Here is a 64,151-nt window from a genome sequence, read left to right on the forward strand (position 1 = left end):
ATTTGACCCTCCTTTGATAGATGTTGACTTTTGATGATCAGAACAAGGCCAACAAAGGTTATGCGTTCGTGAACCTCACGAACCCGACCAGGAGCGTCAAGGATGTACCGGGCTTATCACAACTTCAGGTGGGAGTGTCTCCAATCAAGAATTTGAACTTCAGGAGCAAGAAAGTGTGCGAAATCAGCCCCACCAAGATTCGGGTGAAGCTTTCATGGACCGCATCTGCTTTCATTTATTGTGTTGCTCTTGTCCTGAGCTTGAACGGATGGTCACGAGTCATTATCTGTTGTTATTACCTTTTCTGCTTGGGGCACTATTTTAAACGATGTTGGTATTTGTTATGCATATTGTGATGGTTGTCTTATTATCCTTGAAATAAAGGATTCGTCCCGAAAATTAACAGAGGGCTTAATTATCCCCAGAGAAGTCGATATGGCTTCTTTGCATTCGAAGAACCTGTTTAACTAGATTTTGTTTTTGTTAATTTTTGTCTTCAACCATTGAACCGTATATGGTTGTGTATTGATCTATATTCGAAAATGCTGTATTTGTTTATAGGGCAAGGTAGCGTTGGAGTGCAGCTTCAAGAGTAGGGCCTTCCCGTATAGGGAGTATCAGCCGGTGGTTGCCACCGAAACGCCAGGCAATGGCCACCAGAAGAATGGTCTGCTCATAGTCCTTGGGAAATGTCCAGGTGCAGCATCAGCTCGAGAAGCCAGAGCCGAAGCTCCCATGGTCATATCTGGGGAACAATTTGGTGGGTGTGACGAGACATGATAATGCACGCATTCGCACCTTAACATCGAAATGGCAGCATCGCACATGTCTAACTAGAGTCTCCCTCCCCCCCCTCTTTGTCCGGGCAGTGTTGTGTTTCTGTAGGATCATTTGGCAGTTGTAAATGGCGTTGAGGTCTATATTTAGTTTTCTCAGGTTGTCTGTGAACCAAGTTGATAGGTTTAGCGTTCTCCTTCCTGTGTTTTCATTCTCTCCCTGGAGGAAAATGAGATGAAGTCTAGGGTTAATTGGAAACCCATGGACTTTGGGAACTTTCATTTGTATCTGCTGTTGTCTCTTGTTTGGAAGAAACGATGTATGGGTTGTTCTATTTGGGTTCATGAGAGTGGTGTGTTGGTAACATACCTTTTTATTGGGTGTGGTGGTATAACTGGTTCTCCTTCAGTTTAGACAGTCTGTACATGGCCTGTTTTTATTCAGGCATTATCACTGTTCTACTTGTATATGTTTTGCTTTGCTCGATGCTCTCAGTGTGTTGAAAAAGTAAAACCTTCTAGCCCGGTTTATTAAATCAGCTCTATCTCCACTGTTAATTGCCTGTGCTTCACATGTCCAGTCTTCACGATTGGCAGTAGAGATAGATCGATTCATGGGAACCTGGGTATAGTTGATCTAGTAAGAATGCCCTATTAATAGTTGTGCTGCTCAGTTTCTTGTGCATATTCTCTCATAGAGTCCAAGGATTTGCTACTTCGGGTCTTTTAACTGAGACTTGATAACGTGTTGCCAAAGCTTCATCCGTGTGGCCATAGTTTTGTCTATCGTGAGCTTTCTGTCAATGATGTTCGATGCTGTGGAGCGGTCTTCGTTTGCATTAATCATGTTTCAATCGACTCTGTGGCTTAGCCGCCTTATCAGCATGATTGCTCTCTTTCTGTTGGGAGTTTGGATAGTGACGAACTTACACGATTTATTTGGTAAGTTTTGTCAGCGATCATCAAATTTTAACAAGCTATTATAGGATATAGGTGATTTGACGTGAAGAACTTGAGGAGTAGACAAGTGAAGTTGTTAGGAATCGGAGCGGACATTAGGAACACATGAAGTAGGGCTCTCGGCGGCCTTTGTGCTCTCCTGCGACAGTAGGAACACATGCATATGCAGAATGTCAATCACAAAAGCTGTCGAAAACAGAGTCAATATAGATAGCTAGAAGATGGAGTCGAAACGTCGCAAACCATCTGCACGTACCGTCTGATCGGCGGCTTCGGCGAGATTGAGTAGGAGGAGGCAAAGGAGGATAGAGATGATCGAGACCTTGGAGATGGCCATAGCTGACAGAGAATCGAGCTAGAGCTTCTCCCTCTCTCTGCTTATATTTGCACTAAAACTCGGTTTTGTGAGGAAATGAGAGACAACGGTGGCCATATATGTAGCGAGAGGGAGAGCGGAAAAGCTAAGGATCTGTTTGGGGATAAGAAACGACGTTTAAAGCATGTGCAATTGCATGTGCAATTGCTTGTGCAATTGCTGCTAATTATTGGAAGGACCTTGTTGTTATTGTCAACTTTCATGGAGCTCGTCGATAATTGGTTTGCAAATGCAAATTCACAATGTGTTTATCTGTTGTATCTATCATCAATAAATGCATTTATTACTCTATCGTCGGTCCAACGTGAATTCTATCTATGTTGATACTTCATATTCATTTTTAACATATTCTAGAGTCACCAAATAATTTATCCTGATCGATATTCATCCGTTTGACTTTTCAGGCCTCAAACTCCTGGCCACTCGATTTTTGGGGTTTTGCATTTGTTGCAGACCAAGTCGAAAATTAGTTTTCATATTTTAGCAATTGCTTGCAAGACCGGCAAGTATCAATTTTATCAATTCGAGGAATTAAGCCCAATCACGCATATATGGTCATAACCATGTATGTAAGCCCGAATTTACTAAAAGACAAAGTAAAGCCCAAAACCCGCAATGGAAATAAGAGCCAGAAATGATTAGCTTGATTGACTCACACCGTTTTCACAAATCAATAATTAAGATTAATTGAGGCATCAAAAGAAGCACTTATAAGATATAATATCCGCGCCTGTCATTTGTGTCATGTATTATATATACTATGAACGCTTTTATATCCTTCCAAAATCATACCATCGAGCTTACTGTGATTAATTTGGACAGGTAAATATTGTCCATCACCAAGAAGGCTTAAAATGATATACCTGCAATGGTAATAGATGGTTTCCGAGCTCGGAACTTGGGGGATGATGGATACAACATTAGAAAGGAAGCATGAGTAAATATCCGATCCAATACTCCTTCTCAAGCAGTCCATCGCCATATGATACTCAAGCCTCAATTTTTTCATTTCTTCCTCCAGCAAACGTGTACCCTCCTCCTGCACCTTCTTGGCATCTTTACAAGACTTCCCAACGTTCCCATTACTACTTCTGAGTCCTTTCCTTGTTTTTCTGGTTTCCGCAAACTTATTTTCCTGCGAATCATTGAGAATTTGCAACTCATAATATTGTCCAGAAAAGCACTAACAAAGATTTGACATTCAAAAACACTAACCTCAAGTTCAGAGTATTTCTGTGGAATAATATCAGGGCACCCTCTAAAATCAGCCAACTCATCATCTGCTTGCTCTGTATAGACAAGATAGTTTTAGCAATAATACTTAAGAAAGACATACCTCAAAACCATTCAGACCCGAAGCACATAACTAGGTTTACTATACTTCTACAAGGCAATGGAAATACTTATAATGGATCACTAACAGATACTCTTTGATTGTGAAGACTATCTAAAAGCAAGAGGTATTTCCCCTTCCTAATCTCACAGCTAATAAGTTAATTGCTCTTAAACACTGGAAGTTCTAGATTACAAACTAAAATTTAAACACTTAAATCTCTCAATCAGCTCAATTGTGGTTCCCAAAATTATGAAAGAGCCAATGTAATTAAATGAAAAGAAGAAAAATCCGAAATTGGGGGGAATTATATGAACTTATATCAGAGAGAGATTAGAGAGAGAAAGCGACCAACCTAACTTCAATTTGTAATAAAGAGCCTCCCTTTCCTTCGACCCTAAAGCGAAATCCAACTTCGTGGTCTCAAGAAAGTGTACCATGTCTTGCACCTTCAAAGCTCCGTTTGTCTGTCCAACGATTTCGCACCACTAATCAGAAAACCCCCGAATCCACCCCCAGCATCAAAACCCTAAATAATAAAAATCGACATTTTCCCTGTGGGTTCGTCCGTACCTGAGAGATTCAGTCCTTGAGAAAACGAACGTCGGAGTTCCAACGCCTGTGTTGCATCTTGATGCGATCCTCCAGGAGCTTCCTCTCTCGGACGAGGGTCATGAGCTGTGCCTGTTGATTCCCGAGCAGCTCCACGAAAGCGTTGAAGACCTTCTGCCACTTCCGGCGGTCCGAAGAGACTTCAGAAGCGTCTTTCCTCGTCGGCATTGCAAATCATAGAAGGAGAAGCAGAGAGAGAGAGGAGAGGAGAGAAGACAGAGAGCCAAAGTTTCGATCTTTGAGAACAGTGAGCAGAGAGAGAGAGAAGGGTCGTTTCAAAACTACAGTCGCACCAACGGTCGAAACCAGAGACAAGGGGGGTATATAGTGGGCCGACATGAGTTTGGGCCAAAGTTCAAATGGGCTTTGTAGATCAATCTATTGCGTAGATTCACCATATTCCACTACCTACGAGGGCCCAGGGTCCGACCGAAAAAAAAAAAGATTAAAGGGGAAAATTGTTCAAAAAATTATAAATATATTGTACTTTACCTTTCAATTTTAATAATTAAATTCAAAATATTTTTATTTTTCACTAATTGAATCCATACAATTAATTTTAGCCGAAAATTACTAATGTGGACGTTGGCGGTACTCTATAGATGCTCGATGTTGAAGGGCAATTTTAATTTTTAATTTATTTTTTTCTTCATCCTTTGCCACGATTTGGTTGGCCTCACCTAGATGAGAGTCACTCTCATTTTCCATACACGAGGCGTGACTAGGTGAGATTCACTGATGGCTCCTCTCACTAGGTATGGTGGGGCCGTCCTCGCCTAGGCCAGAGCAGCCTTGCTCAGGCTCACCCTCGCTAGCCGAGCATCACTTGTGGTAGGCAAGGTCAACTTGCTTGGCCAAAAGGAAGAGGAAAGATAAGAAAAAAAAAAAAAAAAGAAAAGAAAAAAAAACTAAAAAAATTAAATTATTATTAAAAATTATCAATGTCGGCATTGATCATATCACATAAAACAATCCATGTCCACATCAACAAATTCTGATTAAGATTGGTTGGGTAAATTCGATTAACAAGATATGAAAAGACTTCGACTCAATCAATAAAATTAAAAAAATTATTACTTAATTGACAAAAATACAATAAATTGAGAATTTTTGAAAAATTTCCTGAAAATTCAGTGGTACCATAGTAAATGTATACATCTTTGTGATCTTTAACAATTGACTATGGAGTAGAGACGAACAAACTTACTTTAATCATTCTATATTGAGACGCTCACGAGAAACGATTTATTAGTACAAGTAGGGATGAAAACCAATCCATCACTATCTTCCTTTTCTTCTTTTATCGGGTAATTTCATTTTGACACGATTCATATTACCCCTTTCGCTATTCTGTAGACCCACCAGGAGTTGCCCGTGGTTTTAGCTTTTGGGGCTCTAATAATTACTTGCTATCGTCTTATCGGGTTGTTGCATATGTTGCGTCACTATCCAAGACGAGTGCCCGAGCAATTTCTTCCAAGCGCTTGGGGTAAGGGCAATGTATCCTTCCCCGTTTCATACGACTGATTGGGAAAGCCAACTAACTGAGAGAGAAATTGACTAAAAATTTAAAATAAAGATTTCAAATTACAAGACTATATTGGGAAAATGTTCATGTATACAACACTTCATTACTGAAACCTTCAACTTATTTGCGATGCATTTTCATAAACACCGTACAGAACTCTCTCAATAGAAACGACGACGCACATAGCAAGAACCTAGGGAGGCAAATGGTACGTATAGGAATTTAGGAAAGGTTTAGTCTCATGGGCACTTAAGTCGGCCGCCGTGTGTGGTCATGGTGGCGTAGCAAGGACAGACATCACGGTTGCCGGAAGTACCCGGAGGGACACAGTTGCACCGCGCAGCATGTTCCGCATGCCCTGTGGCAGAGCCGCTGCCTCGACGCCAGCTGGCACCGGGCGGCGCAGGCCGCATCGCAGTCTGCAAAGAGTTCGCACCACACGGGCATGAATCACTAATTCAATCCAACAAGACCTGTCCGAACTTTTTCACAGTCGCGTTGATCGGATAATTACCACGTACAGATAATTATTCATTCCGCATGACATGAAAGAAGGCGGGAAAATCACAGAGAGATGAGTTAATTAAATGCTCACCGATTTTGCCTGAAGTAGGGCTCGCGGCGGCCTTTGTGCTCTCCTGCAACAGTAGGAACACATGCATATGCAGAATGTCAATCACAAAAGCTGTCGAAAACAGAGTCAATATAGACAACTAGAGAATAGAGTCGAAACGTTGCAAACCATCTGCACGTACCGTCTGATCGGCGGCTTCGGCGAGATTGACGAGGAGGAGGCAAAGGAGGATAGAGGTGATCGAGACCTTGGAGATGGCCATGGCTGCTTATATTTGCAGTAAAGCTAGGTTTTGTGAGGAAATGAGAGATAAGGGTGGTCATATATATAGCGAGAGGGAAAGCGGAAAAGCTAAGGATGTGTTTGGGGATACGATACGACGTTTTAAAGCATGTGGCGAGCAAGCTAATCTGGAGGCGAGGACGGGGACATTCCCTGCATGTACCTTGAATTGATGCATAGGATGACGGGTCGGATGTCTTTGGTGGAGCCATCAGAAAGGCCTGATAAATCTGGAATCATGTGGACTAAGGTTTTTACCATGTTCGAATGTTGCTAATCGAGGATGACTTTATCTAGTGTGCTCCATCTGGCCCGGCCGATGGTTTTGTGATCTCTAAGACTTGATTGCTATGGTTTGTTATGATCACCACAGTTAAAAGAGTAGTACGATTTTAAAGAATCCCCGTCGATCTATTTAAGTTGAACTAGAGTAGAAAATAAATGGCTCGAAAAGATTTCAATACGGAATCTTTAACTTCTAATTTAAAATGCAATTCTATGAGATTGATCAATCTTTACCGAACTGAATCTTTAAATGATTAGATGAAGACAAGATTCGGTGTTCAAATGCTTTGATGTTTATACTTGGTGTTATTTGTGGTTTGAAGTTTGCTCCGATCCGGTATGGAATTGGCACGAGGTTGAGTTCTAATTTTGCGGATGCAAAGGAGGATTGGAGAACAAGCCTCGATGACCTGAGGATGAGAACCAACCACTCGTGGGGTGCTTAGACGCTTCAAGACACCAGCCGGGCGTACAGGCTAGTTTGCATTTCTAAGCTTAGTAAATGGACTTTCGCATGTGGCTATCACCCGATCGCCAAGGTTTAACATCCTAGAAACATATGTCGCTGGCCGAATTATTCTTGACTGTGGAATAATCCTTGTGGTGCTTGGTAAGCTGATAACACCAAATTAGCCTTTCTTCCATAGTTATTCTTAACAATAGTATGATGAATCCCATTTTTACATTGGATCATACAACGTCCAATTTAGCTTGGGTATCTACTTTCTTGAACAAAATATAGAGGAAATACTTTGGTAATAATAACTGGTTTAGTTTAACCTCTTTAGGAGAGTGATATTAGCTTTTGATTCATTTGTGCATAAGAGGTAATCGGTTTAGATTTGCGATTCTAGGGTTACTAGTACAAATGCCCTAACACTACTCCCACAAATTAATTATATCATGTATTCTGTATTCTGATGCCAAGAACTAAGATTGGAGTGCGAGAGAATTCGGTCCATAAACCCATGTCTAGAACGATGTGCCGAGTGTTGTTTTATTAGCTGTCAAAGTTTCACGTTCTCGTAAAAATTTCGCCATCTTTATCTCAAACCTCTAAAGGTTCTCAACCTCCGTTGGGCCTTCGCTTGACCGCCCAATTCAGTCACGTGTCCGTCCTACGTCGGAATCGGCACGACTTGCAAAATATCATTAAGTTAATGTAACTTGGTAGTGGGAACACTCGGTCGAGGGCCTCGAGAAAAGACAACGAAGGAGGGCAGTGCCCTTTTTTGAACGGTGGTGGACCGATCCAGCTTGAGCCCTGGGCAATAATTGATCCAGCAGAAGATTCAAAGCCCTTTCTTTGACTTAGCGACCAAGGATTCCTGCTGCGAAACCCTACTCTAAAGTTGGTGAGTCTGATAAGGATAAGGTTGGGAGCAACTGGACAGCACCTCGATAATTTGAATGGTGACTCCCAGCTGGATTTGATATTATATGTCTTATGTTATGATGTGCCCCGGATTTAACCCGACTCACTTTTGTGATATGTACATATGAATGCACTTTAAAGACTGTTTGGTAACACACCGAATAATGCATGATTTCATTTTTTTTTTATTTTTCAGAACAAAAAAAAAAAGAAATCTATTTAGTGATTTTTTGTTTTTGGAAATAGATTTGGAGTATAATTAAAAAATTAAAAAAATTACTTTTATTCTCGAAAACAATTTAACATTTCTTCTTCTTATTCTTCTAATCTTCTTGTTGCCGGCCTCCGGCTAGGTCGAGCATCGTTGGGGGCTGACAATGCTTTGATGAAGTTGCCGGCCATGATCAAGGCTAATGATTGGCTAAAGGAAGAAGAAGAAGAAGGAAAGGAAAATAGAAATAAAAAGAAGAGAAAAAGAAAAGAAAAATATAATGAAACTATCAAAAAATTAAAAGAAATTTTAAATCACAAAAGAATTTGAGGGTCATATTAAATGTATTTCTATTTCAAGAAGAGAAATTTTATACACTCGCAAAACACCTTTCAATGCTTAGAAACTTGTTTAAGAAATATAATTAGAAAAAAAATCATTTCTGAGCAAAAATTATTTTATAGAAACATAATGATTACCAAATGCACCCTAATTATACTATGCAACAAGTAACAAATTATGGATTTTTTTCCATTGGGAAGTTCATGAATCCTTTAAACTATATCCACAAGAAAATTATGACCATTGAGATGCAAACATGATCGGAGACTTGATGTGACCCATATCGGATATTTGCCGTGCAGTACTAGCATTTATAAAATATTTGATGCGAAATGGGGAAATGGTAAGATGATAAGGTTGTTTTGAAAATGATATGACAACCTCTAAATGGGTATTCACGTAAGTAAGTATGATTGAAGATCCAATAAATAATTTTTACATAAGTTAGTAATTTACTTTGTGCTTCTCCAATCATTTGCGTGAGATAAAGTCATGGGGAGGGTACTAAGTTAGGTTGACAAATCGATACAAAACATTATTAATTGATTTTTATATGATAAGTGATGGGAACAAGCACTTAATAAAGAATTTCTCTAATCATTCTGTAAATGACTCATAAAAAAAAAATCATTCGCCTTTTCCTTTCGGAGCTATCCTTGCGTTGATAAAAAGATATTTCAAGCCTTTATCAAATACTTTAATTTTTCAAGTGAAAAATTGCACATCCAACTTTAAAAACTAAAGGCTTTAAACTTTCATGAAAGACCACGGTACACCTAATTATATGCACAAATATGAATTAAATATCTTAAAATTAAGTGTTTAATGTTTGGACTACCCATCAATATCTTGGATCTTTTTTATCCACCAGATGATATTGATGGATTATTTCGTGTGTTTAGTATTTACCCACCTAATTTGGACTTCCTCAACACAAATAAGTTGTTCGATGAAAAAAAAGAAAAAAGAAAAAAGAGATTTTTTTGGACAAAGTTGTTTTGGTTTTGATTGGCTCATCCAGGGACGCATGACTCTCCTACTTGCAAGGTGATGATGGGTGGGGTCTCGAGATTATTTTGAGTCAAAGTACAAGAAACCTGTCGCATTCACATTAAAATCGATCCATTCAACCACTCAGCTCGATCCCATATGATCCATTGGTGGCTTTCGGGAGCTTTTCTGGTTTGACTTGTGCTGGAAAACGAAAGCGGAACAGCTGTGCATGCCGAGTTTCCCAGCTAGCAGATGATGATGCTCTCTGCTCTCATTTGATGCAGGTTTGATCTAAGGCTCGGAGCCCCGATGCCATTTCCTTTGCCCGATATCGATCGAAAGTACAAAACCATGCAACTTTTACGTGCCAAACCAACCTCCCCTTCGAACATAACGTCACCATTCCATCAGCTCAGGATTAAAAAAACACAAAAGAGAAAGCCAAACAGCCCACGCAGGCATGGAGCTGTGCTGATGACCACCTTGCGCGCTTCTTCGAAAGTCCAGCCGGCCACAAATAATTCACTCTGGCTACTTACTACCAACCCTAGATGGCCATCCTAATGAGACGTCTGCGAGACGAACTTCGCTTGCTAGGATAAGCCTATATATACAGCCCACCCTCTACCTTCCCGCTTCATTGCGTCAAACATCATCCGACCTAAGTCATTAGGACTACATCATTGACATTCAATTCTAATTCCAAACAGGTCTCGACCATGGCTGTCTACAAGCTTTTAATTGCTTCCGTTTTAATCTCAGTCCTTCTTCTTCAACTCGCCGAAGCTAACCAGATGGTACCAACTCCTTCTGCTTTCGATTATTTGTGTATTCTGCTCTCTTTGATTTTCTTCTCTGCTGTATCGCACTACCTAATGTGCATTCTAATTAACCAAAACGTCCCTTTTGTGTCCTTGACAGACGCAGGGAGTTGGAAATGCAGGGGACAATTCGAAGCCTCCAAAAATGGGTAAAAGACTATACATATATAAAGAGTCACTTCCCTTTTTGGCTCGTGAATTTTTAATAATCATCCTAGTAACGTGAGGTCTTCGTCTTCGTTGTATAGACTGTGGTGGAGCGTGTGCTGCCAGGTGTCAGCTGTCATCAAGGCCTCGCCTTTGCCAGAGGGCTTGCGGGACGTGCTGCGCCCGTTGCAACTGCGTCCCTCCAGGCACCTCCGGCAACCTCGATGTCTGTCCGTGCTATGCCAACATGACCACCCGCGACAACAAGCGCAAGTGCCCATGAGACGCTCGGTGGGCTTTCTTTTCTTTTCGATGGTTGGACAACGATCGCTCAAGCTTGTGCAATTGCTGCTAATTATTGGAAGGACGTTGTTGTTATTGTTAACTTTCATGGAGCTCGTCAATAAGTGGTTTTTGCAAATGCAAATTCACAATGTGTTTATCTGTTGTATCTATCATGAATAAATTCTTTTTTATTTTTCTTTCTTTCCATTACATTTATTACTCTTTCATCGGTCCAACATGAATTCTATCTACGTTGACAGTTCATATTCATTTTTAACATATTCTAGAGTCACAAAATAATTTATCCTGATTGATAACTAATGGTTGGATCGGTAAAAATCAAAGTTTGAGGCTTGAATTTTACTCGATTTGATAAATTTGTTCTTTGCCGGTCCTGCAAGCAATTGCTAAAATATGAAAACTAATTTTCCACTTGGTCTGCAGCAAATGCAAAAACCCAAAAACCGAGTGGCGAGGAGAGGAACTAAGCCCAATCACGCATTTATGGTCATAACCATGTACATAAGACCAATTTCACTAAAAGACAAAGTAGAGCCCAAAACCCACAACAAAAATAAGCGCCGGAAATGATTAGCTTGATTGACCCGTATCATTTCACAAATCAATGATTGAGATTAATTGTGACATCAAAAGAAACATTATAGGATATAATATCCACACCCATCATTTGTGTCATGTATTATATACTATGAACATTTTTATTTGCTTTCCAATTATACCATCGAGCTTACTGTGATTAATTTGAACAGGTAAATATCGTCCATCACCAAGAAGGCTTAAAATGATATACCCGCAATGGTAATGGATGGTTTCCGAGCTCAGAACTTGGGGGATGATGGATACAACATTAGAAAGGAAGCATGAGTAAATATCCTGTCCAATACTCCTTCTCAAGCAGTCCATTGCCATATGATACTCAAGCCTCAATTTTTTCATTTCTTCCTCCAGCAAATGTGTACGCGCCTCCTGCACTTCCTTGGCATCTTTACCAGACTTCCTATTACTACTTCTGAGCCCTCTCCTCGTTTTTCTGGTTTTTCTGGTTTCCAGAGTTATTTTCTTGCGAATCATTAAGAATTTGCAACTCACAATGATGTCTAGAAAAGCACTAACAAAAATTTGACATTCAAAAACACTAACCTCAAGTTCAGAGCATTTCTGTGGAATAATACCAGGGCACCCTCCAGAATCAGCCAACTCATCATCTGCTTGCTCTGTATAGACAAGACAGTTTTAGCAATGATACTTAAGAGAGACATACCTCAAAACCATACAGACCCGAAGCACGTAACTGGGTTTACTATACTTCCACAAGGCAATGGAAATACTTATAATGGATCACTAACAGATACTCTTTGATTGTGAAGACTATCTAAAAGCAAGAGGAATTTCCCCTTCCCAATCTCACAGCTAATAGGTTAATTCCTCTCAACACAGGAAGTTGTAGATTACAAGCTAAAATTTAACCACTTAAATCTCTCAATCGGCTCAATTATGGTTCCCAAAATTATGAAAGAACCAATGTAATTAAATGAAAAGAAGAAAAACCGAAATTGGGGGAATTATATGAACTTATAACAGAGAGAGATTAGAGAGAAAGCGACCAGCCTAACTTCAATTTGTACAAAAGAGCCTCCCTTTCCTTTCAACCCTAAAGCGAAATCCAACTTCGTGGACTCAAGAAAGTGCGCCATGTCCTGCACCTTAAAAGGTCCGTTCATCTGTCCAACGATTTCGCACAACTAATCAGAAAACCCCAAACCCATCCCCAACATCAAATCCCTAAATAATAAAAATCGACTTTTTCCCTCTGGGTTCGTCCGTACTTGAGAGATTCGGTCTTTGAGAAAACGAAGGAGTTCCAACGCCTGTGTTGCATCTTGATACGATCCTCCAGGAGCTTCCTCTCTCTGACGAGAGTCATGAGCTGTGCCTGTTGATTACCGAGCATATCCACGAGGGCGTTGAAGACCTTCCGCCACTTCCGGCGGTCCGAAGAGACTTCAGAAGCGTCTTTCCTCGTCGGTATTGCGAATCATAGAAGGAGAAGGAGAAGCAGAGAGAGAGAGAAGAGAGAAGACAGAGAGCCAAAGTTTCGAACTTGAGAACAGAGAACAGTGAGCAGAGAGAGAAGCATCGTTTCAAAACTACAGTCGCACCAACGGTCAAATACCAGAGAGAGAGAGGGGGGTTGGGGGGTATATAGTGGGCCGACACGAGTTTGGGCCCAAATTCAAATGGGCTTTGTAGATCAATCTATTGCGGAGATTCACCATATTCCACCACCTTAGGAAGGTTCGGTGGTACAATAGTAATTGTACGCATCTTTGTGATCTTTAACAAATGACTTAGGATTTGCGTTATTGACAAACAAATTTACTTTAATCATTCTAAATTAAGACGACCACGAGAAACCATGTTCATGTAGGGAAGAAAAAATCCATCAATAGCTTTTTTTTTTTTTTTTTTTTTTTATTGGGGTAATTTTATATCAACACAATTTATTTTGTCCATTTTCACTATTTTATAAATATATTAGGAGTTGCCTGTTATCCGGGCCTTTTCGGCTCTTAGGATTACTTCTTGCTCTCATCATAATATCGGGTCATTAAGCATGTAGTGTCAGAGTGGACAAGGAGTGCCCTTGCAATTTCTTCCAAGTGCTAGGGGTAAGAGTAATTTGTCCTTCCTCGTTTCATTCGATTGATTGGGAAAGCCAACTAACTGAGAGAGAAATTGACTAAATATCCAAAAAAAATAGAAAAGGGGTCTTCAAATTACAAGACTATATCGGGAAAATATTCATGTATACAAGACTTTATTACAGAAACCCTCGACCTATTTGCGATATATTTTTCATACATACTGTAAAAAACTCTTTCAATCGAAACGACGACGTACATAACAATGTCCCCAAGGGCCCCCAAGCATTATATGACCCAGTTCTCTAAAATTCGCAGACAACTACGTGTATTACGAGAACGCAAAGAGGCAAACGGTATATAGGTATTTAGAAAAGGTTCGGTCTCATGGGCACTTGGGTCTCATGGGCACTTGAGTCGGCCGCCGTGTGTGGTCATGGTGGCGTAGCAAGGACAGACGTCGCGGTTGCCGGAAGTGCCCGGAGGGACGCAGCTGCACCGTGCGCAGCACGTCCCGCATGCCCTGTGGCAGAGCCGCTGCCTTGACGCCAGCTGGCACCGGGCGGCGCAGGCAGCATCGCAGTCTGCAAAGAGTTCGCACCACACGGGCATGAATCAGTAATTCAATCCAACAAAACCTGTCCAAACTTTTTCACAATATGCACCCGCATGACATGAATGAAGGGAGAAAAATCACGGATAGAGATAGAGTTACCGATTTTGGCTGAAGTAGAGCTCGCGGCCGCCTTTGTGCTCTCCTGCAACAGTAGGAATACAAGCATAAGTAGAAGGTCGATCACAAAATTAGTCCAGAGCAGAGTTTGATAATAGCGTTGAAATGTTGCAAACTGTTTCGACGTACCACCTGATGGGCAGCTTCGGTGAGATTGAGTAGGAGAAGGCAAAGGAGGATAGAGGCAATCGAAACCTTGGAGATGGTCATAGCTGATTGAGAATTCGAGCTAAAGCTTGTCTCTCTGTGCTTATAGTTGCAGTAAAGCTCGGTTTTGAGAGGAAATGAGAGATAAGGGTGGTCATATATAGCGAGAGGAGGGCGGAAAAAGCTAAGGCTACGATACGACGTTAAAGTTTGTGGCGAGCGAGCTAATCTGGAGGTGAGAACCGGGACATTCCCCGCATGTACCTTGAATTGATGCATAGGATGACGCGTCGGATGTCTTTGGTGGAGCCAGCAAAAAGGCCTTGGAAATCTGGAATCATGTGGAATAAGAGTTTTACTATGTTCGAAGGTTGCTAATCGTGGATGACTTTATCTAGTGTGCTCAATCTGGCCCGGCCGACGGTTTTTGTGATCAGGGAAAGCCTGATTGCTAGGGTTTGTTATGACAACCATAGTTTAGAGTAGTGTGATTTTATAGAATCCTTGTTGACCTATTTAAACTAAATTAGAGAGGAAAATAAATGGCTCGAAATGATTAGGATACAGAATCTTAACTTCTAATTTAAAATGTAATTTTAAGAGATTAATCGATATTAACTGAACCAAATCTTTAGATGATTAGATGCAGACAAGATTCGGGGTTCAAATGCTTTGTTGTTTATACTTGGTGTTATGTGTGGTTTGAAGTTTGCTTTGATCTGGTTTGGAATCGCTACAAGGTTGAGGTTTAATTTTGATGACGCAATGGAGGATCCGAGAACAAACCCCAGTGACCTGAGGATGAGAAACCACCACTCTTGAGGTGCCCAGACGCTACAAGACACTAGCCGGGCGTATAGGCTATTATGCATTTCCAGGCTTAGTAGGTGAACTTTCGCGTGTAGCTATTGCCTGATCGCCAAGGTTCAACATCTTGGAGGCATATGTCATGAGTCCATAGATTTTTGGCAGTGGAATAGTCCTTACGGTACCTGGTAAGTCGAGGATACCAGATTGGCCTTCTTTCTATTGTTGTTTTAGGAATCATATTGTAGATTGCATCCTCACAACGTATCGTACAAAATCTAGTTTAATTCGGACATCCAGTCCCTCAAGCGAGACATACAAAATATCGACAGTTGGTTTCGATTTATTATGGCTTCATTAGTTTGTGCATGGAAGGTCAACTCCGTTTTTAGAGATCCTCTAAAATGGTATTCATTCTACTTCAAGACTCTTAACACAAATTTCCTGACGCTAGTCTCACAAATCACTTGTATCATCCTTTTTGCATCACTCCCTCTTTACTTTGATACCACAAAACTCCACTTACAAAAATATCGGAGTATGGGAGAATTTGGTCCGCAACACACATCTAATCCTGCTCATCAACCTTCAACGGCCTTACACTCGAGACGTACCGCCTAAATATTCCGAAACGATTCGATTCTAGAATGAGGTGCCGAGTGCACTTTTATTAGCTGTCAAAATTCACGTTCTCATAAAAATCTTCGCCATCTTTATCTCAAACCCTAAAAGGTTCTAAACCTCCGTTTGGCGTTCGCTTGACCTCAATTAATCACGTGTCCGTCCTAGGTCGGAGTCGGCACGACTTGCAAAATATCATTAAGCTAATGCAACTTGGTGGTGGGAACCCTCGGCCGACGGCCTCGAGAAAGACAACGAAGGAGGGTCAGTTCTCTTTGAATAGTGGTGGACCGATCCAGCTGCAGTTTCGGGCAATAATTGATCCAGCAAAGATCAAAGCCCTTTCTTTCTTTGACTTAGCGATTAAGGATTCCTGCTGCGAAGCCCTACTTCAGAGTTGGTGAGTCGGATGAGGACGAGGTTAGGATGAGATGGTCGGAGCAACTGGACAGCACCTCGATAATTCGCACGGTGACTCCCAGCTGGATGTGTTATTATATGTCCTATCATATGATGTGTCCTCGTGAATTTAACCTGGCTCGATTGATGATATGTACATGACTTCACTTTCATTACACTGTGTTACTATAACAAGTTATGGACTTTTCCCTTCATTGAACCTGGGAAGTTCATGAAACCTTAGGACTTATCCACAAGTCAATTGTAACCGTTGAGACATAGCTATGAATTGTATTGAAAAAAAAAATCTAATATCAGATACATCAATAATTAATAATCGTCATAGACCCATATCAGATTTTTGCTGCTCAGTACCAGCATTTATAAATATTTGACTCGAAATGGAGAAATAGTTAGATGATAAGATCGTTTTGAAAATGATATGACAACCACTAAATGGGTGTTCAGGTAAGTAAGTATGATTGAATACCAACTAAATAATTTGTTTCATTAGTTAGTAAATTACTTTGTGCATCTCCAATTATTTGCGTGAGATAAAGTCATGGGAAGGGTACTAAGTTTGGTTGACAAATTGATATGAAACATTATTAATTGATTTTTATATGATATGTGATGGGACACAACCACTTAATAAAGAGTTTCTATCATCTTTTGTAAACCACTGATAAAAAAATCATCCCCTTTTCCTTTCAGAGTTATCCTTGCGTTGATATACACAAGATATTTCAAGCTTTCATCAGAATTTTTTAATTTTTTTTCAAGTGAACGATTGCACATCAAGCTTTAAAAACTAGGGATTTAAACTTTCATAAAAAAACCATGGCGCATCCAATTATATACACGAATATAAATTCAATTTTTTGAAATTGAACGTTTAATTTTTGGACTACCCATATATCTTGGATCATTTCTTATCCATCCGATGATATTGATGAATTATTTCATGTATTTAGTATTTACCCACCTAATATGGCCTTCCTCAACACAAATAAATTGTTTAATAACAAACAAAAAAAAAGAGATTTTTTTTGGACAAAGTTGTCTTGTCTTTGATTAGTTCATCCAAGGATGCATGGCTCTCCTACTTGCAAGGTGATGATGGCTGGGGTCTCAAGATATTATTTTGAGTCAAAGTACAAGAAACCTGTCGCATTCACATTAAACATCGATCCATTCAACCACTCAGGTCGATCCGATATGATCCATTGGTGGCTTTCGGGAGCCATCTGGTTTGGCGTTCGCCGGAAAAAGAAAAGAGGAACAGCTGTGCACGCCGAGTTTCCCAGCTGGCAGATGATGATGCTTTTCTGTCCCTGCTCTCATCTGGAGCAGGTTCGATCTAAGGCTCAGAACCCGGATGCCTTTTCCTTTGCCCAATATCGATCAAAAGTACAGATCCATGCAACTTTACGTGCCGACTCCATCTCAACTTCGAACATAATATTCCTATTTCATCAGCTCGGGACTAAAAAAACACAGAAGAAAAGCCAAACAGCCCACGCATGCATGGAGCTGTGCTGATGAGTGGTGACCACCTTACGCGCTTCGAAAGTCGGCCGCATATAATTCACTCGGGCTACTTACTACCAACCCTAGATGGCCATCTAAATGAGACGTCCACGGGACAAACTTTGCTTGCTAGGTTGAGTCTATAAATAGCCACCGTCTACAGTCCCATTTCATTGCATCAAACATCATCCGACTAAAGTCACTAGGACTGCACCATTGATATTCAATTCTAACTCCGGAAAAGTCTCAACCATGGCGGTCCACAGGCTTTTAATTGCTTCCGTCTTAATCTCCGTTCTTCTTTTTCAACTTGCCGAAGCTGACCAAATGGTACCAATTCATTCTGCTTTTGATTATTCATATATTTTGCTCATTTTCTTCTCCTGTATCACACTACCCAAGTCCATTCAAACTAACCAAAACGATCATTTTGTGTCCTTGATAGACGCAGGAATTGCAAATGCAGGAGACAACTCAAACCTTCCAAAAATGGGTACAAAACTTTATATAAAGAGTCATATCTCTTTTTCGCTCGTGAATTTTTAATAATCATCTAGTAACGCGAGGTCTTCATCGTCATTGTGTAGACTGTGGCGGAGCGTGTGCTGCCAGGTGTCAGCTCTCGTCGAGGCCTCGCCTTTGCCAGAGGGCTTGCGGGACATGTTGCGCCCGCTGCAATTGTGTCCCTCCGGGCACCTCTGGCAACCTTGATGTCTGTCCATGCTACGCCAACATGACCACCCGCGACAACAAGCACAAGTGCCCATGAGATGCTCGACCGGCTTCGTTTCTTTCCGATGGTTGCACACCAATCACTCAAGCTTGTGCAATTGCTGCCAATTATTGTAGTAACGTTGTTTTTGTTGTTGTGCTTTTATGGAGCTCGTCAAGAAGTGGTTTGCAAATGCAAATTCACAATGTATTCAGCAATTTATCTGTTGTATCTAACGTAAATAAAGTTTTTCCATTTTTCTTTCTTTCTACTGCACTTATTACGCTTTCGTCGGACCACTATAAGTTCCACCTAAGTTAACGGTTTATATTCATTTTTAACATATTCTAGAATCACCAAATAATTTATTCTGTTCAATAATTGATGGTAGGATCGGTAAAAATCAAAGTTTGAGGTCTGAATTTTACTCGAATAGATAAAATTAGGCCTTCGCCGGTGCTGCAAGCAATTGCTGAAACAGGAAAACTGATTGTCCACTTGGTCCATCACAAATGCACAACCCCAAAAACCAAGTGGCCCGGAAGGAACCAAGCCCAATCACATATATGGTCTTAACCATGTATATAAGCCCAAATTCACTAAAAGACAAAGTAACGCCAGAGGTTCACAGCTGACAGATAGAAACGGTTAGCTTAATTGACTTGCTAAATCTCTATAGTTAATAATGCTATCATTGTCATAAATCAATGATTGAGATTCACTAAGGCATCAAAAGAAGCACTTGCAGCCCATCCTGTTGTGGGCGAGTTGGTTTTGGTGTACGTTGCCCCCCCCACCACCCTCGCTGGGCAGGGTTCAATTCCCTAGCTTGTTTCGTTGCGCAACTTAAGTGGGACGCCGTGGGAGGTAGGTCCTTATGCTAGTGCCCCCATGGTTTACGCTGAGCGCTGTCGGCTATGAAGCGCCTCCACGGTCACCAAAAAAGAAAAAAAAAGCACTTGCAGGATATGGTATCCGCGCCCATCATTTATTTCATGTGTTATGTATTATGAACGTTCTTATTTGCTTTCCACATAATATCATTTCGCTTATGAAGATTAATTTGAATAGGTAAAAGATTGTCCTATGCCGGGAAGGCTTAAAATGATATTCCAGCAGTGGCAATAGATGGATTCCGAGCTTGGAACTTGGGGACAAAGGACACAACATTAGCAAGGAAGCATGAGTTAATCTCTTTCTCAAGCAGCCCATCACCATATGATGCTGTGCCCAAAGTACCCATCTCTTTGATGATAAGTGCTTCGCTGAAATGATTCTGTGATTTTGCACCCATCTCACCATTGACTTCATTTTACAGATTGGACCTTAATCATGATTTTCCAGCCCATGATTCGATGAATGGTGACCATTAGGATCGATTCATCAGTCTCTTTGAGTGCAAATATGTTTATCTTCTGCTTAATTGTTAAGCATAAGTAATCTCCCTACGCAGCATCCACCTACTCATCACTATCCACTTTCCACGTATTGGGTAAAATTCAAGAAGTAACCTTACTCTCTCCCTCTCTTCTTATGTGTTCAATCTATAAATAGAACTCGTTTCTTGAATTCCAACCACGCCACATTCAACTCGAAGCTAATGGCGTTGTCGAAGCTGTGTACAACGTTGTTACTCTTCTCTATTCTTTTGATCCACCAAGCTGAATCTGATTATATGGTAAAACATGCTGTAAAATCAATTTTTTTTTTTTTTGCTTTGATTGCTACTTTTCAGCCATCTTTGAAGATCCGTTCTCATAGAATGTACTTCTATTGAGCTTCCGTCAATGCCCTAATCGAATTCTCCTTTTGTTAATCGAATTCTCCTTTTGTTAGGTGATTCAGTTGAACACAGCTGAGGAACCAGCTCCTCCGCCTCCGCATATAGGTATGAACACAATCACATTTTCATTCGGCCTTGAAACTAGAACTCCGGAGTACCTGTTTATTTTAGGCTTAGTTTCTCGTGCACATTTCAAGATTGTGATGGAGCTTGCGATGCTCGGTGCCAGCTGTCGTCGCGGCCGCACCTGTGCAAGAGGGCATGCGGGACTTGCTGCGCTCGCTGCGACTGCGTGCCGCCTGGAACTTCCGGCAACTACGACGCCTGCCCTTGCTATGCCAACATGACTACCCACGGAGGCAGGCACAAATGCCCCTAGAAGGGTTTCATTTTCCACTTAGCTTCACCTGCGAAAAATGTTTCTATTCAGTTAATGTATTGCCGAGTTTGTGATGTCCAATCCATAAATAAACTTTCGGAGTAATGGTTATTAATATTGATGGATCATGGGATTGGCCCCGTAATCTTGTAATTTTAGCCTTCCTCACTTGAGTACCATGTTTGGTGGCTTTGAGTTTTCTTAAACAATAAAATTTTACATGTCTACAAAACTTTATGGAGTAGGTTGGTCTGGATATGCTCTAGCATTGGATCCAATCATGAAGTTGAGCACCAAATCGCTCCAGCTTGTTGTTGAATCAAATCGTTATTATCTAAGCATGCTATACTTAATCAAATTCTATCGCGTTTTACAATATATAGGCGTCATAATGCAATTTTTTTTTTCTTTTTTGGTTGCAATTGATTATGTTTGCTTTTCTATAAGGTAGGAGGGTGGAGAGAGATGACCAGTATTAGCAACCTTTTTTGAGCATTCATCAAGAAATGTTCGATTTGAGTTATAATGACCCCATATTATCTTGTAGCCGCTCACTAAAATATTGGTAGTTGGGAAGTCTTTCTTTGTGATCATGAAGTATGTTGCTGTTAAATAAGACAATACAAACTATGTAGATGATTAGTTGCAATGTAAATTGAACTTGTGATCTTGTCCTCCTATAATTGATTTATGTCGGTTGTTCCACAATAATTCTAACTTCTAACCCATATTTTGTCCTACAAACTCCATGAGAGCTAAATGAAGTGCTAGGACTACTTGAGCCCGATCCACGCCGCGACGCATCTAAGGATTGTCAACCGACACCGTCCGATGGGGCAACTGAGACATCCGTTTATAATGGCCTAACTCAAGCTAAGCATGCCCGCACCAGATCCGGACCTCTAAAATCCAGCGTAGTTTGGTGTGAAACTGCATGGGGTGCGAACTAGACAAGTTGCAAAGCAAAGACGAAAGGTGGAAGCGGAAAAAAGCAAGGTCCGACGGTGTTGTTTATTGAGGACGTTCATGCGTATGGGGATAGAGACCTTTCATCCGTCCAACGTGGCTGACATGTCAGATTTCTTGATCTTCTCTCCTCTTCGAGAAAATATTAGGAGGCTTTGCTAGCCTAAAGTTTTTGGCATACCGTGAGAATAATGATTTATTGTGAGTCACAAATTCTTAAAGAAGTGGGTCTTACAATAATTTATAATTATTTGTGATTTGATTTTTTATAATCAATAATAGACTGTTATTCTTAAAGTACATTAAAAATTTTCACGCAATCATTTCTCAATATTAGATATAGAGTTCTGAGGTCACTATGTCAAAATCTCAATCCATTCATCGGGCGACATGTGTCGCTCGAACCCACTGCGCTAGAACCCCTCTCCTCTCTCACCGTCTTGCCTCTCTCTTCCCTATCTTTCTTCTCTTCTTTTGTCCTTTCTTGCCTTCTTTTTCCCTTTCGTTAGGGACGACAACAGACATTTGTCCCCTTTCACCACCACCACTACCTCGCCATTGTTTAAGTCCACCACCTTGTCGCGATTTTAGTCCTCCATTGTTGAACACAAGCTCCACCAGCAAACTTGGGCCTCAGATTTCTGATCAAAGGTCGAGTGAGCCCTAGATTTGTGATCTAGAGCTCAGCTAGACCTCAAATCTAAGTTGATTCAAGGTTGACTAAAGTCGGCTTAGGCAACGAACCAGGCGTGTCGACGGGGTGTGGGGTCTCGACCTTTTGGCTGACGTGGGATGAGTTGGACATGAGGTGGAGGTGTTGGAGGTTAGAGAAGGAGCACGCGAAGATGGAGGCATGCGAGAAGGAGCATTCATCGAGAAATGTTCAATATTTGAACTACCCATCTGTATCTTGAGTCATTTCTTATCCACCCAATGACAGTGACGGAATTTTTAGTGTGTTTAGTATTTACCCACCTAATATGAACTTTCTCAACACAAATAAATTGTTCGATAACAAAAAAGAAGTTTTTCGGACGAAGTTGTTTTGGTTTGATTAGTTTATCCAGCCAGGGATGCAAGACTCTCATAGTTGCAAGGTGATGGTGGCTGGGGTAGTAAAGGAATATTTTGAGTCAAAGTACAAGAAGCCTGTCGCATTCACATTGGACATCGATCCATTCAACCACTTAGCTCGATCCGATATGATACATTGGCGGCTTTCGCGAGTTTTCTGGTTTGGCGTTTGCTGGAAAACTAAAAGAGGAACAGCTGTGCATGTCGAGTTTCCCAGCTGGCAGTGGGAGATGATGATGCTCTCTGCTCTCATCTGGTGCAGGTTCGAATCTGAGGCTCAGAGCCCCGATGCTTTTTCCTTCGCCCAATATCGATCGAAAGTACGCAAAACCATGCAACTTTATGTGCCAAACTAAACTCACCTTCGAACAAAATGTCGCCATTTTATCAGCTCAGGACTTAAAAAAACACACAAGAGAAAGCCAAACAGCCCACGCATGCATGCAGCTGTGCAGATGACCACCTTACGCGCTTCTTCGAAAGTCCGGTCGGCCGCAAATAATTCACTCGGGCTACTTGCTACCAACCCTAGATGGTCATCTTAATGAGAGGTCTGCGAGACGAACTTTACTTGCTTAGGATAAGCCTATATATATAGCCCGCCCTCTGCCCTCCCCCTTCATTGTATCAAACATCATCCGACCAAAGTCATTAGGACTGCATCATTGACATTCAATTATAACTCCGAAAAAGTCTTGACCATGGCGATCCACAGGCTTTTAATTGCTTCCGTCTTAATCTCCGTCCTTCTTCTTCAACTTGCCGAAGCTGACCAGATGGTACCAACTCGTTCTGCTTTCGGTTATTCGTATATTCTGCTCGTTTGATTTTCTTCTCTCCTGTATCACACTACCTCACGTCCATTCAAACTAACCAAAACGATCCTTTTGTGTTCTTGACAGACGCAGGGAGTTGGAAATGCAGGAGACAACTCGAAGCTTCTGAAAATGGGTACAGAACTATATATGAAGAGTCATTTCTCTTTTTCGCTCGTAAATTTTTAATAATCATTATATATGAAGAGTCATTTCTCTTTTTCGCTCGTAAATTTTTAATAATCATCTAGTAACGCGAGGTCTTCATCTTCGTTGTATAGACTGCAGTGGAGCGTGTGCCGCCAGGTGTCAACTGTCGTCGAGGCCTCGCCTTTGCCAGAGGGCTTGTGGGACGTGCTGCTCCCGCTGCAACTGTGTTCCTTCGGGCACCTTCGGCAACCTCGACGTCTGTCCGTGCTACGCCAACATGACCACGCGCGACAACAAGCACAAGTGCCCATGAGATGGTCAGGAAGTGGTTTGCAAATACAAATTCACATGGTCGGACGCCAATCACTCAAGCTTGTGCAATTGCTGCTAATTATTGTCGGGACGTTGTTTTTGCTGTTGTACTTTCATGGAGCTGGTCAGGAAGTGGTTTGCAAATGCAAATTCACAATGCATTCAGCAATTTATCTATTGTATCTATCGTGAATAAAGTTTTTCCATTTAATTTTTGTTTCATTGCGCTTATTACTCTTTTGGCGGACCAATATAAATTGCACCTAAATTGACGGTTCATATTCATTTTTAACATATTCTAGAGTTACCAAATAATAAATCCTGATTGATAACTGATGGTTGGATCGGTAAAAATCAAAGTTTGAGGCCTGAATTTTACTCGAATTGATAAAATTAGACCTTTACCGGTGCTGCAAGCTTACTGAGACATTGAAACTGATTGTCCACTTTGTCTATCGCAAATGCAGAACCCCAAAAACCAAGTGGCCGGGAGAGGAACCAAGCCCAATCATGTGGTCTTAACCATGTATGTAAGCCCAAATTCACTTAAAGACAAAATAAAGCTCATAAGTTCACAGCCGATAAATAGAAAGGGTTAGCTTAATTGACTTGACAAATCTCAATTGTTAATAATTCTATTATCTTCATAAATCAATGATTGAGATTCACTGATGCATCAAAAGAATAACTTACAAGATATAATATCTGCGCCTGTCATCTATGTCATGTATTATATATTATGAACGTTCTTATTTGCTTTCCAAATAATACCATTTTGCTTATGGAGATTAATTTGAATAGGTAAAAGATCCTCCTATGCCGAGAAGGCTTAAAATGATATTCCGACAATGGTAATAGATGGATTCGGAGCTCGGATGTTGGGGACAAAGGACACAACATTAGCAAGGAAGCATGAGTTAATCTCCTCCTTAAGCAGCCCATCACCATATGATGCTGTGTCCAAAGTACCCATCTCTTTGATGATAAGTGCTGTGCTGAAATGATTCTGTGATTTTGCACCTATCTCACCATTGTCTTCATTTTACAGATTGGACCTTAATCATGATTTTCCAGCCCATGATTCGATGGATGATGACCATCAGGATCAATTCATCAGTCTCTTCGAGTTCAAATATGTTTATCTTCTGCTTAAATGTTAAGCATAAGGAATATCCCTACGCAGCATCCACCTACTCATCAATTTCCACTTTCCACTTTCCACTTTCCACTTTCCACGTATTGGGTGAAATTTAAGAAGTAACCTAACTATCTCCCTCTCTTCTTCCGTGCTCGATCTTTAAATTGTGCTCGTTTCTTGAATTCCAAACACGCCACATTACACTTGAAGCTAATGGCGTTGTCGAGGCTTTGTACGGCATTGCTGCTCCTCTCTCTTCTTTTGATCCATGAGGTTCGGACACTGAGTGCCATAATTTGGCGACGGAGGGGACTTAAGTGCCATAACTTTAAAATGATACATTTAAGTGCCAATATCGGAGTAAAATTGGACACTTAAGTGCCATTCGCGAAAATCCGGCCAAATGGCTGACGTGGCAATTTTCCGGCGAGTTTGGTCCCTTGGCGTCGTTTGCACACCGACGTGGCGGAGAAAACGCAAAAACGATATCGTTTCGGTAATACATGTGTAAATAATAATATATAAATTAATTAAATTAGATTTAAAATATTCAAAAATTTTAAAAAATAAGAAAAATTTAAAAATTTTAATAAATTAAGAAAAATTAAAAAAAAAAATTAAAAATTTTAAAAATTAAGAAAAATTTTAAAAAATTTAAAAATTTTAAAAATTAAGAAAAATTTAAAAAAAAAATTTAAAAATTTAAAAATTTAAAAACGGGGGAGGTCGAACGGGGCGGCTCCTCGCCGCCGCCTCCCAGCCGCGCCGCGCCGGAAGGGCCGGCGACGGAGGGGGAGGGTCGGCCGGGGCCGAGCCCTCGCCGTCCGGTCGGCCGGGGGCCGGCAACCTCGGCCGACCCTCCCCCTCCGTCGCCGGCCCTTCCCAGCCGACGGCGGAGGCGGCGGCGGCGAGGAGCCGCCCGTTCGACCTCCCCCTTTTTTTTCTAATAATTTTTTTCTTAATTTTAAAATTTTTTAAAATTTTTAAAATTTTCTTAATTTTTTTAAAATGTTAAAATTTTTCTTAATTTTTAAAAATTTTCTTATTTTTTAAATTTTTTTGAATATTTTAAATTAAATTAAATTAATTTTTATATTATTATTTACACGTAGACATGAAACGGCGTCGTTTTTTGCATTTTCTCCGCCACGTCGCCGCGCAAAACGACGCCGTTTTTGGCCGGAAAGTCGCTATGTAAGTCATTTGGCTGGATCTTCACGGAGTGGCACTTAAGTGTCCCATTTAACTTCAAAACCTGATGCGTACCATTTTAAAGTTATGACACTTACGTGTCTATCGATGTCAGTTATGGCACTTGAGCTGTACATCTGCCTTTGATCCACCAAGCTGAATCTGATTATATGGTAAAACATATATTGTAAATGATCTTTTTTGCTTTAAATGCTACTTTTCAACGATCTTTGAAGATCTGTTCTCATTCAATGTACTTCTATCGAGCTTCCATTAATGCCCTAATCAAATTCTCCTTTTGTTAGGTGATTCAGTTGAACACAGCTGAGGCACCACCTCCTCCACCTCCACATATAGGTATGAACACAGTCGCATCTTAGATCCGCCTCGAAACTAGAACTCCGAAGTATCTGTTCATTTTAAGTTAGTTTCTTGTGCACATTTCAAGATTGCGACGGAGCTTGTGATGCTCGGTGCCAGCTGTCGTCGCGGCCACACCTTTGCAAGAGGGCATGCGGGACTTGTTGCGCCCGCTGCGACTGCGTGCCGCCGGGAACTTCCGGCAACTACGATGCCTGCCCTTGCTATGCCAACATGACTACTCATGGAGGCAGGCACAAATGCCCCTAGAAGGGTTTCATTTTCAACTTGCGAAAAATGTCTCCATTTTGTCGATGTATTGCCGAGTTTGTGGAGTCTTGCCTGATGTATCTCAATAATTGAGACTTCTGTCGTGTCCAATCAATAAATAAACTTTCGGAGTAATGATTATTAATATTGATGGATCATGGGACTTGGCCAGTAATCTTGTTATTTTAGCCTTCCTCACTTGAGTACCATGTTCGGCGGTTTTGATTTTTTTTTTTAAATAGTAAAATCTTACATGTCAACAAAACCTTATAAAGTAGGTTGGTCTAGGGTGTGCTTAAGCATTGGATCCAATCATGAAGTTAAGCACCAAATCGCTCTAGCATGGTGTCGAATCGAGTCATTATTATCTAAACTTTCTCTACTAAATCAAATTCTCATGTTTTACAAAATACAGGCATCACAATGCAATTTTTTTTTTTTTTCGTTGCAATTGATTATGTATGTTTTTTATAAGGTAGAAGGGTGGAAAGGGATGACCTGTGTTAGCAACCTTTTTGAGCATTCATTGAGAAATGTTCGATTTGAATTATAACCACCCCATCTTACAGACGCTCATCAAGATATTGGTAGTTTGGAAGTCGTTCTTTGTGATCATGAAGTATATTGCTGTTAAACAACACAGCACAAACTATTCAGATGATTAGTCGCAATGTAAATTTACCTTGTGATCTTGTGCTCTTATGATTGATTTATGTCTGTCGCTCCATAATAATTCTAACTTCTAACTCATATTTTGTCCTACAAACTTCATGAGAGCTAAACGAAGTGCTACGACTACTTGAGCACGATCCACGTAGCGAAGAATCTAGGGATCGTCAATCGACACCGTCCGATGGGGCTACCAAGGCATCTGGTTATAATGGCCTAACTCAAGCTAAGCATGCCCACACCAGATCTGGACCTCCAAAATCCAGCGTAGCGTGGTGTGAAACTGGATGGAGTGCGAGCTAGACAAGTTGCGCAGCAAAGACAAAAGGCGAAGCAGAAAAAAGCAAGGTCCGACGGTGTTGTTCACTGAGGATGCTCGTGCGTGAGGATAGAGGAGAAAATATGGAAAAATATTGGGTGGTCCGGGACCGCCACGTCAGCGTGGTCCCGGACCACTCACACGGCGCCACGTGTATGGGGAGCGCAGACAAAGGACGAAAACCGGGGCCCACTTCTCTGACGCTCTCTCTCCTCTTTCTCTCTTTTGTCCCCTCCCCTCATATGTGGCGCCATATGAGTGGTCCGGGACCACGCTGACGTGGTGATCCCGGACCACCCAATATTTTCCCGAGAAAATATTAGGTAGAGCTCTGAGATCAGCATGTTAAAATCCCAGTCCATTCATCAGGCAACATGTGTCGCTCGGGCCCACCGTGTTTAGACCTGTTTTCCCCTTCACCGTCTCGTCTCTCTCTTACCTCTCTTCCTTCTCTTATTTTCTCCTTTTTTGTCTTCTTCTTCCCTTTCACTCCGATGGGGATGACAACAGACATTTGTCCCCTTCCATGACCACCACCTCACCGCTGTCTTAGTCCACCACCTTGCTGCCGTTTTTAGTCCTCCGCCGTTGAGCTCAAGTTCAGCTGGCGAACTTGGGCCTCATATTTCGGATCAAAGGTCGAGCATGCCCTAGATTTGTATCTGGAGCTCAACTCGATCTCAAATCTGAGTAGGTTGACTAAAGTCGGCTTAGGCAATGAACGAGGCGCGTTGATGCAGCGTAGGGTCTCAACCTTCTGGCCAACGTGGTATGAGTTGGACAGGAGGTGGAAGTGCTGGAGATCAGAGGAGGAGGGAGCGAAAGATGGAGGCAGAGATGGAGGCGTGGGAGAAGGAGCATTCATCGAGAAAATTTTCAATATTTGGACTACTCAACGCAAATAAATTGTTCGATAAAAAAAGAAGAAGAAGTTCGTTTTGGATGAAGTTGTTTTGGTTTGATTAGTTTATCCAGCCAGGGATGCAAGATTCTCCTACTTCCAAGGTGATGATGGCTGGGGTAGTAAAGGATTATTTTGAGTCAAATACAAGAAACCTGTCGCATTCACATTGAACCTCGATCTATTCAACCACTAAGCTCGATCCGATATGATACACTGGTGGGTTTCGTGAGCTTTCTGGTTTGGCGTTTGCTGGAAACGAAAAGAGGAACAGCTGTGCATGCCGAGTGTACCAGCTGGCAGATGATGATGCTCTCAGCTCTCATCTGCCGCAGGTTCGATCTGAGACTCAGAGCCCCGATGCTTTTTCCTTTGCCCAATATCGATCGAAAGAACAAAACCCATGCACCTTTTACGTGCCAAACCAAATCTCAACTTCGAACATGATGTCGCCATTTTATCAGCTGAGGACTTAAAAAACACAGTAGAGAAAGCCCAACAGCCCACGCATGCATGGAGCTGCGCTGATGAGGGTTGACCACCTTACGCGCTTCTTCGAAAGTCCAGTCCGCCGCAAATAATTCACTCGGGCTACTTGCTACCAACCCTAGATGCCCATCTTAATGAGGGGTCAGCGAGACGAACTTTGCTTGCTTAGGATAAGCCTATATATAGCCCGCCCTCTGCCCTCCCTCTTCATTGTATCAATCATCCGACCAAAGTCATTAGGACTGCATCATTGGTATTCAATTCTAACTCCGAAAAAGTCTCGACCATGGCCATCCACAAGCTTTTAATTGCTTCCCTTTTAATCTCAGTTCTTCTTCTTCAACTCGCCGAAGCTGACCAGATGGTACCAACTCGTTTTGCTTTCGATTATTCGTATATACTGCTCATTTGATTTTCTTCTTCTTTATCACACTACCTCATGTCCATTCTATTTAACCAAAACGACCCTTTTGTGTCCTTGACTGATGCAGGGAGTTGGAAATGCAGGAGACAACTCGAAGCTTCCGAAAATGGGTACAAAACTATTTATAGGGAGTCATTTCTCTTTTCGCTAGTAAATTTTTCAAAAATAATGGTATAATGACATGAGGTCTTCATCTTCGTTGTGCAGGCTGCGGCGGAGCGTGTGTCGCCAGGTGTCAGCTGTCATCGAGGCCTCGCCTTTGCCAGAGGGCTTGCGGGACATGCTGTGCCCGTTGCAACTGCGTCCCTCCGGGCACCTCCAGCAACCTCGACGTCTGTCCGTGCTATGCCAACATGACCACCCGCGACAACAAGCACAAGTGCCCATGAGATGCTCGATGGGCTTGGTTTTCTTTCCAATGGTCGGACATCGATCGCTCAAGCTTGTTGCTGCTAATTTAAGGGACGCTGTTGTCGTACTAATATCATGGAGCTGGTCAAGAAGTGGTTTGCAAATGCAAATTCACAATGTGTTTAGCAATTTATCTGTCGTATCTATCATGAATAAAGTTTCCGTTTATCTTTCTTTCTACTGCACTTGTTATTTTTTCATCGGTCCAATGTGAGTCCCATCTAAATTAATGGTTCATATTCATTTTTAATATATTCTAGATTCAATAAATAAATTATCCTAATCGATAATTGATGGTTCGATCTGTAAAAATTAAAGTTTGAGGCATGGATTTTACTTGAATTGATCAAGTTTGACCTGTCCTGCAGGCAATTGCTGAAATATGAAAACAATTTTTCCACTTGGTCTATTGCAAATGCTTCCCAAAACTCAAGTGGCCAGGTGAGGAACTAAACCCAGTCACATATAATGTCTTAACCATGTATGTAAGCCCGAATTCACTAAAAGACAGAAATAGTTAAGGTTGTTTGATTTGACAAGTTTTAATCATTAAGGATCATATCATTTTTATAAATTAATGGTTTATTGAGGCATCAAAAGAAGCACTTACTGTATCTGGATAAAGTATCCACCATTGTCATTTATATCATGTATCACGTATTATAAACATTCTTATTTGCTTCCCAAATGATAGAATTTTGCTTACAGTAATTAATTTGAACAAGTAAAAATTGTCCTACGCCGAGAAGGCTTAAAATGATATTCCTGCCATGTTAATAGATTATAGATGGATTATGAGCTTGGGAACTTGGGGGACAAAGGAAACAACATTAGCAAGGAAGCATTAGTTAATATCCGGTCCAATCCTCCTCCTCAAGCAGTCCAAACTACCCATCCCTTTGCTCAAATGATTCTGTGATATTGCACCTATCTCACCACTGACTTCATTTTACAGATTGGACCTTAATTATGAACAACGTAAGAAAAGGGGATGCCAGTTACCAACCCACGATTCGATGAATAGTGAGCATCAGGATTGATTCTTCTGTCTCTTCGAGTACAAATATGTCTATCTTCTGCTTAAATGTTAAGCATAAGGAATCTCCATACGCAGCATCCACCTACTCATTTCTTTCCACTTTCCACTTTCCACTTTCCACGTATTGGGTAAAATTTAAGAAGTAATCTAACTCTCTCCCTCTTTTCTTCTGTGTTCAATCTATAAATAGAACTCGTTTCTCGAATTCCAACCACGCCACATTCCACTCGAAGCTAATGGCATTGTCGAGGCTCTGTACAACGTTGCTGCTCTTCTCTCTTCTTTTGATCCAGCAAGCTGAATCTGATTATATGGTAAAACATACTGTAAATCATCTTTCTTTTTTTTTGGCTTTGATTGCTACTTTTCAACCATCTTTGAAGATCTGTTCTCATTGAATGTACTTCTATCGAGCTTCCGTTAATGCCCTAATCAAATTCTCTTTGTGTTAGGTGATTCAGTTGAACACAGCTGAGGAACCAGCTCCTCTGCCTCTAAATATAGGTATGAACACAATCACATTTTAAATCGGCCTTGAAACTAGAATTCCGTAGTACATGTTCATTTTAAGCTTAGTTTCTCACACACATTTCAAGATTGCGATGGAGCTTGCGATGCTCGGTGCCGGCTGTCGTCGCGGCCACACCTGTGCAAGAGGGCATGCGGGACTTGCTGCGTTCGCTGCGACTGCGTGCCGCCTGGAACTTCCGGCAACTACGACGCCTGCCCTTGCTATGCCAACATGACTACCCATGGAGGCAGGCACAAATGCCCCTAGAAGGGTTTCATTTTCTACTTAGCTTCACTTGCGAAAAATGTTCGTATTTTGTTAACACATTGCCGAGTTTGTGGAACTTGCCTAATGTATCTTAGTAATAAGGACTTATGTAACGTCCAATCCATAAATAAACTTTCAGAGTAATGATTATTAACATTAATGGATTATGGGTCTGCCTCTGTAATTTTATAATTTTAGCCTTTCTCACTTGTCTGACATGTTCGGTGGTTTCCATTTTTCTTAAATAGTAAAAGCTTACATGTCAACAAAACCTTATGGAGTAGCTTGGTCCAAAGGTGTGCTCTAGTGTTGGATCCAATTATGAAGTCGAGCACAAAATCGCTCCAGCATGATTTTGAAGTCAGTCATTATTACCTAAATTTGCTATGTCAAATCAAATTCTGTTGTGTTTTACACTATACAGCCATCACAGTGCAATTATTGTATTTTTGTTGCAATTGATTATGTTTGCTTTTCCATAAGGTGGAAAGGAGGAGAGGGACCACCAAAATTAGCAACCTTTTTGAGTATCCATTGGAAAATGTTTAATTTGAGTTATAACTATTCCATATTATCTTATAACGGCTCACCAAGATAATAGTAATTTGGAAATCTTTCTTCACGATCACAAAGTATGTTGCTATTAAACAACACAACATGAATTATTCAGATAATTGGCCACAATGTAAATTGAACTTGTTATCTTGTGCTCCTGTGATTGATTTATGTCCGTTGTCCATAATAATTCTAGCTCATATTTAGTCCTACAAACTCCATGAGAGCTAAACGAAGCACTAGGACTACTTGATTACGATCCACGTGGCGATGCATCTAGGGATCGTCAATCGACACCGTTCGATCGGGCAATTGAGAGATCCAATTATAATCGCCTAAATCAAGCTAAGCATGGCCACACCAGATTCGGTCCTCCAAAATCCAGCGTAGCGTGGTGTGAAACTGCAAGCCGTGCGAGTTGGACAAGTTGCGAAGCGAAGACAAAAGGCGGAAGCGAGAAAAAGCAAGGTCCGACAGCATCGTGTTTACTGAGAACGTTCGTGCATGTGGGGATTGAGACTTTTCATCCGTCCGATGTGGCTGAAACATCGGATTTCTTCATGCTTCTCCTCTCTTCCCTCTCTTCATGGTCTTCCTCTTTCTCTCTTGTCTTCCACCTGCCCATTTTCCCTTCTCTGACCTCAACCTCAAGCCCCACCTTAGACTCGCCGCCACCTCCGGCACGTCGCCTCCATCTCTGCCTCCATCTTCATCCGCTCCTTCTCCAACCTCCAACGCCTCTGCTTCCTATCCAACTTCACCTGCGCCCTCTACTTCCACGCCTACATTGGCCAGGAGGTTGAGGCCCTACGCTGCGTTGATGAACCATGCCGTGACCTTTGCCTCGTTTGTTGCCTAAGCCAACCCTAGTCGACCTCGAATCAACTCAGATTTGAGGTCGAGCTGAGCTCTAGATCACAAATCTGGGGCTTGATTGACCTTAAATCCAAAATTTGAGGCCCAAGTTTGCTGACCAAGCTTGACCTCAACGATGAAGGAATGAAATGGCGACAAGGTGGTGGATAAAGACGACGGTGAGGTGGTGGTGGTGGAAGGGGACGAACATTCGTTGTCGTCCCCGTCAAAGTCAAAGGGAAGAAGAAGGAAAAAGAAAAAAGAAGAGAGGGAAAAGAGAGGCAAGACAGTGAAGGAGGAGAGGGGTTCTAGCACAATTGGCTCGAGCAACATGTGTCGCCTAGTGAATGGAATTGGATTTTGACACACTGGCCTCAGAGCTTTACTTAATATTTTCTCGGAAGAGAGAGGTGAGATATTGAGGGAAGGAGGAACCATAACCGATAGGAGGGCCCGTGTATGATATGCGTCGCAAGGCGAATGGACTAGCTTTTTGACACCTCAGCCTCAGAGCTCTACTTAATATTTTCTCCTTCTCTGGGGTGGAGAGCGAGAAATGTAGCGAGAGAAGTTGGGACACAACTTGTTATCTGTGGGCTAATCCGGTTCACAGATCCAAATGCTTTAACTTGTTATTTGGGAGTGCGGTCAATCTCTTGATTAAAGCTCTATGATACCAGATTTGCCTATAAAACTAACAAGGTGCTCTAAGAAGTTGGGACAAACAACAATATATATATTCATCATTTAGAATAAAAAATTCCCAAGCTTCTGTCCATCATATAATCATGTGTGTACGTCGCTTGCCACATAGAAGTATAAATGTAAAGAAATATGGTAGTATTGTAAAAAAGAAGTACATTTGTATGATAAGGGTTTCTTGATTTTCTAATTTGAAAGTTTGAACTCTCGCATGTTTGATTTCTAATGTCCCTTTTTGATCACGTGTTTGTTTGGTATACACAAATCATTTCAACACGTGACAAGAATTTCCTACCACATCATTTCACGAATTCATCTCTCGAACATTGTTTAATGTTAAGAAGTCTTGAGAGACTGGCTTTAAAGATCTATTTAATCAAAATTTAAAGTGCAATTGAATTGATCACGAAAACTTTCGGTAGACACAAAAAGCTCCAAGACACGACAAAGAATTTTGCCGTCCCATCATTTTGCAAATCCCCTTTTTTTCCATCTCTCCGGCATCGTATAATGTCAAGAAGTGTCGAGAGACTTGCTTTAATAATGCGTGTCCTCAATCAATTTAAGGCGCAATCGATTTACATACCAATGAAGTCTTCTCTTCGGTCATCTTTGACCGAGTAGCACCGCCCCCGACGCCACTATTTCCTATTACCTCGGTGAGCCCCTCCTGACGTCGCTGCTTTCCCCCGAATGCTGCCACTTCTACTCGTCCAAGCCGGCGCCTGCATCACCGCTGCCACCGCTCGTCGGAACCCATCCCGACGTCATGACCAGCCCGAGCGCCGCCCGAGTCGCTGTTGTTCGTGATCCACCGCCTGAGCCGACGACGATCGAGCTTACCGCTCTGATCATCGTTGCGACCCACACCGAGTCTCGTCCGTGACGAGCTGCTATTTGCCGATCCGAGTCGGACTCCCGCCGAGAGTCGTGCCTAATCGTGACCTGCTGCCCCAGTGCGATCCTTGCATCGAGCTGATCTGTGCTGTTGCCCCGACGCCACGCCATCCCTGCTGAGCCGCTGGCCCACAATTGCTGATTTGCGTCGACAACAAAGCTGGCCACTGTCGACACCCTTGTTGAACGACCAGTCGAGTTGCACTTGGCCCATCCCTGTCGCCACAAGCAACAGCGTGATTCTTCGGCCATTCTTTCGAATACTTTCTCGTGTAGGAAAGGAGATTGAGCTTTTGTTTTTTTTTTTTTTTAAATAAATAAATAAAGACACGTACTGTTCCATGGAGACCATTAGTTGCAAGCTCCAGCTCTGTGGACTTTTAGTCACACCGCAAACCGTCTCATTATCGTTCGCCGTTGACATCTAAATTTTGGTGACTCAAACATAGAAAAATTAGGGATTAATTTTCAAGCCCTAAATAATAATAATAATAATAAGGAATGACGATTTGATATATTCAGTAAATCTTTCATATATTCAAGCGGTATACACACCAAAAAATATATTTTGTAGAAAATTGAAAGATTTCGAGGGAATATTCTAGATAGGTATATATTTGGTATTAATATTTGAGCAATAATCAGATTTTGCAATTGTCGATAAGCATGAACAGAGGAAAGAAAATAAAATAAAATCGTGGAGATTGCGCCTTGGCCATGCGAGATACAATCGAAAAGAAGAAGGAAATTTTGTTTCATCCATTCCATACAGGGGCTCTATTTCGATGCATATAAAAGGGGCAAGCGTGAGAAACAGAGAAAAAGAAGAACCTCTCTCTCTCGTCCATTCATAGTTATCAGAAGTACACAGAGCTAGAGAGAAAGGACGTAAGAGACAGGAAAAAAAAAATTTAAAAAAAAAGAGAGAGAGAGTGTCTTCTTCCAAGGGGGATCCGAGCACCTGCATCTCCACCACGCAGCAACCAGCGCCTCCGTCTGCTCGTCGCCGCGCCACTGCCCGCCTGTCGCCGCGCCTCCGCCGCCGGTCGCCGCGCCTCCACCCGCCACCGCTGCTTCTGTTACCCAGCCACGCCCGTCGCCGCGCTTCCGAACGCCGCCGCCGCTGCTGCAACTCCGAGCATCACCGACGCCCGCTCGTCGCCGCGCCTCTGCCCGCCCGTCGCCGCACCTCCGCTGCAACCCCGAGCATCACCGACGCCGCAGCTCCGCGCCACTGCTGCTGCCGTTGCCCAGCTCGAAGCCGCGAGCGCCACTGCTGCCGCCCCTCCGTCCGACCTGCTGCTAGTCCTCCTGCCACGACCCGACGCCGACGACCCATCGCCACTCCCGGGCCCAGGATGAGCCGCGCCGAGCACCCTCGCTGACTCGACACCGGCCTGCTCGCTGTCCCTCCGAGTCCACCAGCTCTCCCTCCTGAGTTGCTGCGCCTGAGCCGCCTCCACAAAGCCGCGACGAGTTTGACCGGGAGCTGCTGTTGCGTTCCTACCGCCCGCTATTCCCACTCGTGTCCGAACCGAGTCGGTTCCACAAGCTTTCTTGCAGGATCTTTGGTCGCGAGCCCGCTGCCACTGAGCCGACCCCAACGCAAATCGTCGTTCGCGAATCCGTGGCGCCGGTCCCGTTTTGGAAGTAAAATCCAGTCAAGGTAATTTTCTTAAATCAAATTTCGTTTCGATATTATTGTCTAAATCAGGATATATTTGGTACCAATGTTGATTCCTTGAATATTTTAGGCATTATCCGATAGGATATTATTGCTAAAAAATAACTATAAAAATTATATTGATTTTTTTGGCTCATTGATGATATTTTAATTTTTAAATTATTAAAATTATTAATTTGATTCGTAAGATTTCAGACATTTTTTTTAAATTATTTTGAGCTATCTGTTTAGGATTAGAATAATTGTTAATTTAATCTGTGAGACAATGGATTTATTTTTCAATTATTTTAATAATTTATTTGATGAATATCCTGAGTGGTTTAGATATAATGCTTATTTGAAAATTACTTGAGAATCAAATTGTGCAATAGATAGGAAAATTTCCTAAATCGCATGTTTTTAGATTAGATTGCATGTTAGAATATATAGGATTTCTCGATAACATTGCCTAGTTTGAATAGGATTGCATCTTTAGATAATTCTAGAATAGATTAGAATAGATTATAGATAGAGTTTTCTTTCATAGATAGGGTCCTAAATAATGCATGCATGTTTAGATAATATTGCATCTTTAAAATAGTTTTTCTAGGATAGGATAAGGTTTAGATCAAATTAATCCCTAAAATAGATTAGAAAATAATTCATTTTAGATTGTTTAATTTAGTTTTCTTTTATTACGAATTTTAATAAAAAAAAAATATTAGGTGCATGTCGGATAGTTTGCATGTTAGGTTCATTTAATTAAAAATTGCTTGTCAATAGAGTTATGTCATTTAGTTAAAGTGCACGTCATATAGTAAAGTTCTAATTTCAAGATAAGAGAAAACCAAAAGAAAAAGAAAAAGAACTAGTTGCTTGCTTTGTGTGTTTAATTCTTTCGGTGCAATTTATTTGATTCATTGAGTGTTTAATCATGGTTTAGCATTCGTGTGATCACCCCCATTGCATGATAGTGATTTAGGTTAAAACCAATCCAAACTGCCTGCAAAGATATTTTTGAACATAAAAATAATAGTACTGAAAAGGTATTAGAGAAATCTAGTTTAATCAAATCTTCGTACCAAAAGTCTCTAGTTAATCGACCTATTATAAACTGATTAGTGGTGAATCCTAGTTAATAATTTTTTGCATGCTAAATACTTGAATGATATAGGTTTGGGAGAGCCCGAGCTAAGCCATTAACCATACCCTAGGTGGTTCACCCGAGGTTAGGTTGTTAGGTTGCGACAGCCACCGATTGTGAATTCTTTGCGCCGGTCCTCTTTTGGAAATAAAAGATCCAAACATGATAATTTTCTTGAACTAAATTTCATCTTGATATTATTGCCTAAATTGAAATATTTGATATTAATAGTGATTTCATTGAGGCTTTAGCCATTATCCAATAGGATATTATTGGCAAAAAAATCACTTTAATTATTAATTTGACCCATAAGATTTTAGATCATTTTTTAATTATGTTGATTTTGATGATATTTTGACTTTAAAATCATTATAATTATTAATTTGATCCGTGAAACTTCAAATCAATTTTTAATTAGTTTGATTTTTCTTGATTGTTGTGTGGTTTAGGGTTAGAATAATTATTTATTTAATTCATGAGACAATGGATTGTTTTTTCAATTATTTTAACAATTTATTTTATGAATATCTTGAAATGATTGGATATAATGCTTATATTTGAAAATTGCTTGTTTTGGAAAATACCAAAAAATAAAAATAAAAAATCAAATTGTGTATAAGTAGGATAGTTTCCTAAAAAAATCAACTCACACTGGTACTCCTCTTTCCCCCTTTTCCCCCTTCCCATGATTCTCTCAAATCGACCCTTTTTCCTTACAGATCAAGTAAATCGATTTGCCAAAATTGAGCTGTGAGGAGTTGAGGCTTTCGAAGTAGCCTAGGAAGTGGAGAGCCCATCGATCATCGAGATACTAGACTTGATCGCCGGTGAAGTCGCTGCTCCGGTGCAGGTGCGTATCCAAACGGTGCCATCCCTTTATAGACAGTCGTCTCTTCATGGCGTGGACCCTCGGCCTCTTCCGCGAGGATTGCCTAAGCCTCTATTGTACCAATGAGGGTTCCTTGATGCTCGAGGGGGAGAGACGGTACCCTCGCCAATGGAGATATGTTAGGTTGCTAGGGTATTGCCATTACCTCTTTTGCATTGCTAATGTGGCCAACCATGAGGTTGCTATATGGAAGCCGGTCGCTGGGGATTGTATGCTCTTGCCAAATGCTGAGGCACCCGATAGATTGGGTCTCTCTGTTTATGGATTTGGGTATGACGAATGGAATGATGAGTTCGTGTTGTTGAGGGTGGTTCAGACCTTGCGAAGGCCAATTGTATCTGAAGTTAGCATTTACAAATCAGAAGCTAACGTGTGGAGGCGACTCCAAGGGATGCCATACTTTATGATTGAGTCGGGCAGAATGGGGGTTTACCTACATGGCCGTCTACACTGGCTAATGAGGCGCGAGTGGGTGCAAAATTCAGCAAAAGTGTTGGTGGCTTTTGATATTCATACTGAGAGTTTTGTGGAGGTGGATTTGCCTAATGTTGTAGACAATAGGCTTCGTATGGATTTGGCTATCCTGGGAGAGCATCTTTGCCTTACCATTTATGGTGAGCCCGGGGTTGTCGTTGTGTGGATTATGAGAGAATATGGATTGAACCGACCATGGGATCTGTTGTTCTCGCTACGTGATCATTGGTGGAGTTTCCGACCTATTCGGCCATTGGCTTACTCATGGGATGGTCGTCGAGTTTTGGTGGAAGTGGGCAATGAGACTAAGATTCTCGGTTGGTACAATTTGCATACCAATGAAGTCGAACAGTTCCAATTAAATGGCAGGCCAAGCTCCTTTGTAGCAGCAACTTGTTTGCAAGATATATAGAACCATTGAGATGAGGGGTAAGTATTTCGTGAAAAGTAGCTAGTTTTGTTTCAGATTTTTTGTAGACAGATCTTTGATAACTTGGTTAGCGTAGTGAATTTTGCTTGAACTACTTCTTTCCTCTTTCATGTTTGTGAAAATGTGAAGTGAAAGAAACTCTTTTCCATGGCTTTTGGGATGGAACGAGGAAATTGATGTGAACACGATAAATATACTACTGAAGGGATAGCTCTTTCTAGAGGAAGAAGAGGTGTTCGATTGATGTGAGGGATGATGGGATCCTCTCTCTTTTTGTGGACAGGATAACTTTTGGGAAGTCGAGGAGACTACTGAAGTGTGTTTTGTGATCTAATTAATTTGGTAATATGGACAAAGAATGGAAGAGATGATAGGGTAATGGTTAAGATAGGGTTCGACTATTTTCTTGAATGTACCGCAAATCCCAAGTTAGGTAAAAAGAAAAAGTTGCACTAGTTCGTAAGCCTCCTTTGCCAAAGTCATGTCTCTCACCCACGTGCATGCACGTGTGATCGCAAGCGAGCTCTTTGGGTAGTGATATTCGGTTATTGAACCGGATCGCTCCCACGAATCAAACTCTATCGAATATCGATGACATATATACTTCACTCCCTTTTAGACCTGATTATAGGCCTAGTGTCCCAACCCACTCAAGCTCGATTTGAGTCACAAGAGCGGAAGACGTCTTTGAGCCGGCCTAGGCAAGTCCCAGTAGTTGTAGGACCTTGGCTAATGTCGCCACTTAATTATGCATTTTTCTGCTCAAGAACAGGTCTGGCTATAATCTCAGAGTAATCGACCAAGACTGGATGGTCATTGTCTCTCTCTATTCCCAATATTGACGCTCTGTGACTGACGTAAACAATATAATGAGTTTCCTAATAAAAGTGAGGTAGATAAAGGTCAATAGGAGGGTAGCCTGCAGACTCGCTACCTGGGACCCTCTTACAGATGGCCAAGCTTGACTGAACTTCTCATGTGCACGGGGCAAAACTTATCATATTGGAAGCCATGCGTAATATTCCGATTAAACTTATAATATTGAAAGCCACATTAGTAGACTCTATTAACTGGAATTCATGAAATGACGATATTGAACATATATATAAACTAGATTGAATATTTACTAATAGTTTACGAACTACATGAAATAAATTAAAATTCTAAAAATAACATTACATATTGAATCAAAATTCAAAGATTATTTACAGTAGCTTCCTCACGTCCTTCGTCCATGATGCTTTAACTTGATTTTGATAAAAAAAATGTCCAGTACAAGAAATTTGTCAATTTTGTATGGTTTGATGGGAAGAAAGGTACGGCATGATAACTCTTAGTTTGTCTCTTGATGCGTTAATGATTTCAAAAGGGAAATTCTTATGTGATTATTTTTAACTTACTATGATATTAACAGCCTTTTTGGGCAACAAAAAAAAATAATAATTAAAATTTATTATGTGGTCCACTTTTTTAAGAACTTATAGCTCATAGAATGTTGTTACTCTCATAGTAATTTAAAAACTGCTATGGTAGCAAAACTTATTTAAAAAGACAAAAAGTGGGTTGGCTTGGCAATATGGTCAATTGTTTGCGTTCCCATTCAAGACTAATAAAGAGAAATTATGGGTCGAAACTTGATGCATAAGATTAATATATTATTTGTCTAATGGGTAGAATCTCAGTATGTGTATAATTTTCCATGACTTTGCAACTCCAGTTTGATCTTAGTGTACACGATGAAAATCCATTTACTAATAGTAGCAATGCGAACCGTTTTACCCCATAACATCATGCATCATGCTAAGATAACGTAAAAATGCATTTTGCTTATGTTGACCGGCTCTTTTGTACTGTACTGGATAAACTGTCTATAGAACGAATTTATGTAATATTTTTTTGACGTCAGTAATAAAGTCATCTCCTTGGGAGTACTCAACAGGACCGAGATATGTGCTTACTTGTCTTCTTAACTAAGAAAATCATTCAATTAGGAAAAAAAAATTAATATTATGAAAAATCTCAAACAGATGTATTTGTGATTAATTCATCCCAAGCTAAGATTAATACAAGGTTTACTCTGTCGTAAGGATCACAGTCACTATCAGAATGCCGAGCGAAGGCTACTTGTGTATTGACAAAGTCATTTCTAGCGAATTTCTTAACCCTAAATATACCGAGAAACAGCTGGGAATAATCGGACCGGAATATTATTTGACTCGCTGTAGTCTAGGTTAAATGACAAGTAATTTTTTTAAAATTTGAGGAGCTGTTGTGGCGGTGACTTGCAGGCGGGGACGTACTTTTACCACGGGCGTATTACGGGATGCAGAGGTCGGTCGGCGGGGCTATATGGGATGCTGATTGTGCGGGCGGGAGATGGAGTGAAAGAGCCCTTTCGCTACGACGGCGAGTTCAACCTCTTGCTCAGTGATTGGTGGCACAAGAGTGTGCACGAGCAGGAGCTTGGCCTCTCTTCCGTTCCCTCCGTTGGATCGGTGAACCTCACGTATCCCTGAAAGTATAAAATTCATAATGATAACGCTAGGTACATTAACACTGACCTACAAAATTGTTATACTAGATAATGATGTAACTGGATTTAAGCGAACGTTTATATAAAAATAAGGTATCTACTGCATCAATTTCATCATTAGATGATCTCAGTATATATAAAGCATTACTCAATTATAGTATAGTAATATGATTTAAAGAACCAAGTGCATGTTAAAATATCCCACGTCACTTGACAATAGGGTTTATATGCTTTTTATACATATGTGTTCTCCCCTCCATCTATTAATTTATTCTTTTGAGTTGGGCTCTTTAACATGATTGTTGTCCCTTTTGCTTGTGTGTTCACAATTTTAGTCAAATACCATAATGTGATTTGTTTTAAATGTTATATATATGTGTGTGTGTGTGTGTGGTCACTCTCCATCAAAAGGTTAGATTTCTTAACATCATAAATGGGCAAAAGGTTTGAAGACTTCCATTTTCCCCCTCGGAGATCTGATTTGGATTCTCATATTTCTCAAAAATACACCGACTTATTTGTTCTTTTCTTCTTAGATCTCCGTGGTCATATTTGTTTTGGCAACATCCATTCAGATAATAATAGCAATAAAAGAAAGATGTTTTCCACGTCTAGTGCATATTGTCTCGATGATGTGCGATTGCCAACTATTGTGGAATAAAGTACTTAATTTCGAAATCGTTGCCCCACAACTTGCGTTCTTTAAGGATACACCTCAGAGAATTCTTCTAATATGTGAGCAGAGAGATATTCTCGCACACGACACAAATAGTCCTTAAATTGATTCAATGTAGAAATTGAGAGTATGACCATTCTTATTTTTGAAGGTCCTCTGTTGTGTTGTGAATGCCTAGATTTTGTCGGTTTATGAATGAATTAGTAAAATTAAAATGTTTAGGATTGAATTGATAAAAGTAAGATAGGTTTATTACTTTTTGGGCATTTTTCCCTTTTGTTAGAGAGACATAATTGGACCATTTCCATGATAGATATATCTATCCCTCAAAAAATCCCGCCAACTATAATTCTAATTATTGGGTCATAAGTTATGGATATCATCCATATGTAAATTTAACCAAGCATACATGTGGACGATGTACATAATTGGAAATGATCAGCACGATGCTTGCCTGCCGCTAGGCGGATTGAAGTTCTCAGATAGTTTCCTCTAACCAAGTTTGCAGAAAAATATGACCCCTTCGCATATTGCCTTATGATTGATTCGTCTGAGAACAAAAGAGGGTATATCATTGTTTTTGTGAGTTACGACAGCTTATCTTTGGAATTTCAAGTATAAGCGGGCGCCACCAAAATTGTAACTACTTTTCTGAAGTATCTCACATAATGTAAAAGACTACTAGCACCCCATCCCATAGGTCCCCTCTATGTCCATGACCATAATGCCCTCGGTTTATTTAGCGCGAGATCGTACCTCTTTAGTGACATCGGTCGCAGGTAATGTCAAATTCACATGAACAAACATACATTGGCGAATTTGTCTCCAGTCTATTAACTGTTGAGATCAAGCCACGAATATGATCACATTTGCAGCTTTAATGGACAAAGTTGGGTCAAAGCTCCAATCTCGGTGCTTCTTTTTTCCCCCCTTTTGCTATCCAACTTACTTAAACTAACAATGGCGGGTCTTGGAATTTTTGTTTCGTTTTGTTGCTGGGGGTTGGGGGTTTCAATCTCTGCTAATTAATGGAAGAGGGCAGTACAACTGCTCTTTGGCCGCAAGCTACATCAACTACACTTCCGCAGCTCAGTGCACATTGGGAGGGGGCGAGCACTGTGCTCCTTACGTTCTCCATGTCCTCCCGAACAAGACTTACAGGCTCAGGCTCGCCAGCACCACCAATGGATTCTCTTTTCTCTTGACAGAAATGCCAAAAATGGAAGTTTCATTTGGACGTTCAGAAAGAGAATCATCCTCCTTTGTCCTTGACAGGGTTACAAGATGGTGGTGGTGGAAGCCGACGGCAACTACGTCCAGCCTTTCAACGTCAACGACCTCGACATTTACTCTGGCGAGAGCTACTCCGTCCTGATAACCTCCGACCAGGACCCCCGCCAAAATTACTGGATCGCCGTTGGCGTCAGAGGAAGAGAACCCTACACACCCCAGGCCCTCACCGTCCTCAACTACCTCCCCAACTCCGCCTCGAAGCTCCCCACCTCGCTGCCCCCGGCCACCCCTCTTTGGAATGACTACAACCACAGCAAGGCCTTACGCAGAACATCTTCAATGGCCAGACTAAGTGGTCGATCAACAACATCTCCCTCGCGCTGCCACCAACACCGTACCTTGGCACGATCAAGTACAACGTCCTCAGTGCCTTCGACCAGACCGGCCCGCCAGAGAGCTTCCCAGCTGACTACGACGTGATGAACCCACCACTGAACCCCAGCACCACCGTCGGGAGCGGAGTCTACGTGCTTGGGCTCAACACCACGGTCGATATCATCCTCCAGAACGCAAACATGCTGTCGGTGAACAAGAGCGAGATCCACCCGTGGCACCTGTACGGGCATGACTTCTGGGTGCTGGGCTATGGCAAGGGGAAGTTCACGGCGGAGGATGGCGACAAGAGGCTGAATCTGGAGAACCCGCCGCTGAGGAACACGGCGGAGATATTCCCGTACGCTTGGAGCGCGCTGAGGTTCGTGGCGGACAACCCGGGGGTGTGGGCTTTCCACTGCCACATCGAGCCGCATCTGCACATGGGCATTGGGGTGGTGTTCGCGGAGGGAGTAAACGCGCTGTGGAAGGTGAAGATACCGAGCGAGGCCTTGGCCTGCGGTGCGACGGCGAAGATGGTGGCGATCAACGACCTCTATTAGCTTAGCTGAGACAACAAAAGATGATGTCGCCACAATTCAAGAAGTATCGTATTGGGTTTGATCAGTAGAGTCTGCTATTTAAGTCCTAAGTTGAAGATTTCTGTACTTTGGAAAATTAATGAAGTGTGGTCTTTAGATCGAATTGATTGACGAAAAGGGTCGATGGCCTTTTCTTTTCCCGGTGGAAAATGAAAATCTCGGTGGATCTGGATTTTGTCATCACGTGTTCTCTATCTCTTTGTTAGGGTTGAGTCTTTTGCATGGGATTAATAGTGAAGAGAAAACGAGTGCATAAAGTCCTTTCAATGTTTAACCCATCATTCATGAAAAATTTCACATAAGCACCTAAAGTCAGGACAATTTTTCAAAAGATAGCTCAAAGTGAACTTCATCCAAAATAAGAATTAGAGTGGAGCCAGTTTCTTAAAAGAGAATATAGAGTGGACATTATTTAAAATAAGAATATGAAGTGATTAACTTTGTCTTGAATAGATATTTGAAGATGTGATTTTAGCTCAAATAAGGTTTGAAGTGGCGGAATTTGTCTCAAGCATGTTCCAAGCTGAATTCAAGCCTTTTAAACTCAATAAGTGTGTGCATCTATTATAGAACCTGATGGCTTTGGATATGACCATTTGTTGGAGGAATTTGTAATCCACTTTAAACCCTCACTTAAGACTAAGTTGATCACCTCAAGCCTTTATTTGAAAAGGTCTACTGTTGACCCTCTTTTGAGAGGTCGGCCTCATTTTAGGCCTTTATTAAGGACAAGGTCTACTATGGATCATCTTTCAAGAAATCATTTTCATTTCAAGCCCATATTTTTTCTCTATTATTTCTTTTGCATTTAGACACGAAGAAGGTAATGATTCCCTTTTTATCGTTATGAAAAAACATTCATATGAGATCATTACAAAGATAGATCTAATCACATATTTGATATTGTTAGAATATTGTTTTGCATCGCTTGATAACGAGTTCTAAATGTTATATACATGTGATCTCGTTTCATCTATTAACTTAAGCTTTTGGGTTAAATTTTCTAACATGATGTTAGAGTTAGTGCCATCTCTTTCGTATATATGTGTCCATCTTTACATCAGCTTAACTTTTGGATCATATTTAATAATAAATACGAACATAATTCATTGCTCTTTTTTTTTTGTCAATTCTGCTAAACTCCTACTTTACCTCTCACTTTCAGACTTTGCCTTATCTTATCATAAGCTGTGGGAGTTGAAATCCATATCTGAAGTTAAATCGTTTTTATCCCCAACTCTCAGAGAAGGTAAGGATTCAAACTTTCCACTTCCCCATTTTCATGCGAGAAAGGTGATCACTGGAGCAAACTCTAGTGGTTTAATTCGTTGCTCTATCTTGTAAAGAACCTTATAATAAAAAAAGACTTAATATGTTGCTCTAGCCTCTAAATTATTTTGGAGATTCATAGTATCCATTCTTTGCGAGACGGGCTTAGCTCAGGCACAGCTGGATTGAACCAGGCTTTATAACCGACTGCCATGCCTGGCCTAGGCTTGTCCAAATTGAAATTTCGAGCCCATGACTTGTCTACCCATTATTAGATACAATGTCAGAAATGTTGATTAAAAACATCGGTATTCTCTTCTTTCTTGCATTGGTATTGGCGTATGAGAAATCGGAGGAATCATTTCACGAACGAACCATGAATTCTTCGATGACACAAAATACTTCTTGGTCCGTATAATGGTATTAGTTGGATGGTCTTTGAACATTATGAGTAATATTTGTTTAAGTATGTGTATATGTCAATTACATGTAAGAATTGACACAATTTATGATATTTATAAACATTTAGATAGCTGGGTCTCCATTTTCGTGTCCCTCAAGAGCTCAAATCGAATAAGATGAACTCTTGCTTGGCTTAGAAAAGGAAATGGTTTTGTATTTAATTACAAGATATCGTTGTGAAGAATGTCCAGAGTAATATTTTTTTTTTCTTTGTTAACCTGTTGTCTTTATTATTTTGCTCAAAAAAAAAAAAAAACCTGTTGTCTTTATTATAATGTAAACCCTGTTGTCTTTATTATTTTGCTCAAAAAAAAAAAAAAACCTGTTGTCTTTATTATAATGTAAACTATCCAATGGACGTGAGTTACATAAGTCTCTGATGAGTTAGGCCAATTTTCAAATGCTGGACAAGATCAAAGCCGAACGTGATGACATCCATAGTTAAATTTCAAATGCTGAAATGTCCATCCACACTGGACAAATTACGCACATTCAATGAAGAATTTATATGAAGTAAAGTAGTTAATATATCATAATTGACTCACAATTTATTTGTTCAAAACCTTTAAGTGAAACTGGGTCTAACTGAATATATTTATAAGTTCAGACTTGGAGTGAGCAGACCTAACATCAATCCAAGTCCTTTTTCGTAATTAAACACCACACCATTAGACTTAATTAACATGTTAAACAATGTAAGAAAGGCAATGCCAATGGGCAATTACCAACCCATGATTTGGTGGGATAGGGACCATCGCTGCAGCAGGCTTAATTCATCAATCTCTTCGACCACAACTATGTTTTATCTTCTGCTTAATTGTTAAGCAAGGGGAATCTCCATATGCAGCATCCACCTACTCATCACTTTTCACTTATTGGGTAAAATTTAACAAGTAATTTAACTCTCTCTGGAATCTCCATATGCAGCATCCACCTACTCATCACTTTTCACTTATTGGGTAAAATTTAGCAAGTAATTTAATTCTCTCTCTCTCTCTCTCTCTCAATCTCCATATGCAGCATCCACCTACTCATCACTTTTCACACTTTTCACTTATTGGGTAAAATTTAACAAGTAATTTAACTGTCTCTCTCTCTTCCTTGCTCAATCTATAGATAGGACTCATTTCTTGAATTCAACCACGCCACATTCCACTCGAAGCTAATGGCGTTGTCGAGGTTTTGTACAACGTTGCTGCTCCTCTCTCCTTTTAATCCGCCAAGTCAAATCTGATTATATGGTCAAAACATACCGTGAATATTCCTCCTTTTTTACTTTAAATGTCACCTTTTCAACCATCTCTGAAGATCTGTCCTCGTTGAATATACTTCTATGGAGCTTCCATTAATGTTCTATCGAATTCTCCTTCTGTCAGGTGATTCGGTTGAAAACGGCTGACCCGCCAGCTCCTCCACCTCCGCCTCTGCCTCCGCCTCCGCCTCCACCTCCACCTCCTCCTCCACCCACAGGTATGGACATGCGGTGGCATTTTAAATCACCCTCAGTACTAAAACTCCGAAGTACCCATTCACTTTAAGCTAAGTTTTTCCTGTACATTTCAAGATTGCGAAGAAGCTTGCAATGCTCGGTGCCAGCAGTCGGCGTTGTGCCAGAGGAGATGTGAGATCTGCTGTGACCGCTGCCATTGCGTGCCGTCGGGAACTTCCGGCCACTACGATGGCTGCCCTTGCTATTCCAACAGTTTTACCTATACAGGCAAGCATAGATGTCCCTAGGGGGGGTTTCAACTTCAATTTAGCTTTGCCACGGAATGGTTTGTATTTCGTTAATGTATAGCTAAGTCTCCAGACTTTTGCATGATCTATCTTAATAATAAAGACGTTTGTCACGTTCAATCCATAAATAATCGCGTTTCCATCGGTGATGCTATTGGAGTATGCAAGTTTTAAATGTATCACATGATTATATATATCTATGCTCGGATGCCAGTTAATGCCATTTTCATTTTATCTAACCGCAGGAATTCTAGAAAGGTTTCCACCTATTTCATTGGACACATTTATTTATTTGTTTTTTTGTTACGCGCAATATATAATTTACATGCAAGGGAAATGTCCAAGAATTATGTTACATATACATTTCGCGTTCACCAAAATTAAATACAAACCGCTCTTTAGCATCGTGAACGGTTAAAAACGTGCAATGAAACAAAGCCTCAAAAATCAATCACCTTCCAAGAGTTTTCAATCCTTGATATCATTAAAAGTACTACAAAAGGAAGAAAAAGAGAGAAAAAAAAAAAAAGCCAATTGGATATAGTACTTGCATCTCATTCTCGAGTGTAATTTGTCAATTTCAAACTTTTCCCTATAGATCCCTTTTGTACTTGAATATTCTTGATCGATTAAGATTGATCAAATATATAACAACTCAGCGTCAATTATTTGAGATTTATAGGACAACTATTAACTATTCTGAAAATTTAAGTTATTAGACAAATGCATGATTTTAGTGTTCATATATTTTAACATATGATACTAAAATTTTTATACCGAAGGAGCATGGTCCCTTACCTTGTCTCCTAAGGAGCAGCAAAATAGGATTCTTCTGAACCCTCTTGAAGCGTTTGTACTGAAGGTACACGCATTTTCTGGTGTTTAACCACGCAGGAAAACGAAAAAGAGAACCTATCCCCATTTGTGTCACGCACGGAACGTGAGACTGCCCGCGCCGATTTGCATGTGGAAATTATTTTCCTGTCCGTGCATCGATCGCTGCCATCGGCCGTCCAGGCTCGTCTGGTACCGGTACCATGTCTGAAGCCGCCACCATCTCTCTCTTTCTCTCTTGCGCGCCCGGGAAACTCGTAGAAACTTTGCTTATATGTTAATATAGAAATTTACCTTATTGATGGAAGAGCGGCTCGGGCAATCCGAAATACGAAATGGATAGATTTGGGTAAGGCTATTTCCTTTGAGAAATGATTTATTAGCTTTGTTTAAGAATGGCAGCTAACACGTGTAGGCCCTAGCTCTAATTGACGCGAGGATTCATCGATCTTGGATTTGACCAACGCAAAGTAGTAAAACTTCACATGCTAAAAGGTAATGGAGTAGGTTGGCCTAGGGTACATGCTCTAGCTTTGGGTCCAATTAAGAAGTTTTCAGAAATCTCTCTAGAGAGGAATGGCGAGCATTTTATATTCCGTTAGAAAATGATTATTTTTAACGTTGAATATTACTAAAAATAAGAAGAGATTATTGAGTTTTTTTCGCAATCATACTAAAAAATAACAACAATCATGAAGTCTCTTTATATAAAATATGTAGTAAGGCAATGTAAATCAAACTCGTAATCTCGTGATGGATGGATCAGGCCTTTCGAGTCGTCCGTTGTGTTTCGTAACAATTTGTCACATTTTCTCATACGAACTCCATTGGAGCAAAGGGGAAGCGCTGATACTACTTTGAGCACGATCATCCACGTGGCAAACATCTAGGGATCGTAGTCAACCGACGCCGTCCGATCGGGCGACCGAAGTCCTGTCAAAGCTGAGCACGCCCGCACCGGATCCGGACCTAGCCAAATCCCGGGGGTTAGTATGTGGTGTGACCCTGCATGGACTGCGAACTGGACACGTTACCGGGCGAGGAGGACGAGAAGGCGGAAGCGGAAAAAAGGCCAAGGCGCGACGGCGGCGTTTCCCCTCGAGGATCGTCCGACGTGGCCGACACGTCGGACGTCTTGATGATTCTGGCGAGGCGGCGAGCGAGGTCGGAAAGTCGTGAGGAGAGGGAGAGAGGGGGGGGTGGGGATGACGCTAAAATGGAAATGGGGTGGTTGCATATGTAAATGCGAATGTCTGAGTTATCGCAAGAGACCCTTTTTCGGTGGGCGTGCGAGAGAGAGAAGAGAGAGAGAGTTTTGGGGGTAAGTGATTCTCGCGAATCAGAGAGAATTTGCAGTTTCGGCTCTTGGGAAGAGGAGCAGGGATGTTCCCGTTTCTCCGCCGTCTCGCGTGCGGGATTCACTGCTCTGTTCCTTCTTGCGTTTCTTGATTCTGGGTTCGGATCGAAACCGGATGATTCTTTGCTTTCGTCCTCAAAGCTCGGATTTTGGCTCTTGCCATGTTTTGTTTTGCTTCTTCTGCCTTTTCTTGTATGGCTAGAATCTGTCTGCGGTGCGAATAAATTCTTGGTGGTTTCTCGGGTCTGGTGCAACCCCCCTGTGGACTGCGACTGATTGGGGAAAATCTCACATTCGTAATTGTGATAATTAAGGGGTTGATTTGGAAGGAAAAGAGAGAGAGAGAGAGAGAGAGAGAGAGAGAGAGAGAGCCACAGGTCTTTTGGACGATCTCCTCTGTACGTTCCGGAACTTTTGCATGAATCAAGATTACTTCTTCACGAGTGTTTTGAGAGCAATCCCTTCGTCTTCTTTTTTCCACTTTTTTTAAAGCTTTTTGTGTACGAATGCCTACTGAACGAACCCTTTTACTGTCTCTCTCTACCTCTCTCTCTCTCTCTCTCTCCTTATCTGTTCTCTCTACCTCTCTCTGATTAATTTGACGGAGAATCAGATTCTCAGAACACGAGGAACGGGTTGCGCTTCTTTTTGGCCTCGTCTTTACCAATTTCCCCTCCTCTTTTTAACATTTCTCTCCAGTTAATACGCGCTGCTTCTTGCTCCAGTACTTATCTCTACCTCTATCTCTACCTCTCCCTCCGTCTCTGCCTCTCTATCTCTCTCCCTCTCTGCCAAAGCCAGCACTTGTGCTCTGTATTCACATTTCTCTGCCTTTCCTGCTTTTCATGTAACTCTTTATGGAAAAACTCCAGTCCAACTGATCTGCAAACTCCTGCTTTTCAGAGCCGCATAGTTGTTAGCACCACGGAAGAGGAGGAGGAGAAGCGAGGCGGGTAGATCTGGTTCCGGCTTGGAGTTCGTTTCTCGGACGCGACGACAACTTCCTGTGAGCCAACGAAGCCGCTTTCGCTAAAATCAGGGGGAAAAGGTTGAGAAAAGAAAAAGAAAAAGAAGGGCAGGAAACAAAATTTAATGAGAGCGCTGTCGTTGTTGTCTCACTCGCGTCGACTCGGAAATGGACAAGACTCGCGACGCGATGCGTAAGGCCAGTCGGTCCTCCCCTGCGAAGCGACACTTCGATGACCAACCTCTCAGAACTCACCGCAGCACCAGCGCCAAAGACAACAACATCTTCTCTGGTAAATTCCAATCTCCTCCAATTGATAATAACGAGGATTTTTTCTTTCTTTTTCTTTTCGCTTATGTTGAAAGTTTGGCGTGTTGTCATATTTTTTCGAACCGCCGGATTTCTGGTCCTACCGATTTACATGTCCTTTTCTCGCGACGAAACAGAGCTGCCATTTGTGGCGTTTTTGTCGTTTCGGTTCTGAGTAGACTCGTGTCCGGTCCGGTGATGAGAGGTTTCTTGCTAAGATAATGCTTTCTTTTTTGTTATCTGGTGGTGGTGGTGGGGTGCTTTTCCTTTCCTTGTAGCTTTGGAGAGGTCGAAGAGGGAGAAGCTCAAGAAGCTGAGCTCTGTTTGCGAGAAGAGTGGGCGCTTCGTGGACGGCGAGATGAAGAAGGGCCCTCATGCGTCCCCCAGGGAAGGAGATGGGGTCGAATTTGCTGGCGCCGCGAAGAAATTGAAGCTTCCCAAAAAGGTGCTTGTCCATCTCGAAGCTGCTGCTGTTACTGTTCTTGTCCCCTCTTCCATCACCCTCTTCTCTTCTCTTCTCATTTTCTCGCCCTCTGCTCCTGAATTTGTGACATAATGCATGCGAAACTGAAACGGGCCATCGGCTCGCGTTCGTTTCTTGAATTCGAGCTATTAATTTCGTGTCGAATCGTGTGGCGATTGACGTCTTTAAAATGTGGTCGGGACGTACAGTTGTTGGGCGACTGCAATGCCGTCGACAAGGCCTCTGTTCCACGGAAGCTCCGGTCAGGTGTGCTCCTTTTCCTTTCCTTTCCCTTTGCTTGCGAGCCATAAAAGCGTTTGTCTTTGCTTCTTTCGTGTTGGATTTTTTTCCCGTATTCTCTTTTGCCCCGATCTTGGTGTTTGTATTGATTGATTGGTTGCGCCATTATGCTTCACATTAACTGCTTGGCGACCCCAGCTGGTGTTTAAATTCGGTGTGCTTTAGGTGGGTCTTGTGAGAAGTTTCTCACTTTTGTGTTTTGTGCGCTTTAGTTTGATGGATTGGAATTGAAGCAAAATTGAAAGCTTCAACCTTTTTTAGTGTTTTGGCCTTTCCCACTTTTGCCCTTTTTGTTTCTTTTAATGGACGCCAAGATTCTTGCGTGCCTTCTCTAGTCACGGTAGTAATTTACTATTTCCTTTGCTGCGACTTTCCAAGTGCATTGATGCTCTTAAAAATGATGTTGTAACGTTTGAGATTTGTCGTCTTTTCTTCTCTATCTGAACTTTGCTTTTTCCCACCCCGGAAGATCACCTTTTCTTTTCCATGGGACGCAAAAGTTTGAGATGAATAGGAAAGTGAAGGAAAGATCTTGATTGATATCTGAGGCATCTGTTATGTGGATATGACTTTGCTTTGCATTCGCAGCCATGAAGAAACGCAATTGTGAATCTCTCTCTCCAACTTTGCCCGATTCGAAGAAGACGAGCCATTCAGTGCGTGGAGGCGAATCACACAAAAAGAATGGCGTAAAGAAGTTCAAAGTGAGCTGTAAACTTAGTGCATTTCCTTTTTTTGTCCTTTTCTTTTGTGGAGAACTTAATCAAAGACCAGATAGAACATTCACTTTTTCTTAACACTCAAAGCTGGTTCTATGGATTCTTTTGCATACTTTTGCTCTATTTGCGACTATAGATTCTTGGGACCAATTACACTTCTAACGGATAACTTTGCAGAAGGAAAGAAATCCAGGCTGGTCCCCAAGAGCTGCTATTTCTGGGTCCATCACAAAAGATGAGGAGGAAGTGGCCGAGGCCTTGTATGCATTGGCTGGTATATCTCCCAACAATGCCACTAATGATAACACATTGGGCAGTGATTCTTTGAAAGATGGTCATTGTGGAGCTGTCCCTGAAGTTACAGAAAATTCAACACTTTCAAAAGGTTTGCCATAATAATCTTGTCCGGTGTCTTTAGATTATTTTATCTTTTAGTGCATTTACTGATGTGCAAATTACCAAATTCCACAGTTGCACAAGGAGAGTTGGACTCGGATGTCCTGGCTGCTAGAGATAACGACGAGAAATCATCTAAAGAAACCACAAAGACCATTTCTTTGAGTGAACCTAATTTGACTGAACAACCCGTTTTGCCCGGCAGTGCGGACCACCTTGATGGTTCCAATAGTAATACTGAAGCTAAACTGCAAGAAACACCTCCATGGTCTAAGAGCGAACAAAGCTGTGAGAAATTGCACAGTGCTTGTGGTTTAAGCTTCACAACTGAGTTTGGCCTTGCCTATCGGTAAGATGTAGTCCGGCTAACAATAGCTCTCTCTCTCTCTCTCTCTCTCCATCCTGAAATTCTTCTTTGTACTCTCAGGTTTAAGCAGCCTGATGAGATGGCTCCCTCAGTCTCTCTGGGAAAGCAAGAAAATAATTACCCCATGGTGAGCATGATAATCTTGTTTGATCTTTCTATAGTGAGAGACTTTTGTTGAAAATAAAATAATCACAAAATTACATTTTCAGGCAGCAATTACTGGAAACCAATTGGAGCACCGGGACATGTTTAAGAACTCCAAGAATGATTGTATGTAGGATTGTGAATGTCTCACTATCTTGTTTAGTAGTTTTAACTGAGCTTTTAGTAATGAGAATAAGCAGTTGCTTCTGTGATTGAAGGTACCACCTGGTCGCTGTGCACGTCATCTACAAATTCTAATGAGGCCAACATTCTCTTGCGGTGAGTTCTTTTACCTTTTCTATATTGGCCATTCCCAATCCATATCTTTCCATCAGCTTCTTTTCCATTCTTTTGTCTATTCCTCTTTTATTCTCATTCTCTCTTTCACCACACAGGTCTCGTCCAGTCAAGATTCCTCCCTGGTTGGATGCTGCTGCCTGTTTTACGAAGCCAGGCTCAGTGAATACATGCTTGTCAACCCAAAAGGTGAAAAAGGACATGTCATCTGCATTGATCTCATTTGCTTCTGAGGTGTAATTGGCTGATTAACTGAATGATACATGTTTCACAGGTTTTCCCCACCCCAGCTGATAAAAGGCCTTGGAAGAGGTGTGCAGCTCATGTGCAGATATGTCACCTCATTCGGTTATTACAAACGGAAAAGAGTAAAGACAGCCTGCTACAGCCTAAGAAAATAAAACAAGACGAAGACAGGAAGCAGGAACAATTTGCCCAAACCAGCCTAAACGGGTTTAATGGAGGCTTTTCCGCTTCTGGCATAGAGTCGTACACTCAAAGGAGAATTGATGAGGTTAGAAGTGTTGCCCTTCTGCCAACGAACCACATTCAAGATAGGCAGGTCGCATGTCCACCTTCAATAGTCCCCAAATCAGAGAAGCTGGTCAGCTCATCATGTCTTCCTTCATTAACCTTTTCCATTTTTCTCCTTCTTTCCCTTCATCCTTATTCCTGATCAGTCTCTGCAGACTTTCGATTTCCTCTCTCTCTCTGCTGGAGGTGGTGGGGTAAATTCCAGGAATACCAGTGGTAGTGCCGGACGAGTAGACAAGTCAGAAGCTCGCTCCCAACTCAGTTTTCCTTTTGTCGATTCTCTTACTCAACGACATATCTCCACTGGTCAAAATCATTATTTGTCTACTTACTGCGACCAGCTCTCAGCAGTAGCATTGCAGCAGGTTTGCTTCTTGCTGGGAACATTCATTCATTGTCTATAATTGTGTCACTATATGTCAACAATCAGCTTGCAATTTTGTTCTAGGGCCAGATGCAGCTACCTGGCTTCCTCGGCAGTTCTGGATCTCCGTCTGTGCTTAACGGGCTAATGTTTTCAGCAAAGGAACAACATCAACAGCTGCTTTGGGCAGCCCAAGTATCAGCTCAGTGCAAGCCAGTGGCTGTGGCCAATTCCAAGACCATGGCTCAGTATCCTGGTTGGCAAGGTGGAATACGAGGGTGTCCTACCCTGATCCCACGTTCTCAAGCAGTCCTTCCTCCTTCACCTTCCGCGCTTGAAGTACTTGGCCCTAAATACGCTCCCATGCCAAATCATCTTCATCACCAGCTTCCTTCCCTTAATTCATCAGTACCTCCTCACGGCATAAAAAGGCAAGACCACCATCCCCACTCTGTATACCAAGAAACCACGGCCCGGTTTTACACCGGTGGCTCATTGCCATTGCAGCTACTATGCAACGAGCGCCTTTGAAGTGGGGTATGCGACTTTGAGTTGAGCTGCTGGATGCTCTTCAACTTTGAGATAAGCAAAATCAAAATTGAGCTCCCATGGACAATGTGTGTTGGACTCTGATCAGTGGCCCATTATCGACCAGTTGAAGTAGTGGTGAAGAATGAGGACGGGCTTGTATGCAAGTGGGGCATAATCAATGTCACCATAACTTGACTCTTATAAGAAGCGCAGAAGTGCAGATCGATTGGAGAAAAGTTGAGGCTTCATCAGTGAGATTAATAAAATTAGACGACATAAGAGGTGGCTCAACCTCTGAAAAGATCCCTCTCTCGGTGTTTTGAGTTCTTATCTCGTTCGGCTGCGGGAGAAGCTACAGTTTCGCTCTTATACTTCAACGGCTTCTGCAAACTTTAGTTAATCTTATCTACCTATAGAACCATTTTGTCCCTGCTGTTCCGCATATGATGTACAGGTCAGGCACTCTGGCTCATGTTAATACTTTGTCAGAGGTGCTAAAGCTGCTGAAGGAAGACTCGGAGGAAGAGGAACGATTCTTCAAATGCTGAATTGCTTGTATGGAGTCTTAAGTAGAGAGCTTGAATTTTCAATAGTCAAAACGGTAGGACATTTCTTTTTGCAAAACCTTAGATATATTTCACTTGTAGATATTTCGATGACGATCGGATTTTCATATATTTCACATGTGTATGTTTTGATGACGATCAGCTTTCAGTCAGGGGCTAAAAGGCTACGTTCCTCATGGTAATGAATTATATGATGAGAAAATATGTCGTGTGGTAGGTTTAAGATTCTTATGAAGTGATGTTGTTTCTTCTTACAGCAATAAAAATCACGTGTGACGCCGCATAATGTATGAGTCTCCCTTGTTAAATTCATCGAAACTTATCGCATCGCATTTTGTCGCCAAAAGAAATTTATCGTATTATATTAGTTTCTGGTTAAAAACTCAACTGAAATTTAGCATGGAGCGTCGCATTTCAAGGAAAATAAAAACATACATATTAACGGAAGATTTGCTAAAGATTTATGTTCCTTTTTTCTAATATTTGGTGTATCTCTTATTATCGATTTGGATTTACTTTTTATTTTTTGGTTAGCATAATATTTGGCGTATCTCTTAGAATTAGCCAGATGCATAGATCTTTTCCTTCCTTTTCTTTTTTGTTAGGCAATATGTTGTATAAATATTTGTACTATGCGTCAAGCAATACAAGTAAATTATGATTCATTTCATGGTATTAGAGCTAAAGATCTCGTGTTCAAATCTTACCAGGTACCATTTGCCTCTCCAATCAAATTTCCATAATTAGTATTAGGCAAAAGACTATATTAAGAGTAAAGGAGAGTGTTAGAATAGTTAAACAATAAATCACACGCTTTTATTTAATAACTTAAATTTTTAAAATAATTAACAATGGTATTACAAAATTTCACAATACATGAACAAGAATATTTAAATAATAAACCACACGCCTTTATCTAATAGCTAAAGTTTTAAAAATAGTTAGTAGTAGTTTTCAAAATCTTATAATGTTGAACGAGTGAAGTTAGAATGAGAAATCTGGTGACGACGGTCGAGTTGCTTCAGTTGAGACGTCGCTCTCGATTGGGCTTTAGGCAAGTGGAGAATACCAGAGGATCTTCCAATTCACTCCATGAGAGCCTGCAGATTGTCTGCCTAAAGGGGTTCTTCATTTTGGCTTTGATCTCTCTCTCTCTCTCTCTAGCTTAAAGGCTCTGGCTTGAGGATGGTCCTTCCCTCTTGCTCGGTAATCATGTGCCCCCAGGAAGACTCTTTAGCATTTCGGCGGAATTATGAAGATGGATTTGTCCATCCCAACACCTGTGCTATAAGAGCCTTTTTACCAAGTTTAGGTCTGGAAAGCAGCTCCCATGATTCGACTACGACCATTTCAAAGCAAGCGTGGTGACTCCACCATCGGTAATTGCCGTAATCCATGATATGAACAAGCCACCATTTGATGGCTAAAAAAGCAAAGAGAGAAACAAATAAAAAAAATAAAAATAGAAAATCATAACTTTGGGTACTTTATTTTTGGTCAATTAACTTTGAGTACTTAAAAGGTGTGTTTCATCATTAGTACAAGAAAAACTTAATGAAAGGGCTTGTACTCGTGTTAAGGCTACTTTCATTTCACGGAAATAGCATTTATTTCACGGAAAATGAATTAGTCAAAGAAAATGTTTTCCTTTATTGAAAAAAATACTTTCAAAAGTGAGGAAAATGTTTTCTATTTATAGAAAGTGAAAAATGTTTTTCATAACTTCTACCACCATACTTTCTTTCACAAAACACATTTTCACTTTATTTTTATGTTTTTTCTTTTTTTAATGGAGGTTTTACTTTTTCTTTAACTTTTTTTTTTAATTTTCTTTTTCTTCCTTAACCTTGGTTGGTTGTTGATAATGGCGACGGCTAGCAATCAGCCATAGGCCAGCTCGAGACTTGTCGACCTAGGGCAAGGCCGGAACTCACCAATGTCCGGTTGCCGGCAATCGCCAATACCAAGGAAGAAGCAATAATAATAATAATAATAATAATAATAATAATAATAATAATAATAATAATAATTTAAAATATCGATTTAAAAAATTAAAACTATAAAAATTATTAAAAATGAATGCATGATTTTCTTATTCGAATGGTGGAAAATAATTTTCTAATTTATTTTTAAATTTCAGCAAAACATAAGAAAATAGGATTATTTTCGGGAAAATAACTTCGAAAAATAAATTCTGAAAATATCATATTTTTCACGAAATGAATAGAGGCTAGGTAATAGTAAGGTTCCTCTATAATGCAAGATCAGGCACTTAAATCACCGCGACTACTGAAGGAAATATTCCGCATATACATGTGTGTGTGTGTATATACATGCACGTTGCATACAAAGAGCTGATGAAGAGCCCACCAGAGAGATCCGTAAGATGAAGACGACGTTTGACCCACCACCCCTGTTCACCTTCTGGAAAATTTTTAACAGAATACCAGTGAAGTGGACGCCAAGGAAAGGAGCCTCCTCTCTCCCTGATATTCTTGTTGCTCCCTTCCCTTCCCTTGCCTTAACCAAATATCTCTCCCACAACCTGCAACCACCGTTCTCTCCTTTTCCTCTCCCATCTCTCTCTCTTGAAAACTTAATAAGAAGCTCATCCTTGTTGCCACCTTTCACCATCTCTCTCTCTCTCTCTCTCTCTCTCACGCACACACATACACATTCATACTTGCGTTCATGGACTCTGGAGGAGACAAAGAGAGGGCGGAGATCGACACGCGACCGCCTTTCCGGTCGGTGAGGGAGGCGGTCTCGCTGTTTGGCGAGCGGGTCTTGGCTGGGGAGGTCTACGCCGGCAACAAAACCAGAGACGTAAGTTCGAAGCTCCTGTTGAACATGTCGCAATCTCTCGTTCAGTTGATTTCCTCACAAACTACTGTCGCTTTGCTGCCTGGTCTCATTTCTACTTCATTACCACACATCATGAGTGCTTCTTCTACTTTAAGCTGGCTCCAATGTCGGGTCATACATATCATTACATCTGCTCACTGATTGCCGTGTTTATTCGATGGTGACATTTTTTTGGAACTTTGAACTCTTTTGAAAGGGATCAAACAACAGGAAATGACAACGACCTTTATCTGCTAATTTAAATAAATTCACAACCGTCTCTCGACGTATCGTAACGGGTAATCAAAGTCTAATTGTTCAAGATGCACATTTTATTAGCCATCCTGCCTCAATTGAACTTCATTATTCTAGCAAGACATGGAATATTGCTCAACTTGAACTTTATTGGGGGATCAATAGTCACTTTGGCTTTCGGTTTGGCTAATTCCTGTCAGCGAGAAGTGGATGCAATCAGAAGCAAGCATCTAAATTGTACCTTACAAACAAATCGGTTCCAAGTGGACTGTCTTTGCTAATAAAATTAACTTACATTATATTATTCTTTTGCGACCAAGTCGGGTCCACTTGATAAAGAGAAAGATACGTTAATCTGACATATTAAATGCTATACATACATACATACATATATATATATATATATATATATATATATATATTATTTATGGATATTATTGTGAAGTATGCATAGCTAGATAGTATGATAATTCCACTAACAATATAGGGTAGCTTCGCTATCGGATAGTTGGTTAAGTAGATTGAAATTAGTAATCAGAAATTATTGGTTACACCTCTAGATTAAAGGAGGAGCCTCCAGGATTGGGAGGATCACAGCAGAACTGGAAGAAGCCAAGCAAAGGCTTGAGCAAGCGAGAGAAGAAGGCGAGCGGATGGCCAACGTCCTGTCCTCCCTGCAACAAGAGCTCGAACGCACGAGGCTAGAGCTGGCGCGGCTCAAGAAGCACCAACCCTACAAGCACCCCATCAACGTGATACCCGAATTGGAAGAGGTGGAGGAGGAAGGAGAGGAAGAAGAAGAAGACGATTTCAAAGACGTCAAGCCCGTTGAAGCTCCGACCGAGTCTGAGCGTGCAGAAGCGCTGTGGTTCGACGACGAGAAGACGGGTTTTGCTGAGAAGAGGTATGTGACGTTTGCTGCCGACCGAGTGCTGACTCCGCAGAGCGACAACGAAGCTTGGCAGGGACATCCTTCGATAGGGAACAAGAAGACGACCAAGAAGAAGAAGCCATTGATCCCTCTGCTCGGAGAGATTTTGTCCAAGAGGAAGGGACATTCGCATCGCCAAGAAGTGGCGTCGGTCCGAGACTGGAAGTAAATTAAATTTTCTGTCTTCAAACATTAGTGACAACCTCTTTATGTTTTTGATAAGCTTTCGTAGAGAAGGACGTGAGATGTTGAGAGCTGTTAATTTGCTGGCGGGATTGGTGTGTGGAATTCGAGCCATAGTCCAATGATCATGCAATTTGGGCTGTATTTTCAGCAAAAAAATAAAGGTTATGTTTTACGCCTAAAAGTGCCCCTTAATAACCCAAAAATTCAAAATCCCGATTGTAACAATTCGATTAGACGAGAGCCGGGAGTAGTTGTTGAGCTAGAGAGTTTAGATAAGCAACGGCTCTTAGCAGAGCCAGACTTTCAAGATGGCAAATGGGTAATAATGAATGGGATTGTGTATCAAATAGGGAAGAATATTTTTGAGATATATATGTGAAAATTATTATACACTTACAGGAATGCTTTTTGATGTAATGGCAATAATTAAGCATGCGCGAGCACTATTGATATGGATGATCTTTGGTATGGGATGACCCAAAATAGACAATACCTCCCTCAATTAATCTATAAATATCATACCAGTAACTATATGTGTGGTGATTCAAGTATATCTCATGTCATAGTAGCATATGAAATTTTATCTGAACTTTTTTTCTTTTTATTTTGCCGCACCCCCTTATGCCGAGATCGTGTGGAATTTATCTCATTGCCGGTCTACTTTTTGTTCGTCCACCGTTGTTTCCGTCTACGATTAATCTTCCCTTTTATTGGCGAAGGTTACATTATCCAATTGATGGACTACTTGCTTGAACTGCTTGGAAAATGGACATATACGGAAAGACTCCGCGAGCGCTCAACGACCGCAATCGCAATCCAACAGCCTAGACAGCGACCAACCTCAAAAGGATAATAGAAAAGGCAAGACCATTATATTTTCTAACCAAGTGCGAGAATTAGTGAGAAATTCCAGTTCGACGTACACGCAATCATTAGATGATTCCGATGACGACCTGGACTCCTAAAATCATTTCAAGGTCAGAATGCGACCCGTGCAAGTCAACGACCACCATAAAAGCCATCCTGCCCCCTTACTAATAAGCTATCACGAAGCATTTTCGTTTCCCCATTTCGACAGCGTTCCAAGCATCCTCTCGGGTATGAAGTAAGGACCAGAAGCTAGAGCCAAGGCAAAGATTGATAAACCTCGTATGTACAATGTCACGAGAAGCAACTGCCCGACAGCAAAAATTGCACCGCCCGTGATATCAATTAAAGAGAGAGATCTGGTCTCGTCTCAGCAACGCCACTGAAAATATCAAAGTCCCCTTTCCTTTTATGAGTGAGGGCATGTCCAAAAACAAAGGCAATGTAAAGAATGAGAGCCACGGCATAACAAATTTACATCAACATCATTCGGTTCCACAACCAGTTCTGGTCCACCACCAACCAACCAAATTCTACTTCTTCTGCAAGCCAACGTCAAGAGTCTCCGAATCCGTTTCCTTTCTGACAGGGGCAGCACGGGCTTTCCTCAATTTGGCACGTGTTCGGTAAATTGTCCCTTCCATGATGGTTTCTTTCGGGGAAGGATTGCCGTTTTCAGTCGAGGTAGATGGCTGAACTTCAATCTGTTTAGCCGCAGCTTCGCTAGACGTGGCTTGGGTGGCATCTTCTGAAACCGGGGCCGTCTTCGTAGCTGGTGGAGCTGATGGAGCAGGAACTGCTTTGGGCACATTCGAAGGACCTGCCACTTCCGCCACGTCCCTTTGCTCCTGCATCGATGATGTACTTGAAGTGGGGGATGGCGGCTCCTCATTCTCAACCGGAACTTTAGAAGTGGGTTGGCGATTCACAGCAGAAGGCCCTGGGCGAGGTCTATTACCTCGCTGTGGTGGCTGTAACTCACAATATCAGATAGTTATTGCCTAAAACAAAAGCATCTTGTGTAGTTTGATATGATTCCTGATCTAATCATGCAAGTTTAAAGTTAAAACAGTCTTAGAATGTATTATGACAAGAACACCACAACTCATGGATCAGCAACCTGTTCATGATTCGGATACAAAGAAATGACTCTTGCGGTCTACTAGGAAAGTAAAGAAACTCGCCCGGTTAAATTGCTGCCTAGAAGATCAAAGCACCTACTTAATCTCGTGTAGTTAACCACAGAAAATCAGAAATTTTCTTACATCAAACTTCAGTATGACATATTGCTAAAAGCGTTAAAGGAAATCTCACATCATTGATTCCCATCATAAACATAGAAGATCTTAGCATCTTTTCTGACACTTGAGAGTGTGACATCATGATGTCCGATCTCCAAAGAAACTGTCGAGTCAATATTTTTGCAGCACACAGAACTTGCTTGATTAAAAGTAGGGCATTTACGTATACCTGGGCAGGGCGTGGCGTTGGTGTTGACTGAGAAGCTATAAACTGCAAAATGTCAAAAACTCTTGTCTGACCATAGCTTGCAGCTCTTTGCCAGTACATAACCGCAAAGTCTCCAGCTCGAGTCCTCAGTTCTAGCAAGTTGCGATCAATGTCATTCTCATGCTTTGCAACATAAGGTCTGAAGAATGAATCATAGACATAGGTTGTTCCCTGTCAAAAACACACATGAAAGATAAGATCATATGGTTCTACCGAGTTTGACTCTGAGTGATCAAAGACAGACTTGGTAATTGAAAAAGGCGCAAGAAATCAAAAACAACAATTTAAATAGAAACTAATCAATATGCCACCAATGTCAAGAAAGTTACGTACCCTCGTTTTAGGATACCAAAGATATATAAAGAACGCCAGCTTGGCTTCACTGTACATAGGAACCCTTCAATAGGAAAAAAAGAAAAGACAGAGACCAGTATAAGAACCCAGTAACTGCAGTCGAAGAACAAAAAAGCACTCCGGATGCTGACTGAACACCTACCATGAAACAAAAGTATCGCCAACTCTCTCGCAAACTGTCAAGAGAGCTACTAAAATCCTGCAGCTCATAAGCAAGAGAAATCAACAACGAGAGAAATTTCCCACAGACGTTGAGGACACAAAAAGCAATTTCAGCAAAGGCCAGATACCAGTATTGGCACCAAAAGCGAAGCCCATCGAGGTCTGGCTTATTCTTTTCGACGGTCTTGTAGCACTCATACGCCGGATAGGCATAGCCAAAGGCCAATCTGTCCGAGAGCAAGAGCTAAAAGTCAATATTTTACCATCAAACCAATAAGTTCCTTCACAAATTTCCAAGAAAAAGAAAGAAGGGAGGATTAGCCAATACATACACCAGTCCTCTGGTAAGAAAGGATCCAATCATGTTGTAGACCTACATACACGCGGAGAAACCAAAAATAGCTCAGTTTCAATCACATAAA

At 41.3% G+C, this 64,151-nt stretch overlaps 14 protein-coding genes, 2 long non-coding RNA genes and 1 pseudogene across 20 annotated transcripts in view; 11 read left to right on the plus strand and 6 right to left on the minus strand.

Moving 5' to 3' along the window:
* Positions 1-2,752: 2,752 nt before the first annotated feature.
* On the minus strand, positions 2,753-4,333 carry LOC104448129. Its single transcript, XM_039315627.1, has 4 exons — positions 4,019-4,333; positions 3,801-3,912; positions 3,328-3,401; positions 2,753-3,247 (listed from the first exon to the last, which is right to left on the minus strand). Exons 2-4 carry the CDS (start codon positions 3,883-3,885, stop codon positions 2,855-2,857), a joined length of 552 nt encoding a protein of 183 aa, XP_039171561.1. The 5' UTR covers positions 3,886-3,912; positions 4,019-4,333; the 3' UTR covers positions 2,753-2,854.
* A 1,302-nt stretch (positions 4,334-5,635) lies between these two features.
* On the minus strand, positions 5,636-6,491 carry LOC120294855 (snakin-2-like). Its single transcript, XM_039315634.1, has 3 exons — positions 6,341-6,491; positions 6,181-6,223; positions 5,636-6,004 (listed from the first exon to the last, which is right to left on the minus strand). The coding sequence occupies exons 1-3, from the start codon at positions 6,419-6,421 to the stop codon at positions 5,883-5,885; spliced, it is 246 nt and encodes an 81-aa protein (XP_039171568.1). The 5' UTR covers positions 6,422-6,491; the 3' UTR covers positions 5,636-5,882.
* A 3,739-nt stretch (positions 6,492-10,230) lies between these two features.
* Positions 10,231-11,112, plus strand: LOC104448127 (snakin-2). Its single transcript, XM_010061901.3, has 3 exons — positions 10,231-10,444; positions 10,569-10,617; positions 10,717-11,112. Exons 1-3 carry the CDS (start codon positions 10,367-10,369, stop codon positions 10,896-10,898), a joined length of 309 nt encoding a protein of 102 aa, XP_010060203.1. The 5' UTR covers positions 10,231-10,366; the 3' UTR covers positions 10,899-11,112.
* Positions 11,113-11,542: 430 nt separating this feature from the next.
* Positions 11,543-12,443, minus strand: LOC120294859. Its single transcript, XR_005552205.1, has 2 exons — positions 12,062-12,443; positions 11,543-11,960 (listed from the first exon to the last, which is right to left on the minus strand). It is a non-coding gene; the product is annotated as an uncharacterized LOC120294859 (long non-coding RNA).
* A 1,303-nt stretch (positions 12,444-13,746) lies between these two features.
* LOC120294854 (snakin-2-like) lies at positions 13,747-14,587 on the minus strand. The gene is made up of 3 exons (XM_039315633.1): positions 14,426-14,587; positions 14,279-14,321; positions 13,747-14,147 (listed from the first exon to the last, which is right to left on the minus strand). Exons 1-3 carry the CDS (start codon positions 14,504-14,506, stop codon positions 13,966-13,968), a joined length of 306 nt encoding a protein of 101 aa, XP_039171567.1. The 5' UTR covers positions 14,507-14,587; the 3' UTR covers positions 13,747-13,965.
* Positions 14,588-17,951: 3,364 nt separating this feature from the next.
* LOC104448132 lies at positions 17,952-18,777 on the plus strand. The gene is made up of 3 exons (XM_010061906.2): positions 17,952-18,130; positions 18,246-18,293; positions 18,388-18,777. Exons 1-3 carry the CDS (start codon positions 18,053-18,055, stop codon positions 18,535-18,537), a joined length of 276 nt encoding a protein of 91 aa, XP_010060208.2. The 5' UTR covers positions 17,952-18,052; the 3' UTR covers positions 18,538-18,777.
* Positions 18,778-20,112: 1,335 nt separating this feature from the next.
* Positions 20,113-20,674, plus strand: LOC120294270 (snakin-2-like). The gene is made up of 3 exons (XM_039314272.1): positions 20,113-20,190; positions 20,349-20,400; positions 20,493-20,674. Exons 1-3 carry the CDS (start codon positions 20,113-20,115, stop codon positions 20,672-20,674), a joined length of 312 nt encoding a protein of 103 aa, XP_039170206.1.
* A 2,648-nt stretch (positions 20,675-23,322) lies between these two features.
* Positions 23,323-24,029, plus strand: LOC104448135 (snakin-2). Its single transcript, XM_039315631.1, has 3 exons — positions 23,323-23,493; positions 23,617-23,665; positions 23,811-24,029. The coding sequence occupies exons 1-3, from the start codon at positions 23,416-23,418 to the stop codon at positions 23,990-23,992; spliced, it is 309 nt and encodes a 102-aa protein (XP_039171565.1). The 5' UTR covers positions 23,323-23,415; the 3' UTR covers positions 23,993-24,029.
* A 1,250-nt stretch (positions 24,030-25,279) lies between these two features.
* LOC104448136 (gibberellin-regulated protein 11) lies at positions 25,280-27,095 on the plus strand. The gene is made up of 4 exons (XM_039315628.1): positions 25,280-25,389; positions 26,463-26,493; positions 26,626-26,677; positions 26,769-27,095. Exons 1-4 carry the CDS (start codon positions 25,343-25,345, stop codon positions 26,948-26,950), a joined length of 312 nt encoding a protein of 103 aa, XP_039171562.1. The 5' UTR covers positions 25,280-25,342; the 3' UTR covers positions 26,951-27,095.
* A 2,430-nt stretch (positions 27,096-29,525) lies between these two features.
* Positions 29,526-30,343, plus strand: LOC104448137 (snakin-2). Its single transcript, XM_010061914.2, has 3 exons — positions 29,526-29,692; positions 29,820-29,862; positions 29,960-30,343. Exons 1-3 carry the CDS (start codon positions 29,615-29,617, stop codon positions 30,139-30,141), a joined length of 303 nt encoding a protein of 100 aa, XP_010060216.2. The 5' UTR covers positions 29,526-29,614; the 3' UTR covers positions 30,142-30,343.
* A 1,038-nt stretch (positions 30,344-31,381) lies between these two features.
* On the plus strand, positions 31,382-32,184 carry LOC104448138 (snakin-2). Its single transcript, XM_010061915.3, has 3 exons — positions 31,382-31,516; positions 31,655-31,706; positions 31,799-32,184. The coding sequence occupies exons 1-3, from the start codon at positions 31,439-31,441 to the stop codon at positions 31,978-31,980; spliced, it is 312 nt and encodes a 103-aa protein (XP_010060217.2). The 5' UTR covers positions 31,382-31,438; the 3' UTR covers positions 31,981-32,184.
* A 3,884-nt stretch (positions 32,185-36,068) lies between these two features.
* Positions 36,069-36,747, minus strand: LOC104451288 (glycine-rich protein 1-like). The gene is made up of 2 exons (XM_010065987.2): positions 36,718-36,747; positions 36,069-36,578 (listed from the first exon to the last, which is right to left on the minus strand). The coding sequence occupies exons 1-2, from the start codon at positions 36,745-36,747 to the stop codon at positions 36,069-36,071; spliced, it is 540 nt and encodes a 179-aa protein (XP_010064289.2).
* Positions 36,748-38,692: 1,945 nt separating this feature from the next.
* Positions 38,693-44,966, plus strand: LOC104451289 (annotated as a pseudogene).
* Positions 44,967-47,891: 2,925 nt separating this feature from the next.
* LOC104448139 lies at positions 47,892-48,584 on the plus strand. Its single transcript, XR_726183.2, has 3 exons — positions 47,892-47,977; positions 48,113-48,206; positions 48,301-48,584. It is a non-coding gene; the product is annotated as an uncharacterized LOC104448139 (long non-coding RNA).
* Positions 48,585-50,541: 1,957 nt separating this feature from the next.
* Positions 50,542-56,875, plus strand: LOC104448140. Of its 5 annotated transcripts, none has more exons than XM_039315815.1 (14): positions 50,542-50,628; positions 51,568-51,923; positions 52,219-52,385; positions 52,613-52,670; positions 53,292-53,407; positions 53,600-53,807; positions 53,894-54,167; positions 54,246-54,312; positions 54,395-54,455; positions 54,530-54,608; positions 54,725-54,815; positions 54,901-55,230; positions 55,316-55,525; positions 55,609-56,875. In XM_039315815.1, the coding sequence occupies exons 2-14, from the start codon at positions 51,800-51,802 to the stop codon at positions 56,053-56,055; spliced, it is 2,232 nt and encodes a 743-aa protein (XP_039171749.1). In that variant the 5' UTR covers positions 50,542-50,628; positions 51,568-51,799; the 3' UTR covers positions 56,056-56,875. The 5 variants fall into 5 exon arrangements, with proteins under 5 accessions (XP_039171749.1, XP_039171748.1, XP_039171746.1 ...); XM_039315814.1 differs by having other exon boundaries at positions 50,627-50,762; XM_039315812.1 differs by lacking the exon at positions 50,542-50,628 and adding an exon at positions 50,646-51,477.
* Positions 56,876-59,101: 2,226 nt separating this feature from the next.
* On the plus strand, positions 59,102-61,018 carry LOC104448142 (WEB family protein At1g75720). Its single transcript, XM_010061925.3, has 2 exons — positions 59,102-59,447; positions 60,281-61,018. Exons 1-2 carry the CDS (start codon positions 59,313-59,315, stop codon positions 60,818-60,820), a joined length of 675 nt encoding a protein of 224 aa, XP_010060227.2. The 5' UTR covers positions 59,102-59,312; the 3' UTR covers positions 60,821-61,018.
* A 971-nt stretch (positions 61,019-61,989) lies between these two features.
* LOC104448143 (HVA22-like protein i) overlaps positions 61,990-64,151 on the minus strand; it is a 3,089-nt gene continuing 927 nt past the window's right edge. The window contains exons 2-7 of the mRNA XM_010061926.3: positions 64,062-64,102; positions 63,858-63,956; positions 63,710-63,766; positions 63,547-63,610; positions 63,175-63,384; positions 61,990-62,675 (exon numbers count right to left, since the gene is read on the minus strand). Coding sequence (XP_010060228.1) covers positions 62,238-62,675; positions 63,175-63,384; positions 63,547-63,610; positions 63,710-63,766; positions 63,858-63,956; positions 64,062-64,093 — 900 coding nt within the window. The 5' untranslated portion in view covers positions 64,094-64,102 and the 3' untranslated portion in view covers positions 61,990-62,237. The remainder of the gene's footprint in view (positions 62,676-63,174; positions 63,385-63,546; positions 63,611-63,709; positions 63,767-63,857; positions 63,957-64,061; positions 64,103-64,151) is intronic.

Source organism: Eucalyptus grandis, chromosome 6, assembly GCF_016545825.1.
Source record: "Eucalyptus grandis isolate ANBG69807.140 chromosome 6, ASM1654582v1, whole genome shotgun sequence".
Taxonomy (NCBI): Eukaryota; Viridiplantae; Streptophyta; class Magnoliopsida; order Myrtales; family Myrtaceae; genus Eucalyptus; species Eucalyptus grandis.

What these genes read in the sequence shown, in the direction of transcription:
- LOC104448129 (XM_039315627.1), bottom strand. Translation starts at nt 3,885, where the DNA reads ATGGTACACTTTCTTGAGACCACGAAGTTGGATTTCGCTTTAGGGTCG. An exon ending in TTATTACAAATTGAAGTTAG is followed by an intron (nt 3,402 to 3,800) that starts GTTGGTCGCTTT and finishes TTGTCTATACAG; the next exon opens with AGCAAGCAGATGATGAGTTG. An exon ending in AGAAATACTCTGAACTTGAG is followed by an intron (nt 3,248 to 3,327) that starts GTTAGTGTTTTT and finishes AATGATTCGCAG; the next exon opens with GAAAATAAGTTTGCGGAAAC.
- LOC104448140 (XM_039315815.1), top strand. Translation starts at nt 51,800, where the DNA reads ATGGACAAGACTCGCGACGCGATGCGTAAGGCCAGTCGGTCCTCCCCT. An exon ending in AGACAACAACATCTTCTCTG is followed by an intron (nt 51,924 to 52,218) that starts GTAAATTCCAAT and finishes CTTTCCTTGTAG; the next exon opens with CTTTGGAGAGGTCGAAGAGG. An exon ending in TCCACGGAAGCTCCGGTCAG is followed by an intron (nt 52,671 to 53,291) that starts GTGTGCTCCTTT and finishes TTGCATTCGCAG; the next exon opens with CCATGAAGAAACGCAATTGT.
- LOC120294854 (XM_039315633.1), bottom strand. Translation starts at nt 14,506, where the DNA reads ATGACCATCTCCAAGGTTTCGATTGCCTCTATCCTCCTTTGCCTTCTC. An exon ending in CCGAAGCTGCCCATCAGGTG is followed by an intron (nt 14,322 to 14,425) that starts GTACGTCGAAAC and finishes CTACTGTTGCAG; the next exon opens with GAGAGCACAAAGGCGGCCGC. An exon ending in CTCTACTTCAGCCAAAATCG is followed by an intron (nt 14,148 to 14,278) that starts GTAACTCTATCT and finishes AACTCTTTGCAG; the next exon opens with ACTGCGATGCTGCCTGCGCC.
- LOC104448135 (XM_039315631.1), top strand. Translation starts at nt 23,416, where the DNA reads ATGGCGATCCACAGGCTTTTAATTGCTTCCGTCTTAATCTCCGTCCTT. An exon ending in TTGCCGAAGCTGACCAGATG is followed by an intron (nt 23,494 to 23,616) that starts GTACCAACTCGT and finishes TGTTCTTGACAG; the next exon opens with ACGCAGGGAGTTGGAAATGC. An exon ending in CTCGAAGCTTCTGAAAATGG is followed by an intron (nt 23,666 to 23,810) that starts GTACAGAACTAT and finishes TTCGTTGTATAG; the next exon opens with ACTGCAGTGGAGCGTGTGCC.
- LOC120294855 (XM_039315634.1), bottom strand. Translation starts at nt 6,421, where the DNA reads ATGGCCATCTCCAAGGTCTCGATCACCTCTATCCTCCTTTGCCTCCTC. An exon ending in CCGAAGCCGCCGATCAGACG is followed by an intron (nt 6,224 to 6,340) that starts GTACGTGCAGAT and finishes CTACTGTTGCAG; the next exon opens with GAGAGCACAAAGGCCGCCGC. An exon ending in CCCTACTTCAGGCAAAATCG is followed by an intron (nt 6,005 to 6,180) that starts GTGAGCATTTAA and finishes AACTCTTTGCAG; the next exon opens with ACTGCGATGCGGCCTGCGCC.
- LOC104448127 (XM_010061901.3), top strand. Translation starts at nt 10,367, where the DNA reads ATGGCTGTCTACAAGCTTTTAATTGCTTCCGTTTTAATCTCAGTCCTT. An exon ending in TCGCCGAAGCTAACCAGATG is followed by an intron (nt 10,445 to 10,568) that starts GTACCAACTCCT and finishes TGTCCTTGACAG; the next exon opens with ACGCAGGGAGTTGGAAATGC. An exon ending in TTCGAAGCCTCCAAAAATGG is followed by an intron (nt 10,618 to 10,716) that starts GTAAAAGACTAT and finishes TTCGTTGTATAG; the next exon opens with ACTGTGGTGGAGCGTGTGCT.
- LOC120294270 (XM_039314272.1), top strand. Translation starts at nt 20,113, where the DNA reads ATGGCGTTGTCGAAGCTGTGTACAACGTTGTTACTCTTCTCTATTCTT. An exon ending in AAGCTGAATCTGATTATATG is followed by an intron (nt 20,191 to 20,348) that starts GTAAAACATGCT and finishes TCCTTTTGTTAG; the next exon opens with GTGATTCAGTTGAACACAGC. An exon ending in TCCTCCGCCTCCGCATATAG is followed by an intron (nt 20,401 to 20,492) that starts GTATGAACACAA and finishes GCACATTTCAAG; the next exon opens with ATTGTGATGGAGCTTGCGAT.
- LOC104448137 (XM_010061914.2), top strand. Translation starts at nt 29,615, where the DNA reads ATGGCCATCCACAAGCTTTTAATTGCTTCCCTTTTAATCTCAGTTCTT. An exon ending in TCGCCGAAGCTGACCAGATG is followed by an intron (nt 29,693 to 29,819) that starts GTACCAACTCGT and finishes TGACTGATGCAG; the next exon opens with GGAGTTGGAAATGCAGGAGA. An exon ending in CTCGAAGCTTCCGAAAATGG is followed by an intron (nt 29,863 to 29,959) that starts GTACAAAACTAT and finishes TTCGTTGTGCAG; the next exon opens with GCTGCGGCGGAGCGTGTGTC.
- LOC104448142 (XM_010061925.3), top strand. Translation starts at nt 59,313, where the DNA reads ATGGACTCTGGAGGAGACAAAGAGAGGGCGGAGATCGACACGCGACCG. An exon ending in CCGGCAACAAAACCAGAGAC is followed by an intron (nt 59,448 to 60,280) that starts GTAAGTTCGAAG and finishes TTACACCTCTAG; the next exon opens with ATTAAAGGAGGAGCCTCCAG.
- LOC104451288 (XM_010065987.2), bottom strand. Translation starts at nt 36,747, where the DNA reads ATGCCTAAAATATTCAAGGAATCAACATTG. An exon ending in TATTCAAGGAATCAACATTG is followed by an intron (nt 36,579 to 36,717) that starts GTACCAAATATA and finishes GGGTCGGCTCAG; the next exon opens with TGGCAGCGGGCTCGCGACCA.
- LOC104448138 (XM_010061915.3), top strand. Translation starts at nt 31,439, where the DNA reads ATGGCATTGTCGAGGCTCTGTACAACGTTGCTGCTCTTCTCTCTTCTT. An exon ending in AAGCTGAATCTGATTATATG is followed by an intron (nt 31,517 to 31,654) that starts GTAAAACATACT and finishes TCTTTGTGTTAG; the next exon opens with GTGATTCAGTTGAACACAGC. An exon ending in TCCTCTGCCTCTAAATATAG is followed by an intron (nt 31,707 to 31,798) that starts GTATGAACACAA and finishes ACACATTTCAAG; the next exon opens with ATTGCGATGGAGCTTGCGAT.
- LOC104448132 (XM_010061906.2), top strand. Translation starts at nt 18,053, where the DNA reads ATGGCGGTCCACAGGCTTTTAATTGCTTCCGTCTTAATCTCCGTTCTT. An exon ending in TTGCCGAAGCTGACCAAATG is followed by an intron (nt 18,131 to 18,245) that starts GTACCAATTCAT and finishes TGTCCTTGATAG; the next exon opens with ACGCAGGAATTGCAAATGCA. An exon ending in CTCAAACCTTCCAAAAATGG is followed by an intron (nt 18,294 to 18,387) that starts GTACAAAACTTT and finishes GTCATTGTGTAG; the next exon opens with ACTGTGGCGGAGCGTGTGCT.
- LOC104448136 (XM_039315628.1), top strand. Translation starts at nt 25,343, where the DNA reads ATGGCGTTGTCGAGGCTTTGTACGGCATTGCTGCTCCTCTCTCTTCT. An exon ending in TTGCTGCTCCTCTCTCTTCT is followed by an intron (nt 25,390 to 26,462) that starts TTTGATCCATGA and finishes TGTACATCTGCC; the next exon opens with TTTGATCCACCAAGCTGAAT. An exon ending in AAGCTGAATCTGATTATATG is followed by an intron (nt 26,494 to 26,625) that starts GTAAAACATATA and finishes TCCTTTTGTTAG; the next exon opens with GTGATTCAGTTGAACACAGC.